We start from the raw sequence: 60,001 nt of genomic DNA, 5'->3' as shown, positions 1-60,001 counted from the left end.
TCACATAACACGAGTGAACATTGCTACTAGTCCCCTCTTCTACGTCGTCTCGTACTAATCTCAGTTAACATTTCGGTGTTGCAACCGCGATTGACCGTTTCACGGTTCTTTCGCGGTATTTCTCGCAATTACACCAAACACAGCAGCATATGACGACGAAACAGTAGGTAATTAGTAGCAAATGCTTACGTATCATTTAGATAACTCCCACAACACATTTTGCATGTCATTTTATCTCTGTGATAATGAACCAACTAACCCATCAGTCAATCCTTGCAAGCTCGAGTTCAAGCTCGTTTGCTCCGACTACCCGAGGGAAAAATCACTTTTGCCTTTCCATTCGAATTATTCTAAACTGTTTAAGAAAGGCCTAGCGAGCATGTGTTTTAACAATGCCGTAAAGAATTCATGTCAGCACTTCTTGAACAGTAGTTTCCAGCAACAGACGTCCCGCTGGTTACCCTATCTACGTTTTAGTGTCAGTCGCGGAAAAACAGCTCAGAAAAAATCGCGTAAGCTTGAGGCAAACTGACGAATCCCGGCCAAGCGCGGCGGTATTTCGATGGAGGCGAAATGCAGAAAACACCTGTGTACTTAGATTTAGGTGCACGCTAAAGAACCCCCGGTGGTCCAAATCAATCCGGAGTCCCCCACCACGGCGTGCCTTATAATCAGATGGTGGGTTTGGCACGTAAAACCCCATAATTGTTTCACTCAAAATCGAGTACTGTCTGGTAAGAAATGCACGACTGTAATCCCATATATTCATCAACTATCACATCAGCTCAAGAAAAGTTGCTTTTCGAAATAAGATAAAGGTGACTTTTTTTTCCCGTTCCCGACAAGCTAAAGAGCCTGTGTTTGAAAACTAATCCATCAAGTAGAATGTGCTAAAGTAGAACGTGCTAAAAGGCAGAAGAATAAGGTCCTACAGTACAAGAAGTCTGTTTTTAACCGTATTCTTGTCTCCTGTGGTAAATGCTATATCGGGGAGTCCGGTAGATGTGTAAAGATTAAGAGAACATAACAATAAGGTTAATAGTTACCACCTGATGGCGTTCTTTCCCTTCATACTCAGCGTGTGCCTGTAGTTCTGATTTTGATAGGACCGCCATCCTGGGACGACGTAGGGATGAAATGACTCATTTATTCGTTGAGGCGAAAAGAATCGATGCGTTGGGCAGTTCATACATAAGGGAACCGTCGATAGCGCTATCTCCAAAGGAGTTGGAATTCTTGCGGAAGCAGTGAATGTGTGCCTAACTGGCAACTTTAGCTAATAATCTTTCTAGTAGTGTTTTTGTGCGCATGCGCTGAGTTCCCTCGTGTCATCAGTGTGTGCCATTGCGTTGGGTGTATATAGTCCAGCCTGTGATCGAAATAAACGTTGTTGCTAGTAGTGCTGTGTGTGTCTTCCTTGTTCTTTTGTCTCTGTGCTTTTTAACGCTACAACTAGTTCTCTGAGAGGCATTGTACACTAGTTCCAGAGATAGTGCTCCTTGCTAACGGAGCGGTCCGGTGCAACCACGAACAGTATACACCGTTCCCTGAAATAGTCTACACCTGGGGAAATCAGCGGTAGTTCCAGAGATATTGCTTATAGCAGAAAGGCTGGTGCCTCAAACGTGAGAGAGGTTCGTGTATTCTGCCAATATGGAAGTGAATCGCACGGTCCCTGCATACGCCCCTGAGCCCCGATGCCATTTCAGCTCTAGGAGCGATGCTGGCACGCTCTTTATTGCACCGTCCCGGTAGTTTTTATACAATTCCTGGGCAAGGCCGAGGTGAATTAGACGATGCAAGGTGTGGAGTTTTTGCTTGGGGTGATTCACAATCCAACCAGTGGCAAGATGGATGTAGCAAGCGCACTTGTGAGTGAATTGAGCACTTTGCTCAATTTACAGAGCATTGCCAGTGCTGCTTTCTGGGGTGTTAAAGTACAGCGTAATCAGTGCAGCCTCTTTTTTTTTATTCGAAAGTATCAAATATCCCATTGAGTGAAACAGCCGGCGTCTGTAGTCTGTAGCAGCAAAGTGGCACCTAAAGTCGCAATGGCTGTGAAGCCACGTCACGAGTGCGCCTCGACGGAGCAAAGCGGGCGAAACGGAACACCTGCTGCCTCGCTAGCGCGCCAGGTGTTGCGTGAGGGCAGAACTCACGCAAGACGACCTCACGCAACACCTGGCTAGGGGAATAGAGAACACCTGAATAAGGAACACATTCTTCTGTCTGTTATTATAGATATTCTTGGGATATACTGTCATTATTCAACTGAGCCTGCGCGCACTCTCGAGCAAATCGTCTGCGGTCACCATCGTGGCTCAATGCGGATAGAGGCGCGGCAATATTCACAAGCGCCACGCGGAGACTTCGTTCCTATGAGGGTAGATAGCGCGTCCACAAGAAAGCACGAGCGAATAGCACGGCTGCATATACGCCTCATAGATGAAATGTTTCGGCAGTTGCAGTACTACGTGTAGATACACTGCTTCAATGCTAATTGCAATAACGTCGATATTCATCGTAAGATGGGTTCTGCCATATTTTTTCTGGGGCCGGTGTACAATGCCCCAAATTACATGAACTCCGGCAAATGTGCATAATGCCTGTAGCAATTCCCTTAGAGTGAGCATTTATTAACGCGATAGCGTTAAAGGCCCCGTGTCGTAGAAAATCTGGCGTCGGTGTCGGCGTCCGGGGCCAAGAAAATCATCCTGAACCACGCCCACCACGCAGGCCCTCCGCATGGCGCAGAGGCGCTGGCGAAATAATCGAATTTCTCAAAGTAAAATGCCTGAGAAAAATCGTAAAGTACGACGTAACCACAACCTACAGACGTGATAGCGTCGGAATGTAATTTGAATATACGAGAAATCATAATTGTCCTATGGGGAAACTAAACACAAGCTCTATTTCCAGCATTTCTACCACTCAGACAGCGGTGCGCCGCAGTTAGCGCCTTGCAAAAATACCATCTAGATGGCGCTCGCCTCCTCGGCAGCCTAAGCCCCCTGAATAAAACTAAAGGTAGCGACATTCTTTTATCTTGCCGCCACCGCTGCCGCGAGGAGTATGAGAGCGGGCAAGAGAGAAGGCCTGCGTTATCAAATTGGTTAAGCGCCTTCACGTGGTATTTCTCGCGTCCTTTTATGTTTTTTTTTTTTCTTTTTTGCGCGCCTATATAGGTGCAGTCGCAACCATGACAGTTGGCTGTCGAGTTGCTACGGCGAGGCATTCGCAAGGGCTTTGATGTGTTTTGGGTAATTAAGTTTCCTGGCTACCCGCGTAATTGAAGAAATCTGTTATTGTTTTATGTTAGGGATTGCTTTTAAGTGTGCTGAAGGTGAAAAAAAATGTCACAGTTTCGCCCTAAGGGCGAAGCAATGAATGCGATAGCAACACAGCAATGTCATACGAAGTGAGGTGAGCGGTTTTGGTAGCAATATGAATTGTAGTAAACATGAGCTGATTAAGTAAGCAGGTATGCTGCGGCGTAAATAGGCCGACATGAAGAGAGATTCGATGACCACGAGAAGGCGCGTGTGAAACGGTGGTGTTGATGAGAAGCGCTTCCCGTGGGCAGCGCGTGCGAAGGGACACACCTGTAGCGCTGCACTGCCGATCCGGGCAGCATTGAATGTGTAGCGTGCGTTGGAAAATGTGGCCCGACTATTACTAGAATGAACAAGCGTGGTGTGAGCGCGCACAAACAAACATGAATAGATCACACTGAATGACTGCAGACGACGACTGTCAAAACGCTGGCAGCAAGCGCATACGCCGCAGCGGCGAAGGTACGTGCGGTCTATCGCTTCAACGGAAACTGAGCGGCGAATGCACGGCGCATAAAGGTCAGAGCCGTGTGGAGATAAGAGACGGTGCGGGCGAGCGACGAGCGCGGTTGTTGGCAGAGTAGAAGTGCCCCCCCCCCCCCCCCCGCTCCCTCCGGCGCTGGCTTCCCGCTTCCTTGCTTGCGCGTGGGAGATTGAGTGCGTTCGCTCTCCGTGATAGCGCGCGTCCCCGCACGCTTCCGCTCGGGCATACGGCGCGCGGCGAAGATTTTATCTATAGGGAACCTCACGGCGACGGCGACGACGACGGCAGAAATCCGGTTGAAGTGTCCATATAATTGCTATCGCAATAAAAGTGTACCAACAGAGCTTTTTCTTTGTTCACGGGCTACGGCACTCCGGCATGGTTAAGCGTAGCCATGGGTAGAATTGTGCAAGGCTTGCTTTCTCGATACCGGTGTCACACGTACACTTCTGATCGCGATCGGGGCCGATCAGATAGGGCTTGATCTGGTTTGAGTGTTGCTGCACGTTCATTTGCGATTCCGATCTCGCAGAATCCGGATCCGGGCGATCGATATCTGAGAATCGCGATCAGGCCCCGTGATCACGATCGCAGGCTCACATGCGCCCTCTAGCGCAGTACTCTGAAAACGCTAAAAACAAGAAGTAAGGTAGCTCAGTGAAGAACGTTTAAAAACCATTTTATCAGCAATATATAGAATTGAAATGTTATCCAAACTTATCCATATTTTGAAAATCTGGTTTTGTAGCCAAGGCATTATGGAGTTCTGAGAGTTACCGACGATCAGCAGACGATAATAACTCGATCTGGATCGTTGGACCATGTAGTAGCGACCACTGTTGATCGCGATCAAGAATTCCGATCCGGACCAGCCCCGATCGCAATTAAGTGTACGCGTGACATCGCTATTTGTAACAGCAACCACTGTTGATCGCGATCCGGACCGACCTCGATCGCGATCAGTGGTGTACGTGTGACGCCGGTATTGATCGCGATCAAGAAATCCGATCCGGACCGGCCTCGATCCCGATCAAACGTGTACGTGTAAAGCGCGAGACACACGGTCCGATTTGGTGTCCGATCCGGCGTCCGACGCGCCGGAACGGCAGCCGAACCGAGGCGTTTTGCCGTGCCGAAGCGCCGGATCGGTTGCCCGGCGTGCGACAAACTGGACAGATTTTCACCGTCCGACGCGTCCGACAATCGCACCGTCGTTTGGCCGCAGCCAATGACAGCGCGCCTGGCATGTGACGTTCTCTGACGCTCCCTCCAGAGAGGCGGGGCCGGCGGGCCGGTTTCTCGTCGCTTTTTTTTTTCTTTTCTTTTTTTTTTTTTTTTCATGCCGGCTGCAACAGCATTGCTACAATTCGTCTCTGACACGAAATAGTTACCAGTTCGGTAAAATTATCTCGACCCTGTTCCTGTTCTGCAAAACAGCGTCTAGTACTAGCACCCAGCTACTTGCGAGATCGGCCGGGAGCCGCGATGCGACAGCATTTCGCAGGTAGTCAGCGCACACCGACTGTCTGAGCGAGGCTACTCGCTTAGCTTGCACGCTTGCCCTTCGCATCGACGGCATCGAGTAATCCGAGTGTATTTAATTACGGGTAACCTACGCGTACAGTGTTAATCGTGTTGGCAAAAATAAGCGCACTTCGACGAGCTCGGACTGGATCGCAAGAGCCGTCGGCCGTGGCGTCCGCCAAGCATCGCTGGCTGTCGGCGGAGCCGTCAGTGGAGAACACACCGCTGCGAAGTGTTTTGTCGTTCGCATAGACGTAATTTTAGTGACAGTGTTCGCGTAAAGCGAAGCCGCATTGCGCAAAGTTGTTTATTTTGTATTTCTCGACGAGGATACGAAGTCTTCCGAGTGTATAAGCTGGGGCGCAAGATCTGGGCGGAGCTTAGGCGCCGCTTGCTCGTTCGGATGCCCGTCCCGTGTGCCCCAAATCGTCGTATGCCGCATGCCGGAGCATGCGGCGTCGCACATCGGATCGGACGCCGAATCGTACCGTGTGTCTCCTGCTTAACACCGTGTCACACGTACTTCTGATCGCGATCGAGGCCGGTCCGGGCCGGATTCCTTGATCGTTATCAACAATGGTTACTGCTACAAATACTGGTGTCACACGTACACTTCTGATCGCTATCGGGGCCGGTCCGGATCGGATTTCTTGATAGCGATCAATACCGATGTCACACGTACTTCTGATCGCGATCGGCGCAGGACCGGATCGATTTCTTGATCGCCATCAACAGTGGGCACTGCTACAAATACCGGTATCACTCGTACACTTCTGATCGCGATCGTGTCGGTCCGGATCGGATTTCTTGATCGCGATCAACAGCGGTCGCTGCTACGAATACCGGAGCCACACGTACGCTTAATTTTGATCGCGATCGGGCCGGTCCGGGTCTGATTTCTTGATCGCGATCAACAATGGTAGCTGCTACAAATACCGGTGTCACGTACACTTCTGATCGCGATCGGGGCCGGTCGGAACGGATTTTTTGATCGCGATCAACTGTTGTCGCTGCTACGAATACCGGCTCCACACGTACACTTCTGATCGCGATCGGGGCCGGTCCGGATTGGATTTCTTGATCGCGACCAACAGTGGTCACTGCTACAATTAAATACCGGTACCACAAGTACACTTTAGATCGCGATCGGGGCCGGTCCGGATCAGTTTTCTTGATCTCGACCAACAATGGTCGCTGCTACAAATACCGGTGTCACACGTACATTTCTAATCGCGATCGAGGCAGGTCTGGATCGGATTGCTTGATCGCGATCAACAGTGGTCGCTGCTACAAATACCGGTGTCACACGTACATTTCTAATCGCGATCGAGGCAGGTCTGGATCGGATTGCTTGATCGCGATCAACAGTGGTCGCTGCTACAAATACCGGTGTCACACGTAGACTTCTCATCGCGATTGGGGCATGCCGCAAGATCGCGATCGCAAATGACCGTGTAACAACACTCAATCAGGATCAAGCCCAATGGCGCTCCTGCTTTGCCCTGGGGGTGCTGCGAAATGGTGCTAAAGTGCGCCCTGTGTCCTGAACTGGGTAGTACCAAGCTCGGTCGTCTGCGTTGGAAAGCACGTTTACAATATAGACGCGCCACTTTCGGTTGCGTTGTACCACGGCCAGCACCGAATATCGAGCGTCGAAAATTTTTACAGAGGCGGCACGCTGTGTAAAGGCAAGAAATTATGCAACGCCGCATAAGTGTACGCCGTTCAATAAATAAGCGGCGACGTTTTAGCGCGATTCGCAAGTGAAGCGAGTCGCGTACGAAGTTGAACTTCAGGTAAGGTTTGCACGCTGCCAGATTCAGGTGCACAAACGCGAGGAAATGCTTGCTATAAATGAATTCACAGCAGCGATAAGCAGACATCACGTGTACGGAACTATTCGAGCGCCCGACGGTACGCGCCGCGACGGCAGCGGTCTTTCAGCATGCCGCGATGTACGAACTGGAGCGCACGATCCTACGCGCCGCGTCGGCAGCGGTCTTTCAGCATGCCGCGAAACGGCGGGCCTCCTGCAATCTTTTTTGACTGCATGCCGCTAGACAAGTAGTTATGCCTGCGCTGTAGTAGCGGCCATCTGTCCCTTCAGCAACTGATAAATAACATGCAATGCATATGAGCTCGCAGTAACGTACTACGTGCGAATCGCGCTGCAGCGCGAGCTCGTGCGCTGGTCGCTTGATGTAGCTTTCAATGACAGCGCTAGAACATCGATGTGCTGTAATCAATACTCCCTTGCTGCGCTGCCTCAACATGCTGGCTTGAGGTCAAGGATGAGCACATTTAACTCTCAAACTTGTGCTGCTTCTAGTGGGGGAGTGAAGTTATCTAGTGCGCCCGACGCTCCGCTTCGTGAGGCCTTCCTTGAAAGAAAACGGTAGAATCTGATGTTGGGATTCAGGCCTTAATTCTTGCTCGTGGCAGCTCACGACACAGCAGTAACGACGGTGACGCTTTTTCCAGGCTGAGCTAGGTCTCTCCGGATCGGCGTCGCCGATTCCTTCTGCTTCCAGCATTACGTCCCACGGCACACGCAGAGACCATTTTCGTTAAACTAGGCTGCAGCCAGCTCGCAGCGTGATCGGCGCGGTCTGTGAGAAGTGACAAGCCTTTTCGCACTCGCAACAGGGCAGAAAAAAGTGCGAACGCACGCAAAACTCTGGCTAGAAACGTGCTTCGCCACAGCCAAGGCTCAATACTACCCAAGCTTGTACTACCCAGATAACTTTTCTAGCCGCCACCAGGCACCGCTACAATACCTCAAACTGCGGCGCAAGACGCCCATTTAGACCGGCCCCGATCGCGATCAGAAGTGTACGTGTGACACCGGTATAACAGTTATTTATTTTTGCGACGCGAAGTCAAGCTTTCGTGCTCACGCACCCAGTTTGTATATACATTCAAGTGTCTTCCAATTAAATACCTGGTGATAGTCCACGCTCGTGTTTGTATAGTGTTCCGTTTTTTTTTTTTTTTTTTCGCAGGTTCCAAGAAGTTTAGCAATCGCCGGGCAAGTGTTTTTAGAAAGCCAAATAAAGAATATGATCAATGCAATAGAAATAACTCGCAAAGCGGCTTGATCTGTGCAAGCCACAAGCATTTTTGCCTGCAGGTACACTGGTCGTGAACACAGCACTCAAATAAAGCTCCGGCAGGTATATGAACACCGTGTACATAACGTATACGTTATTGGCGAGTCAAAGAGCTCTGATTTTTGGGCTAAAGCTCCACACAAAAAGGAATTGATCCACGAAACTAGCCTCAAAACGCTCCTAACTGGAAGCCAGCAGCCAACCCGAAGCGGCAAAGCAAGTGCATAGTTACTCTGCCAAAAAAGCACAAAGATTTGCCAATTTCATAGCGTTCCATTATCGCTCTTCACACAACACATAATAAACAAGCCTTAAATATGGTAAAAATTCATGCGCAAACACCCAACAGCAATTTTTAATGTCTCACATCGCATTACTCTATGGGCCTTTTTAAAGCTGGCGCATAAGGGCGAGCGACAAGAGAAAGCACGAGGCGAGGATGAGAGGACGGGCAAGGAGGAATGTCGCTACCTTTAGTTTCATTCAGGGGGCTTACGGCAGCATGCGAAAGTGAAGCTGGAGAAAAAAGAAAGCTGCAGTTGCGGGGAAGCCTGATAAGCAGCCAGGGATCTTTGTTTTTTATTTATTTATTTAAAATACAATGTCTGATGGCGTTACAGAGAGGAGTGGCGAATCATTATACAATGTTAGATACAGCAGTCTGAAAGGATGAATGAACCGGATTGCTGGCGACCAAGGCGGGGAGGGGAGGTCGTGGCCTCCCCTTACCGCCTTGGTCGCCAGCAATCTTGGTCGCCAGCATTTCGAATGAATTGAAGCAAAGGTTTGTGCGGAAGCTTGGTACTTGTACCTTGACGTTGTGGTCAATTCGCGATGAAATATAAGGGGGTGATATAAAAAGGTCATTTTTTAATTCTGGGTTAGTATAGTACATTTTGTGAAAGAGTGACAATAGGGCGAGTTGCCTTCTTGATGATAGTTCTGGCAGATGAAGGCTATAGTTTTGATGGCAGATACACTGGCACTGCGGGAATAATTGCATACAATGAAACGTGCAGAGCGGCTCTGAATGGCTTCAAGTAAGTATGTTAGCTGTGCTGTAGAGGGATCCCAAATTGATGAAGCATACTCTAGTTTAGACCTTACTAGTGTTTTATATAATGTAAGTTTTAGGGAAGAGGGCGCGCGAGAAAAATTGCGACGTAAAAAACCTAGTGTTCAATTGGCAGAGTTTGCCATGAACAATGTTTGCCAAACAATGTGTATTCTTTGAATGCTCTCGCGTGCCACTCTTTAAAGCGAAGCGAAGCTTAAGCGTCCTCGAAATTTTTTGTTCGTTTTCCATTCCCCGCTAGCACTTGCCTTCCCCAAGCGCAGTCACGTGGTTCAAGAGGAAACTACGCAGCGTGGTGCAGCCACTATTAAGGCAGAGAAATTTGGCAATGGCACCGCTACACGTGACCCGTTTGGCACCTTTTTTAATGATCAATACTCAGAAAAGTACATCTGAAATTTTTGCCTGTTTTTCCATGCAAAAGTGTCATGACAAACCCTTTTTTTACATACTTTGTACTCGTTCAGGATTGCCGACTTGCATGTTTCAACAGATGGTGCCAATGTGCTGTATGCAGCAAAACATTTCTATTCGTTCAGAATAAGTCAAGCAACTATCGAAGCTCAGATATGTACAGTTTGTAATAAAGTGTTCCTCGAGATGATGAGGGCAGACCACGATTGCTTGTGTTGCGACGAGCTTGGCTCCTGCGAACATGACGTGTGGCTTTTCGTCACAACGAAATTGGTTTGGTTGTGTAGCATGCCAATAGGCGGACCTCCGCAAAAAGGGAGCAGTGTTGCCTCGAACCACCTCAGTTTGCACAATCTCTGGGACCAGCTCACTGTGGATGACAGCAGCCGCAAAGTTATGGGAAGAGGGAAAGTTTAGTTTTAACAGTGGTACTGTGTTGAACCATGCCAACCACCATTACCACATAGCCAGAGAGGATAGTACGAGCCCTGACCCTTCGTGGATTATCGTGCAAAACAGCAGTCAACACTGGCAAAGTGCAGGGAAGAGGCAAAAGAGCTTTGCTCTTTTGCCTGAATTTGCCTCTTTTGCCTCTTTTGCCAAAATTCCTGAATTATGATCTGAAATTTAAAAAAGAAAAAAAGTTCATTCTATCGTGCATTAATGAACCAGCTCCTCCACTCTAGCCCAGAGAAGGCTTTTAGAGACATCTATAAACAAAGAGCATGTTTGCAGCACCCCCGGAGAGTTGAGGTGGCAGGTAGCGACAGGTGGTCCACAGGTGCGCATCTGTAACACCGCAAACACGGTTTCTGAGCACTTCTGCTGAATTAACTATACGATAAAATAAGCCCCAAAGAGAGACTACAATAAAAAAAATTTACAAAACATAATTAGTTTATTAGAACAAATGAGCATCAAAGATACAGTAAAGCTATTTTAGCAATCACAGTGGTCCTGTGACGCCAGTGACTCTACTAAACCAGCGATGGGTTTAGCGTGAGCGCAACTTGAAGCTGGGGGCCTGGGGCTGCCGTAGCTGCATGCAACCCGTGCCCAGGGGCACCACTCTGCCCACCACAAGCCGCGCAGATGGGGAGTTGAGATGGTCTTCAGCACCTGAAATGATAAAAACATGGGTGGGGAGAGGTCATAAACCATAACAACCATTGACGTTCTACCTCTTCACATGCAATATTGTTTTCAAGAAAGCCACCAAAATTAGGGATGTAAGTGGCAAGCTAAATGAATGCTTTCGGAATGATTCCCCTACTCCATGGGTTCTCAAAGTGGGTTCCGCGGAACCCTGGGGTTCCACAGGCCCCTGCTCGGGTTCCGCGAGCCACTGATAAATTTTCTGTGGTCCCACGCTCGCCAAGTGGCTAAAACGGCGAACACGAGGTGCGCTCAATCCACACAACCTCCATTACCCATGCCCGAGTGTCAAAAAGCACATCACAGTGCGTAACGGCAACTCGCGAACTGCGCAGTAAATCCGCAACCAGCTTGTAGCCACCCAACCTCCGAAAACGGGCAGCCATGGGCAGCGCGCCTAAGCTTTTGCACTTGAATCTCGGCAGCCGTAACTTACCACCATGCGCATTTCTCCCGTTTGTAGATAGGGTAGGTGCCGATAGCATGCGCACTGACGTATACGTCGGAGGAATAAAAAAATTAATGCGCGGAGCATCGCAAATGCCCGCCGCAAAAGAGAAAAAAACGGCGCTAGCATCCAAAAACGAAGTGGCGCAGTCCGCATCGCTATGGTCCTCAGCAGCAATCGTACGCGATATGTAACTGACAGCAACGCCGGAACGCTTCGTGCCTAATTGTGCCCGCAAAGCCTTTATTCTTGCGTTAATCACCGCGCGTAACACTGCGTTGGTGGCTAGCCGCGTGCCTTCATAAGTACGTAGTTGCCATCTATGATCGCGTCGATAGCTACCACAGTATCGTCCGCAGCGGTTGCAGCAAAGAGTAGTTTCATTTTCACTCGGTGCGCACATCGGCTGCGTGCCTTCACAACTGCATAGTCGCCATCCATGATCGCGTCGATAGCGACCGCGGTGCCGTGCGCACTTGTTGCAGCAAATGGTAGTTTCGTTTTGACTTGGTGCGTGCGTCGGCCGCCTGCCTTCTGAACCGCAAGGTCGCCGTCGCGTCGATAACAGCCGCGGTTTCGTCCGCAGCGGTTGCGGCAAGCAGTAGTTTCGCTTTGACTCAGTGCAAAATGTCGAAGATGAAGAGCACCGGCTACATCGCGATGGACAGACAATTTGTTGGTGACCAGCTCACTAGCGAAGAATAATCGGGATGTGCGCGCAGTAGTGAAAAGCGTGTCTCAGATGAAAACCCGCGCCGCGGCCACGCTGCGAAGGATATCGCGAGGCCTTTGCCGCTGCTAGCTCTAATCAGTCATGATATGAGAATTTCAGCTTCTGCACTGCTCTTGTGCGAAATAGAAGCAAGACTTGCTGATTCATTCAGTAAATAAAAGCGTGTTGACGTAGTAAGCATTCACTTATTGTTTTCTTGATACCCTGGATAATGGGACATTTGGTTAATTAGGACATTTTATTCGGTTAATTCGGGGAGGGGGGGGGGGTTCCTTGGCGTTTCATGGAGCTTATCAGGGTTCCCTGGAACTGACATGCTTGAGAATCCCTGCCCTACTCAAAAGTGAGAGAGAAAAATGCTCTATTAAATATATACAGGGTGTCCCCATTAACTTTAGTCAATCTTTAAAATTACGTATTCCACAGTGTTTTAAGGGAATGCAACCAAATGCATGTTGTTGGTTATTCTATACAGCAAGTTAAACTATGGCTTTTTTTGTTCACCTACACTTCATGCAGGCTTGTGCAGCGCGGAGGCTATGACATTTTGTGCTGCACTTCACTGACTGGATTCTAGCCAATTGAGCAGACTTCACGTCAAGCAGATGAAAAGCTAGAACTGAAATTCAGGCTAGTTGGTTATTCATGATCATCAAATAACACTGCAATTTATTAACAGAAGCTTAGTATATTGAATGAATCACAATAAGCTCATTAAATGGGTGTTTTCAATAACAAAACTGAAAGAAAGAATGGTGCCATTAGGCTTGCCAGAATTAACGCATAGCTAAGCTGACAGAGAACCAGCACAGTTCTTTGACACGGCTTCTAAAATTAAGGAGCACCCGCAGCACACTGAAAATCTCGGAGGCAATGCGCCAAGATATGTGTCATATTCGTTAACTACCAGGTGCGCACGTCAACTGTTTAGGTTCTATAAAAGGTTTAAATAAGAAAATTACACAATTGCCAGCCCTGCAGCTTTGCTAAGATTGTTTCTACGGCATATACTACTCATTTATAACCAATTTAGCCAAAGTGAAGTATCATCGCATTTGGCCTTTTGAAGCATCAATCACATAATTGCAAGGTTATTCAATCAATTACCCAGCCCTTCTAAAATGTACAAGGACACCTAAGCAGTTGTGAAAGTGAAAGCATTAATGTCCAATCGAACGCCGTCGAGCGGTCCTCCGAGTTATGAACAACTCGCAGGCGTTGCGACACTTGGCGCATTTTGATTTGGCCTTACCAAGGCGCAGTTAGAATGCAGGCGACAGCCTGCGCGGACAAGGAATGCGCCGATAACACAGGCTTCCGAGAGCGAGAGTGACGTGGCGTCGCGGCGATGCCCTCTCCCTTCACGCAACACCTGACGCGCTACTACGGCAGCAGGTGTTGACTTTCACCTGCTCCGCATCCGTCAAGGCAATGGGAACTACATCGAGGCCCGCTCGTGACGTGGCATCACAGCCAATGGGACTTTAGGTGCCATTTCAGCTGCTACAGACTACAGACACCATCATTTTCATTCAATGGGCCATTTGACACCATCACATCAAACTGCTTCCAATATCAGTCATGCTTTTAGGCTTCAACCACGAAACATCCATAGCTCGCCAAGCCTGTTTCATGTTGCCTACACATTTAGCAACAAATACAGGTGGGAGTTGGTGCTCGTGCCCTTGTGATAGTGTTTGTTGCCACTACCTACCACAACAAGTACGTATTTCTCAATAGCTAGCTCAGGCGAGAACATCGCTCAGGAAACAGAGGCACACCGTACCGGCAAGCGTGGCTGACTTGAGAAAGTTCATGGTGGTCTCGAAGGTCATCTGCTGCAGGGGCGAGGAATTGCTCTCCATGGCTATGCGGTTGCAGGCACGGTAGCTGCCGTCAAACGTCATGTAGTCGGCGACGAGCAGCAGGTGCCTCGGGTCCACCTCGATGCCATACACGGCGAACACGTTGGCCACCTCCTGCGCAGAGTTTGTGAAAGCCGTATTTTGCCGTATTCACAGACTGGCTGGTTCATATTACACAGAGTGTTTCAGCGACATCTGTTAGTGATTATTAAAAACAGCGTGATTTGAGACAAAATGCTGACCATATATTGTAGCAGTGGTGGACATTAGGATTCGTGCAGTAATATCCAATATGATGACAGACTGATTTTAATTAAGTATTCTACCATTAAGTTCTGGAAGCATGCTGTATTTGCAGACTTGAAGTCAGTCAGTAGACAATGCCCAAAACCACTTGTTGGAGCTCCGTGTGTTGTGCCATTTTCTAGAATAGGCACCAGACAGCCGTCGTAATGCACCAGCAGAGCGCTGGCAAACAGCGCCGCTAACGGCAGCAGTAAGAGCACTGGCATGTGATGCAGACAACGGGCAAAGGTGCACATGGCGCTTCCTGTGATTTCGCGCTGCGGTTTTTAAGGCCTAACGAACCGGAAAATGCATTTTCGTGCATCTGCTCTTGAGAAAGGTTGCCGCTTGTATGAGGCAGGTCACATTCATGACATCCAGGGGGTGTATTCTGTATGTGTCCACCTAGTGCACATGTCCATGTCGTCTGTTGAAGTTCTGATTGGCTGGGCTGGGGTACGCATCAGAAGGAGACAGGTGCCTCCAGCCAAACAGCATTTCAGCAGCAGACGAAATGGACATGTCCACTATGTGGACACTTACAGACTAGCCCGCCAGTAGTACGTAAAGCAGAAAACAAGTGCAAATTGCAATGCAACTGCACCAAGCAAAGAAAGCTCACCGCGACAAGCTAGGACGTTGAACGTCAACAGTTATTTTGAAGATGTTTTGCTGCGTACGTTAACATTGCCGTGCATTCAATCATGCAGCCTGGCAAAGCACAAAGAAATCACAGACAAAGGGAGACGTAGGTCTCCTTTGTTTTTTGAGTTGTTTCGCCAATTGCGCGTGTGTCGGTATGCTGCCGTTCTCTTTCTTTTTTGCAATGCTTTGCCGATTCTAAAGTCTTAGAAACTAGCCCAACCTTCAGTCAGTCTATTTCACACAGCTTGGCACGACAAGAACCGGCGGTGGCAGCCAGTACACGTGTAAGGCTGGCATTCGCCATCGATGCAGAGCACAAAAGAGTCGTGCACTAGGCGCAGACGAGAGTAAGAAAAATACAGTGCAATTCTGATAATGCTAATTAACGGATAATTCGAACTGCTCTGCTGGTCCTGGCGAAGTCCTACATATTTGAAAAGACAAAAAAATGTCGCAGTTTCACATGAAAAGTGAAGCATTTATTGTGATAGCAAGGTGGCAGACGACAACACTGAAGCAAAGCTCGTAGTTTCATCATTCGTATAAACTGCAGTGAACATTCGCTTATTAATTAGATTACCATGCACGGTGTCGCGCGTGCACGGGCAAACATGAGCAGATCTCACTCGATGACCGCTGACACTCGCTATGATAACACTGGCGCAATGAAGAGCAGCAGCGGCGGCGAGCGAATGCAAAGTAGGCGCAGGAGAACACAGCGCACACAAAGCCATCAGCACTCAGTGAGCGTAGCCCTTGTACCCACAGCAGATTACCTCCAAGGTGCGCGCAGCTGTGCTCAGCCGCGCCATTCGCAGCCGCCCCCGTACTCTAGGAAATGCGTTCCAACCTGCTCCTCTCCCCTTCCCCTCCAAGCACGTGCTCACCTCTCCACTCCCACCCTTGCACACACGAGGAGACAGTGTGCACTCGCCCCCCCTCCCTGCGCACACAAGATGCCGCCACACTAAGCCACCATCCTTCTCGGCTCTCCCTCATACCAACAGTGGCACTAGCTAGCCACAGATTTTCTAGCGAATGGTTATAATTTGTACACTGGTTGACTTCAATTCCCCAGTTACATGCCACCAACGATCATTAAGAAGGTACATAGAAAGAATTAGTTTATTAATAAACGAATTGGCAATTAGCACACAAGTTCTTGTGCCTGCCAGTGCTATAAATCTTGGAGAGAAAAAATAAAAATCTGTATCAAGTTCCCTATTCCTAATGATAAGAGATACTCCTTGACTGAAATGACCAGTATTACCCAATGCATACGGTTTCATATTAGTAATACTAGAAAGAAAGGTCATGATGGTGTGCACAAGTGCCGCCAGTACAGCACATTGTCAGAATCATAACTACAGTGGAACCCGGCTGGTACGTTTCTCACTTTTGCGTTTTCCCAGCTGCCATGTCACGTTTTCGCAGTCCCGGCGCAAATCCCATTGACTACCATGTGTTATGTTCCCATTTGATACATCACCATTCTGTAATGTTCCCACTTCTTATGTTGTGCTTGAATGTGGCAGTCACGTAAATTTAGCGGTCAAGAGAGAAGTTTGCTCTCCCAAGTTGCTATAAGGTCAACAAATTGCAACAATCGACTGATACACTGCAGCAAGTGACCGATGTTTGCGACAAAGAATCCAAGTGTGGGTCTAAAATGCAGCGGTCATGATGCGTTCCTGGCTCTGCAATCACTCGCGGTGCATGCAGTCAGCAAAAGCATAGTCCTTTGAGATCTGTTTCTGTTACTCAGAGGCAACCAACGCTAGGGTGTGGATTTCGACACCACCTAATAAGCAAGCTTGAATTAACGAGATTCTACTTACAGTGTTGACCACTTATAATGTAACCGCTTATAGTGCAGGACCGGATATAGTGCGGTCTTTTCAGACTCCCGTTAATTTTCCCATAGCACTCCATGTATACACGTATTGTTTATAGTGCAGTTGCGGGAAATGAAATGCCGGTTACAAGTGCGGCTGCCTGGGCGTACGGAAGTCAGCGGAGATGGCGAACGCTCCCCTCAAACGGGCGCCCCAAGGAGTGCTCGAGGAAGAGAGACGAAGTGGAGGAGAAGTGCACATGGTGCGAACGAATAGCCAGTGAGGCTGAAACCAGAATATTGAGTGCGAGTCATGAAATATCACGGCGCGCATAGCGAGCGCCACGAAACTGCCAACGCCGGCCAATGCTCCCCGGCGCCAGCTGCCCGAAGTTTCGTTTTCTGCCGTTATCGGGAAGCGGGCGTTTGCCGGCGTGGGCAGTTTCGTTGGCCGGCCTGGGACAGCGCCGCTGCTTCCCTCTGCGCCGTAGCCGCAGCATGCAAGGTCAACACGTGACTAAAAAGTAGAGGAAGCATAAAGGAGAAAGCAGGGTTCACTGCCATTTTCTATGCGTGGCTACGGTAGCGTGGCTGAGACGTCGGCACGTACACGCATGTTCCGGCACAACGCAGAATCGGCGACCTTGCCATTCGAGAGAGGGTGAAATTTCCGCCGTGGTCTTTCTTCTTTTTTTTTTTTGTTCGCGCACGACATTGAGGGGTCTCTCCTAAGCTTTTACTCTATGGCGGTACCGGAGCAATGCCGGTCGGAGTTACCGCCGCACAATTTGGTTCGAATTAACGAGATATGACTGTATATTGAATGCAAATGTTCTAGCAGCATTCCTCGACTGTCGCATACGCGTGGCGGCTCGGTGCACATGTTTTGCATGTGTGCGGGCCTTGAAAATTGTTGTTTTGGTTATAGTGCGGTACCGCTTATAGTGCTGATATTCGCGACTCCGGCGACTTACGTTATAAGCGGTCTAAACTGTACTACAGTGGCCACGTAATAAGCCCACATGCTTACAAACTTACCCTAGCAATCGCTGTTCTTGCCGCTTCAATGCCAAAAGTGTTGGCAATGGCATGAATGTCATTGCTGTAGATGCGCTTCAGGTCAATTATTTCACCGTACCGGAACATCTCCTGTAACACATAGTGCACCATCAGGAATACTGCATAACACTGACGGCCCCAAAGAAGGCACAGAGAAGGGCTCTGCTATTGCCACACAACTGTGCCCATAAGTGTTAAAGATTCACATGCAGCTCTCCCAGTTTGCTGGTGGGATTAAAACATCGAGTCCCATTAAACTTATTTACCTTATTTGTTAGACAACGCATGATTGTCATGATGCTGGAGACAAAAGGCAACATTAACAGTCACCTGATCAGGCCTTTAGAGCCACAATATACATTCACTACACGACATTGAAGAAAAAAAATTATACGTAGAGGTTAACAACCAGCTTGTTCATTACTACTTAAGAAGAATTATACCTTCTTTAGCAAAAGAAAAATTGTTAACGAAAAGCACAACAAAATTGCATGTTCAATAGAGAAGTCTAGGGTATAACTAATTAAACCTCGATACAGTCGACTTCCCTTGATTCAACCCTGACGGGACTGACTAAATAGATAAAATTAGCCAGCGGGTCGAATTAAACAAGATGCACAAAAAAAATGCCTAAATACACTGCTTATTTATTTGGTAGTATTTTCCCGATTCTAACATGTCCCCAAATCAATCGTGTGCCTACTATCTAGGTGTGCAAAGTAGAACACTAATGTGGAAATTACATTAATACTCCTAAACATAAAAGAAATGTAACGCACACCCACTTATCGAGCAATAAAAATTTGCAAAGGTCTAATATGTGTTGCACAACAAAGGCCAGTTTTCTAAAGCTAGCTTCGCTTCACTATGCTTTAAAGTCAGCTTTGCCACAATGCACCTGTATTATGTGGTAAAGCATATGAACGCCACGACGGCGGTTTTGGTTTCATGTGCGGCCCAATTTATTTTGAAAAAAAAAAAAAAGAAAAGGCGCTTATTATAATCGGCTAAATACCGTAATCGGACATTGTGAGCTACAGTTATTGCTAGAAAATTTTCCCAGCGCAGGCCGAAAAAAGGCTTTTTTGATGGGAGATGATGTGCGTTCGATGCGTTCACTGGTCCCTAAGCTCGGCCGAAATAGACGCTGCAACTAAAGGGGTCACTATTGGGGTCCCCATAAAGGCATGCTCACTGGTCAAGTTCAAATTATCCGGTGGAGGCCAATTTTAGGATCGAAATCACAAAAGTATGGGCACATAGAAATACATGGGCGCGGGCCAGGATCAAATTATCCAACAAATCAAGTTAGCCAGTCGAATTAGCAGAAGTCTACTGTATAATAAACTTCAATATGACAAAATTCTCAATATAACGAAATATTTACCCTCCTATAACTTCTTGTCGAACCTCAACATAACGAAGTGTGTTTAAGCATGTTTTCAATAGAACAAAGTGTCACTGCCGCCGCGAGGGTATATTGAGGCAATAAATGAAATCTTTTGCAGACGCAGATCGTCAAGTGGTTGCATTACATGTGGCTGCTTGGGCACGCACCTCCGAAATTGCATGGCACGTAACAGAGAGCAGCCGCTAAAGTGTAACAGCAAGGCCCTCTGGCCATTATGTTTCATATAAAGCCCAGGTGCGATGAGTGTAGTGTCAAATTCACATGTTCGTTTTTCTTTGTTGTGCTTGTTGTTGGCTTTTCTGCCTGTCTTTCATTTTGCTGTGTGCGATAGGCCCTAAGTCGAGTTATACAGCTGGGGGACAGAGTTTGTCCACTCATAAAAGGGAAACACTGATCCACACTGATAAACTTTGAGATGCTGGTGAGCAGGGTGGCCTAGTGTGCTGGTCAAAAACACAGGTGCCAAAAAGCAGATGGCTTGCGATAATGGCAGATGGCCAGTAGTGGCTGTGAGGACAAGCTGTTGTGTTCGCATAAAAGTTCCCATAAAATTTACCCCACATTATAAATGCACGCCCTCCAACTTTGCTTCAGTTTTTCAGGAAAAAAGTGTGTTTATTGAGCGAGTAGATATATATATATAGAGAGAGAGAGAGACTATCTAAAAGATCAAATAGTAGATATTTTATTTGTGAATCAAATTGGTCGAACGTTCGCTATTCGATTTGATTCAGTGATATTGGAGCATTCGCACACGCTACTTTCAAGAGCAGTTAAGGCTCTACAGTTACCATTACTGCGTGCAAGGCCGTTAACAAACACAATCTGCAGTGCCAAACACGTGAACTAAGGTGAAATATTTGGACTACCAACGAACACTGTAAATAGTCATTTTCTCCTTCCCATATACTATCCTATCTGCTGTTGTCCTTTACTCCACTACTACCAACCCCCAGTGCTGATCGTCGTTCAGGTGTCAGCAGAGACAGCTAAACAGTTACAGTGCAGCCAGTAATAATTTCCTACATTTTTTCTAATGAATAAACAACCAATAACACACTTCTCTGTTGCCAATTGTGGCACATATCGTGCAAGGTCAAACACTACATGGTTAACATTTAAGATAAAAATGACATGCAGCTCGGCCTATGTATTACGGCCAGCCAGTCACATTGCTCTGGTTCGAATCAACAGGGCTGTTTTCCTTCGCAAGTAAAAAATGAAACAAGACAAAAGAAAGGAAAAGCACCCACCACAAAGTTGACACCTTCTGTCTGGAGCATCTTTCCACACCCCGACTTGTCCTTGGTGTCCTTGACTAGGAATGCCCGAGTAATGTTAGGCACGGCATGGAACACTGCCTTCGCAGACTCTTCTTCCACCAGCGAGGCGAAGTCAAACTTGCTCCCTTTAAGCTCAAGCTGCAGCAAAGGAATGAAAAACATCTGAATTGGGTTCCTTACTACAGATGTCTTGAAATACAGTCGACCGATTTTCCGGACACCCGATTATTCGAACGCCTTCGCGGCACCGCCACGTACCCCATAGAGTCAATGTATAGAAGCATTCAAATTTGACGCAAAAATTCTTCGCCGTCCGATTTTACGGACTTTTTGCCATGATCATAGGTCCAAAACAGCATTTGTAGCCACCACCGAAGCCATTTTGATTATCTCGCCTCCTCGAACCGGCTCTCTCGCACGCGGATACGCTGGCAGCCGTAGCCACCACCGCGGCAACGCTAGGCCTAGCTACTTCGACGTTCGCTACCAAGCTTCTTTGTGTTCAGTGCTGTGTTCTTCATTGAAACAATTCGCCACTATTAGCAGTGGCGCCGACTCCGCCTTTGTAATCCTCGCCAACGTCTTAGAAACTCAGAGAGCACGGTGCATTGCATAATGCTGGTTCCCGAAAGTCAGCTTCGCCTCAATACAGCAGTGTTACGCAGTGAAGCATACACAAAGTATTGTGGTGAACCATATCAAGAGTGGAAAGGGGCAATCCGCCTTTTTCATTTTCCTGTGCTGCCCTCTGCCGCGCGCCACTGGAAACGTTTTGGTAGGGTGCTGGGGCTTTCGCCGGTTGATTTGTGAACCTGCGCCCGTGTTAAGTGCGCATCGGTTGTGCGTTTCGTGGATCGCGAATAATTATTAATGGCTTCTGTAGGGCAACATGTCGTTCCTGGAAGCCCTGTAGCACTCACCAACTATATACATGTAGGGTGAGCAGGCCTGAGTGTGCTGTTTTGTTTACAGTGCGGCCGATAAAGGCACGCTGAGTTCCCTCTGCCGTAGCGGCTGCTTTGGAGTTTGTTGGCTCTAACTCCTGCACTTGCACCTCGCTTTTTTTTTGTAATTCTTTTTACACATTCTTTAGACATTTCGCATAAATAAGATGTTTTCGAGTGCGCAACCTTCCGCGTCGGATTTAGCAAAGCGATGCACTTGTTTACATCGGCATCTACAGCCACAGAGCGTTGTTAGCGTCAAAAAATGGGGGAAAGGTGCATATATATGAAAAGGCGCTGATATGAATGAATGTCAAAACGTATAATAAAACACATATCTGCTCATATGAGCCGCGTTGTTCCATCGTGAGACAAGTCAGTATGAGCGGCTGAGCCACTTAAACAACGGCGACTGTGATCCAGTTACAAATATTGGGCTGTTAATTTATTACTGATTCTCGCTTTTCTTTAACTTCGCGATAGTTAGTTTGCGCGTGTCATAAAGCATTATTAGAGCAAACTGTGCTCGCATAAGCGCTCATTTAAAGCCGTGTTGTTCTCCTGCAAAAACTCGGATGCCATCGCTGACACCGTTGGTATATAACTGAGCGAAGCGGCTGTTTATGCTGCTGTACCGAATGTACCGTCTCTTGTTTCGGGTTTGACGCAGAGATAAAGAGTACATCTCAGGAATTAAGAAATGTGTCAGCATGCCAACACGTAAAAACCCACCCATCTACGTTGCGAATACGACCGGCAGCCTACGGGAACGGTGACGTACAGATGTTGGCACAGGCGTTGGGCACAGCGCTGTGCCCCGCTTGCAACTTATTGTGTACGTGGCGATCGAAGCGAAGAGTCGTTTATTTCAAATTGCTAAGGCTAGAATTGAACTATAAAAGCAGTTTCCTTCATTATAACTTGCTTACTTTTCAGTACCGGTTCGCCAGTAGCGGGTGTGCGAACTCGACGGCGCCAGGCCTAATTAACCTTCACTGAACAGGATCAACATTGGATCAAACTTATGTGCACGGATAGAGAGGGTAGAATCTTGTGCATTTCAACTTCGTAGGCATTCTTGAGCTCACTTTGAGCGCGATTATTTACATATACTAACGAAGCCGTTGCGGCTATCGTGTTATCGGTTCGAAGGCCGATCGCGCGCGGTTCGGTCGAATGATGGTGGGCACGCTGATTTTATCGGTGCCGTCGACAAGACAGCCCGTCGCAGTACAACTCGCGCTCGTCGGTTACGTCTTGTAGGTCTGGTATGATAAAATGGTCTCAGCGACACAGTGCTGAATGGTCGGCCAATCGTAGGCGTGCGCGTCTTGTCGGTCTCGTATCGACCCAGTGTTACCGCGCCTTGAACGAGTACGTGAAGTCGGGCACACGCTGCCACTACCAGCAAGCGAGGACCGACGCTGCAAGAAGTCTTCGTCAGCAACGTGTTTTTAAGTGTCGTCCAAGTGTAACGCAGGGGTTTATCGATAAATTTGCTATTACAGCCATCAATGCAAGGCGGCAACTACGTGGTTCCCTGTGCAGTCTGGACGAAGCCCTCACCGCTTTTTGTTAAATGTGAAGTTGCAGTCTTACGCTACGCACGTTTTCGGTACCGCAGCGACGTCGAGCTGCCAGTGAAGTTTAAACGAGGTACACAGCACGAGTTTGCACTTGCAGTAGCGCGCGTGCGAGCGCATTCTTTTTTTTTTTTCGGGGGACGTTTCCTCGAGACGGGGCCGCACGGCCGCGCGCGCGACCCTTCCAAAACGTTTCGCGACTAATCCGCCAGGGCAGGGCGCATGCGCCGTAGCGCCGTGAAAAAGGCGATTGTCACAGGACACGGTATGTTTTCCTTAATTACACACGCATGCCCCCGCCGTCTCCTATAGTACGAGCTACAATACGCCTAATAAGTGTTGAAAATCAGACGTTGACTGTATGTGTAAGTGAAGTTTATTTTCTATTCATTTATTTCATTACCCATAGTGCATTCAGGTATGCAATGGTATATACAAGAAAGAGGTCTCAAAGCTAAGTACTGTAAGGGCAAGACCTGCTGTTAATACTAACAATGAGAAAAAAAATATTATTACAGCAGTGAGGAAAGTGTTATATAGGCATAAAAAGATAAGCCTAAATATATAAATAGTGGGACATAACTATGAAAACACAAAAACCACATAAGGATACTAAATCAAGCTACATAGTGCAAAAAAAATGTGCATCTCACACCTAAATAAAATCATGGGAGAGTGTTCTTTATGGTAGTGAATAATGAGTTCTAAAATGATATTGAGCAAAGTTAGCAGTAAGCTTACAATAGAGTTGAACCCCACAATAGCAAAAGCCTGAGGCAATTAAATTCTCACCACAACGAAATGTCTTCGTGTCCCATAGGATTCGATGCATTGCTTTATCTCTCGACAACCAAATGTCACTAAACTGCAATCCCGCATTAACATAATTTTCCAGAACATTAGTCCCCATATTACCTACCCGTGCAATGCTAACATAAGAAAGTCCAAAAAGTGCTCAAATGCATTTTCTGCCCGCTTAAATTGTACAAAATATTGCCACAACACGCTTGCATAGGTGCCACCATTTTCATTTACAAATACACTGTGAAGTGCCAAAAGTGATTTCAGGCACCAGAAACATATTGTGGCTGCCATCTTGTTGGTCGATTGCCCATTCCAAATGGCACGGTCAGGTCACCACCTACCTGTACTGACACTCAACAACGATTTGCTTATTATGCATAGTGCATGCATATTCTGAGGCTTGGTTTGTGTAAAAGTTGGCCGGTGGTTTGCAGAAAAAACAAAGCAAGTCCACCAACGTGGACTTGTTAAGGCACTTGAGATGGAGTCCACTGCGTGAGCAGCCAGGCCGCCAGCCGTGATTGAGAACAGGGGCCGGATCACGTCACCGAAAGTGATGATTTGAAAATACAGCCCCCGACTCAAACACGCTTGTTTCGCTCGCTACACCCCCAGCAGGCATTGTGCGAGGATTTCACACTGCCGCAAAACGCCTGCATTCTCGGTCGACCACTTACGCAAGATTTCACATGACTCGTCACCGGATGCGTCGGCATCTACGGCGACACTGTTCCACGTACACGAGCAACAGCGTTCCTAGCAGAAATACAGCATGCACAGAACTGCAGGAACACTGCTGCTAATAGACACTGACGCCTCCGGTGTCGAGTCGTGTGAACTCTCGCAGAAGTGATCATATCCCTCCATGCCAGCGCCACCAGCGTGTCACACTTTAGTGCTGTTAAGTGGTTCTAGACTGGACAGCTTCAAGCATGCCTCACCGAAGTAGGCTAACAATATTTTGACAGTAAACTTTCATTTTTCAGCACATTCTCTGTCTCTGCTGTCTTATTAAAAGCCAACATTTTTCACTTTCTCCACCAATTTCATTACTTCGGATAGCATTATTGATTCACTAGCATTATTGATTCCAGTCTAGTCCAGTCCTGGAGTGTTGTGGACATCTTTCCCTTTTTCTATATTCCAGGTTTCTCCTGTTGTACTGGTGTGGACAGAGTCCACTATCGAGGTGTTCTTCATAAGTCAGTGGCAGTGGCATCCCTCTACAAGGCACAACATCTTGAAAAGTAACGCTAAAGGGACACTAAAGGCCAACACTGGCCTTATACCTCATAATAGTCATTATGGTTGTTCATAATCACAGCAAAACAAAAAATTGGGCCAGTTGATATTGATGGAGTATGATGTACTGTAGCACGATAGATGCAAAACAAGACGAAGGTAAAGCACAGACAAAGATCACTTCGTGTGTTAAATTTGTCTCGTGTCACGCCCATCGTGCTACACTACATCACATTCATAATCAGCGAATAACAGCTTGCCGGCTATGGGAAAAGATGTAAAAGAAGCATGCAAGGTCCACCCACAAACAGGGCACACTAAAAGCTGACTCACCTGGAATGTAAACGTACACCACTCCTCCTTGGCATCGTCATAGTCGTACTCCAGAACCCAAGTGTTGTACTTCACGACCGACTGTTGGCAGGAGAGAAAAATTCAATCGCTTAAAAGAAGCATTGACATGATGGACTGGAGCAGGGATTTTGGCAGTGAACAGCGTATCACATGACACGTGTATCATCAAAACGGGCTGCCCTAGCCATGTCCAGCCTTCTCAACTTGCAGGCCAGATTAGAAATGCTGGCTGCTGTTTCTGTCAGTCAATTTGGCAGTCATCTGTCCTCTATCCAGCCTACTCAGTGTCAAGTCTGTAAACATGGGCCGCATTGGTCTGGCTCGCTAGGCTAGCCATCTGGTGTGGAATCGTGTTTGAAATCGCAAAGGCAAGTTTTTCCCTTAGTTGATTTGTTGGCGATAAACACAAGTACAGCACTCTCAGCGGCAGCACTCGTAGAACGTTCTGGAAACGGCGGCAGCACACTCGCACACCTTGTATAAGTTGCCGCATGGGCTCAGAGCTTCATTCCACATCGCTGTAGGGTCCAACTAGGCTTTCGCCTTCACATTCTTAGAAAGTTCTAAGCATCCCCTATATTTTTCACAATGCTTCCTGCAACTTGTAAGACCTTTTTGTAACACAATAGGCTACAAAAAGTATACCGTAGTTACTCGAATTTAACACGCACTTTTTTCGCGATAAAACAGGTCCAAAAATTGCGTGCACTTTAGAATCAAGTACGACCCTAAATCTGCGTTACCATATAGTCGTCGGCATTTCAAAATGGCCGCCTCGCACGCGCGTCGAGCCTAGCTACTCTTTAGACTAGCTACCGTAGCTTCCTCCATGTGCTGTAGTACACGTGCTTAGGCAATAGTCTACCGTCTGTCTTCACATTCTCTGCGTCTGCTCTATCAGCAGGAAGTACCGAGTTTATCATGATGCCGCATTTAAAAGGAAAGTGATCATGTGTGCTGAGACGGACGGAAATCGGGCCGCATCACGGGCGTTCGGAGAATCCGAAACTTGTGTGCGGGACTGGCGCAAACAGAAGGAGAGGATTTTCACCAGCAAAGCAATGCGGAACGGTTTCAGTGGACCGAAGCAGGACGTAATCTGCGACGATCCACTTCGGCGATACGATTGCCTTGGCCCTATCTTGAAAGTAATCTCCGACGGGGAAAGTCCCCCCTGCGCCGTGTTTTCGCCGCTTCATAGGTCGCGTTGAAGTGAGAGGCATGCTAGCACGAAGGTCAATTCGCTCGCTGCGCTTCGTCACTCCTAGCAGTTTCGACAGTTCGTTTCAGCAGGTCAACGAGCGAGATGTGTTGATGTTTGCTTGTGCGTGCGTGACACCGTGCTTGTTAATTTATTTAGTAAGCGAATGTTTGCAAGTTTATACGGCCGATAAAACTGCTAGCCTTACTTCGTGGAGCGTTGTACTAATTTGCTATCACATTCGATGCTTCGCCTTTCGGGCGAAACTGCGACTTTTTTTATTCATTGCAACTGCAGTGGATAGGGAGGAAATCTGTTTTTCCAAATGAGAGAAAGTTGTATTTTTGTTTGAAAGCATGAGGTGCGCAATACTGTAAAGAGCTCTTTTAAAGTTTTGTTTGCTACACAAGCTTTGACACCCAAAAAAATTTTTGTTGCGATATGTAATACATTTTTGCATGGTACTTATGTTATTGGAAAGACAATTTTCTTAGCTACATTTTCACATCCTACAAACCAACCAGGGTCTTTATATTGACCCCTCAAAATGCTTTTCTTGCACCTTGTAAAATTGGCCACACTTTCCTGTGGTAGTGAAAGAGTTAACAGAAGTCTACTGTATAGAATAAGAAAGATGCTCTAATAAGCTCTAGAAACATAGCCACAGGAAAAAGGTGAGATCATAGTTGTTATATTTCCCCTCTTCAGCACAGTGAAGTTGCTCTGAAAAGTGGGACCGATGTATCCCGCTGTTGATCAAAGGGTTAAGCAGTTTGCCAAAATGCTGCTGTCAAACACAATATGTTGACCAATCAATGAAGAGTGAGCGCGAGACTTACAAAAATCCTGGTTTGCTTCAGCTTCTCGGCCTTCTCATCGCGAACGACCTCCTGGAGCGAGACGAGTATGTCATCAGATGAGGCGCCCTCTTCGGCTGACGGCAGAGCACGTTCGGTAGCTGGCACGTTCTCGCCACCCTCAAGCATCTCTTCGTCTAACACCGAAAAAAAAAAAAAAACATGGAGAGTTGTGACTGCGTGCAGAATTATTTTGGCTGTTCTTAGCACTACAAAAGAAAATATGTTCCAATTATCCTGCATTCAAGGTCTTGTTCAGCCCGAAAAATTTTGTCAGAACTTCCACAACAAGTACTGGTTTGTTCACTTTCACTTCCCTTTGCCCTTATTATTACTACATTTTGATTTTTTGTTTTTTAAACAGCTAGTTTCTCCCATGCTTTCCTTGGCATCATTGTCTTTTTGCCTCATGTGGTTGTGAAGCACAAGAGGAAGATTAAGTGCATGCTTTCAGCATCATTACAAAAAGAAAAAAAAAAAAAGGAAAGGTATTGATGATGATGATGATACCTTTATTACCCAAAAAAAGGCATGAGTACAGGATTTATTCAAGACTGCTAAAGTTGTGGTGTGTTTGACTGGCGACACCTAGCAGACAACAGAAATAACAAAGCCATGTACATGTAAAAATCTTTAAAAAAAAGGAGCTTGCACAGTAAGGGATAACAAATGCACAAATGTATCAGAATTAAGTTCGACTACTGATCCACAGTGCTTATGGAATACATAGGAATGCCCATGTGTACAAAACTATGCACAGTTAAAAATTTACTGAACCATGCAGTGGCGTCAGGAAGGGGGGTTCACTGCTCACTTTACCAGCGCAGAAGTGCCGGCACGTCTTAAGTTATGAGGGTGGAAAGCCTCAAAGGCCCCAATTTGGATCCGCCAGTGAAACCATGTCCCATATGGAAGCGCTACAACTGTTTTACCCTGGTCAGAAGGGGCATTTCTGATTGCGATCAAGCCCAATCGGAATCCAATTTCTCAATCATGAATGGCTCCCTTCTGCAACTTGCGTAAAGGAACCAATCAAAATTGAGAAATTCGATCTCGATCAGGCTCCATTGTGATTATAAGTGCCCATGTGACACTGGTATTACTAAACTTGCATGCTCTCGATGAGCTAACAGATGGTATCAACCTGTGACCGCTAAATAATGACCATTTCTCACTAAGCTCCTAACTTCACTTAAGGTCCTGCAACATTTTTTGAATGTGGTAAATAAACTTGCTTAGTTGCTGGACAAAAATGTCATGAATATACAAGCCGAAATATATATTACAGTCAAAACTTGTTTTAATGAAGTTGAAGGAGCACAACAATTATATTATGACAATTACTTTGTTAGATACACATGACCTTGACCAGAAATATTTAAAACAATTAAAATGGATGTGCTGTGGCACCATTACAGCAGCTTGTCTGACTGCTCGATGATTGTGCACATGACAAAATATTGTCGCTGGCCAAATTTTAAGATGGCTTGCTTTTTATTGCGATAGCAATTATATGGACACTCCAAACAGATTTCGGCCGTTGTCGTCGCCATCATCGTCGCTGTGAGGTTCCGTATAAAGACCAAGGGCGATAAAATTGCCGTATGCTGTATGTGCGAGTGAAATCGCGCGAGAGACGCGCGCTTTCACGGAGAGCGAATGCACAACAGTGAGCAAATGCGACTTCTTTCGGAGAGCGAACGCACTGCGGTGAGCAAACGCGACTTCTTCCGTCGCGTGAAAGGCCTTGGGCGGATGGAGCCCCCGGGGGGGTGACGCCATGCTGCGGCACCAGATATGTATCTTGCGACCGGACGCAAGAGAAACTGGTGACTCAATCTCACATGTGAAAGGAGGAAAGCGGGAAGGCAGCGCGGGAGGGAGGGGGTACGGCTTCTACTCTGCCAGTGACTGCGTACTTGTACTTTGGCTCGCTGCGGGCTGTGCGCACGCCGTATCTTGAAAGCAATCTCCACACGGCTGTTACCTTTGTATCCACTGTGCTTTCCCCGCTCAGTTTCCATTGAAGCGCTAAACCGCACGAACCTTCACTCACTGCTGCGGCTGTGCCTGCTTACGCCAGCGTTTTGACAGCGGTTGTCAGCGGTCATCAAGCGTGATCTATTCATGCTGGCTTGTGCGTGCTGACACCGTGCTTGTTAGTTCAGTTAGTAAGCGAATGTGTCGAAGTTTATGCAGCCGATAAAACTACTATCCGTACTCCGTATAGCTCTCCACTAATTTGCTCTTGCAATTGATGCTTTGCCTTTCGGGCGAAACTGGACACTTCTTTTTTAACAATCCTTGCTTATTTGGTTTTTTTTTCCCCTTATCCCCCTTGAGCGGCCAGTCATACGGCAATCTTGCGTTTATTCGCGGGCTTCTTTCACACTCGGAATAAAAAAAAAACACTTTTATGAAGCACGTATTGAGCAACAGAAAGCTGTATCGGGAGTTTTTCATGTTGCTCTACAATTTTCGCATTGACACTTTTTATCTTATTATAAAATTTGAGAAGTTTATTAATAAGTTATGACTATGTAATTAGGCAGAATGCAAAAAATAATCTGAGTATCTCCAAGCGACGGCAAACAACATTACTTTGTTTCGGTCCAGCTACGTAGCATTTGCATATTTTTAAAGTTTGGCTAATACCGTATTTACACGATTGTAGGTCGACCCATTTTTTCAAATTTGGCAATCCAATGTTGGGGGTCGACTTAGAATCGAAACCGAACCGTGTACCGCTAGTAACGGCAAGAGAAACGAGAAATCAGGGGTGCTATGGCGTGGTTACAACTTTGCACCTACGTTTTTATGGTTACGGTAGAAGCGTAGTGTAATAATCTACTGCATTGCATACATTTTGATTGCGCGGACCACGAGCGCACGGCTCCTGTGGGAGCATCGATCATGGAAGAGCCGCCGTTTAGGGGGTATTGGTAGATGGCGGAGGAGCCGCCGTTTCGGGGGGTATTGGTAGCGGGCGGAAGAGCCGCCGTAAGGGGGGTATTGGTAGTTGGCGGAAGAGCCGCCGTTTGGGGGGTATTAGTAGTTGGCGGAAGAGCTTTTCTTTGAGATACGATTGTTTTCGACGGCCGCGCGAATCTGTCACTTGTGCTGTTGTGCTGAATCGTCGTGCCTGTCTTGAGTGCCAAGAACTTTCGGTGCTCGTTCTCAGCAGCGTTCAAACGGGCTGCTATCCTCCATGTTGAGGAAACTAACAACTGCGCAGCAGGACGCAAGTCTGGAGTCAGTGAACGTGTGGTGCGGCAGTGGCGGCTTCAGCGCGAGAAAATTTGGCCTCTCTGGCTACTGTGTGTGGGTGGGTCCTCTCTGCGTGGGGGGCTGTACTGCGCGATGTCGTGGTGCGGTCGTTCGCGAAGTGTGGACTCACTTTTGATGACGACATGCTGTGGGACCGCAGCAGCTATGATGGCAGCAGTACCAGTGAGGTCAAGTCTAGTGACGATGAGTGGTCTTAGCAACCCCATCAATAAATTTCCCTTGTGTGAAATGCACTCGCGTGGTTTTTCTCCCCCCCCCCCCATATTTTTTTTTTTTTTGAGACATGCAATTTTGGGGGGGTCGACCTACATTCGAGTCGACTTACAATCGTGTAAATACGGTAATACGTGGAACACCCTGTATAGCCGCCTGCCACAGCAGCTTCACCGCAATACTCACCCACCCCTCTCACGTAAAAACGCCAGCGTGCACTCAGTTTCCTACTCCAGTACCAGCAAATCTTCTCCGGGGTCGTCGCATGCAGCATGCACAGCTATTGCCGCCAAACTTATTGCGATAAGCATCTTCATCTATCTGTTTCAGCATGTGGGACATAGAAGCGCCGTTGGTAGTGTACTACATGCTTTTAGTAGGCGATAACCCAAACGCACGGTTACCTGCTGCAGGTGGCACGATGTGAGCATCAAGTGTCGCTTCAGCGGCATCCAGCATCGCCCACCAGATCGATTTCATTTCGGTTTCCCGTCACCGTCTTAAAACACTATGCAATAGGAAAACAACAAAGCGAGTCTCAGGCCGCCAAAGACCCGCCAGCTCGACGCACGTCGGCGTCTCGTGTCTCGTTTGCAGTGATTCGCGCAACGCTTCGCATTACGTAGATGTCAACTACCGTTGAGTCTGTAAAAATTCTTAGTTACTTCGGACCGTACGTTTTCTCGGTTAGTACGTCTTTTTTGTGTTTTTTCCTCCAAAACGTATAAACGAGGTTCTACTGTACTGCAAGTGACGCATGAAAAACAGGGACAAATAGCGAGTGTGTTGCACCCTCCATCTGTTCCCGTTTTTTACAATTCACTTGCAGTATGCAATCTGGAGCTCCCGTAGTTGCCGAGCACCAGGCCAGGAGCTGGCTTGTACTTTTACCGGTAGGCACACGGCGGCAGCCATCGTCTGTCTCCTACAGGAGCCTCCCACAGTGGGGACAAGGGGCACTCAGAGACCTTTGAAAATCTCTATGAGACCCCCTTCTGAGATGAGAACTCACATAATTAACCAAGAGCGAGGTCATGGTACATCTCTACCCATTAGAAAGAAATACAGCGGGTTTCTGGGGGCACCAGAATTCGAACCCAGCACTTACCGCATATGAGGCGGACACTCTACGATTTCACCATGGCTGTGGTTCAGCCAACCAGCTTAAAATACGTTTTGACATTACTCACCTTTTCTGGCATTTTGACACGATTCTGACATTCGACACCTCTACACCGCATTTACACATTCATCACCTTTTCTGACATTTTAACACCATTCTGACATTCGACACCTCTACACCGTATTTACATGAATCTAACACACACCTTTTTTACAAGGAAATGGGTTTGAAAACCACCTGCAGGTTATCATCATATATGAAATCGAAACCACATTCACAGCATTGGCAACAGACTACCCTCGGAGCCTTAAGACACCGCATCTTTGCCATCACAAGACGGCGGCAGAGCGCGTTTTGCTGAAGGTTGCTGTGGGTTCATGTTGTGCTGACTACGATCTGGAGCAGTATTCTTGGTCAATCACATTCACCAGATTTAGTGCACTTCGTCACTGGATGCATCCGCGTGCACAGCCGCCAGCGTTTCAGCACTATACCATGCTTGCTATCTGCGCACAGTGCCAGGAACGATGTCGGCCGCATACTTAGACAAGTGCAATGCAGTCTCGCGACAGTGATAGTAGTATCTCTCAAAGTGATCGCTGCAACCAGAGAAAACTGAGTGCACATTAGATTCGGAGGCGCGTTAGAATTGGGTAAATACAGTAGATGTCATAGGGCTCCTTAAAGAAAACCTCAAAGCAACATGTTCGTAACATTTAACAGGTGTTAATCAAAGGGCTGTTATGCGTTGAACACCCACCAGATTCAGCAGCGACACGTTCTTCTTCCTCAGCTTCCTCGTACTCCCGCTCCTGGGCGTGGCGTGCCGCAGCCTGGTGAGCAACCGTGTCGCCGTCCCCTTCACCCTCATCCGAGCTCTCGCCTCCCTCGTCAGCTTCCGGACGCGATGGCGCCATGCCGGCATCCTCTGTCGAGGCAGCTTCTTCCCCACGACGTTCTCGAGCTTTTGTCGTGCGCGTCATCCTGGTGACAGTAGTAGTGTTTTAGCTGTCTTTTCCAGGTACAGTCAAATTCATGTATAACGAAACTGGTTTTAACAATATAACAGATGTAACATTGGGCAGACAATGCCCCCTCAACTTTTTTTTTTCTGTTCCGTGGTTAAATAAACCTCTTACTACAATGGTCCATGTACCGTTATCAGTGATAACAATTACATCTGGCTATTGGGTGTTTAAAGGGGCTCTTCATAGTATGAACTCTGTTCTATTCTAAAATTTCTGGTCCCCCTTGAAGTTCGAACTAACAAGATTCTACTGCACAAAGTAAAGAAGTGACGCATGTGACCGTGTTACCTACATTTTGTATATCTACACTTGAACTTCATTATATCCATTATTGCCATTTACTGCAATATATGGCCAATGGGGTGCACAAGTGCAAACATGGAAATAAGAAGACGGCTTTGCGGCCCGTGGAGCCGCTACATGGCCATGCATGTAGCAGCTCCGCGGGCCGCAACAAAAAACACAGCACTTCGTTGTGTGAGCAAGGAGGCAAGCGAACTTCGCCGTGCCCTCCGAGATTGCACCGATGCCAATGCGACCTCGGAGGGCGCGCCCAGTTGCCAGCCGGCGTGGCGTACCGCAGGGAGAGCAAGAAGCAAATGCACGGCCTGGGCATCATCCACAAGATTGTGCCACGGAGGTCTCTGAGGCCAGGTCCAGCTGCTTGCGCAGCGCGCCGTAGAGAAAGAAGTTGATGCACTAATCTTTCGCAGCAGTGTGGCTTGTGCAGCCAGGCATGCGCAAGAGATAGAGGTCGGTAGAGAAGGACGACAGTATGCTGCAGCTTGAGTGCAGGGGTGCAGCTACGCTGCAGCGGTGAGAAAGACCAGCGTTGCTCGACAACGTATTCAACGCGGGGATGCAGGACCACGGCGAACATGTACCAAACCACACGAAAAGCGATGTACTTGGCGTGCGACGGTCGGGTATTTTTGGGTGTCGGAGATAAATGTAGTTCGTTAAATCTTTTGGCAGAAAAATTTCGCTTCGTTAAAATTAGGTTTTAAATACATGGATCAATCACATTCACCAGATTTAGTGCACTTCGTCACTGGATGCATCCGTAGGGATTTCAAGGGGAATTTCATTTACTTCGTTATACACATTTCGTTATATCCCGTTTCATTATAACGAGGTCCGAGTGTACTTCGTTCTGTCCATTACTTCGTTATATCAATAATCGCCCTTTACTGCAGTATATACCCAGTGGTGTGCACAACCTTTAACATGCAAACAAGGCTACTGCTCCACATTTTGTCGAACTGCTACGTTACCGTGTAGGCAATGAAATTTGAATAAAGCAACTGCAAGGACTCTCCGGTGCGTGCAACGCGCGACCTTATAGAACCTGACGCGTCAGCCTTTATGATAGTGTCCTTATGTTCCATTGTGATCGTCATTCGCTCCCGCTTTGCACTTGGCTCACATTGTCGTGAAACCAAAGAAACAGCGAATCGGGCAACGGGAACAGCTAGCACGCTACGATGCGAACGAAGTTGGTCGTGTTCGAGCAGCACATAGCACACAACACGGTGTGCCGACCACGCTGCTGGGGTGGTGTTCTCAGACGACCTCCATGGCTTTCGGAGATAGTTTCATTTTCACGTGATGTTGCCAACCCGTAGATGTGTACAGCCGACATAGCTTGGCAGAGCGCCAGAAACACTGTCAGCTGTTTACAACTTATTTGGGCCGTTATTAGCGCAATTATCGGATCCGCTGTTATCTCGTGGCCCTGCAGCTGCCGCAGCTCCACTGTCGGAGGTGACTCTATGTCTCCTGTGTGAGCTCGGCTTGGCGCCGGCTCGTGCTGGTTTCGCGCACTCGGAGGTCACGCTTAGTTGCGCCAGCCAGCGTGGTGCTCTGCACTGAAAGAAAGAGAAGTGAAGGCACTGGTTTTTTTGGCATGACACGCTCAAGCATCATCATGGATATCTAGCGCGGCGCAGTTAGGTGTGGCTTCCGAGACTGCGATCTTGGAGGGTGCGCCTGGCGGCCTAGCTTAGCCAGCTATATGCTGCAGCAAGAGAGAGATGGGATAAGATAAGAAAAATGTGCTGCTTGTACGGATCCACTGTGCGCGTGGCTACGTGCAGTGGTGAGAAAGACTAATTGCTCGATGGCTTGGTCGACGCGAGAATTTTGAACTGCTGCGCCAAACGAGTGTGAAAGCCGGTGGAAAGCGATATGCTCGGTGTGCAACGGTCAGTACTTTTGGTTTCGGAGACGAATCTAGTTCGTTATATCCATTGGCAGAACAATTTTGCTTCGTTAGAACGAGGGTTTAAAAACGTGGATCTCTATTGGGATTTCAGGGGCGTTACATTTACTTTGTTATATCTATTATTTCGTTTTATCCAGTCTCGTTATAATGAGGTTCAAGTGTATATATACGCACACAGTCAAATCTTGTTATAATGAAACAGGGTATAATGAAATAATGGATATAACCAAGTAATCAATATAATGAATTGTTGCTCCCCCTTCCAACTTTGTTATAACAGTTTTGCTCTCTCTCTCTCTCTGTCTGTCTCTGTGTGTGTGTGTGTGTGTGCGTGTGTTCACACGTTTAACAGCAACAAAAATATGATTATCTTTGTTACTATTATTACGGGTCACCGGCTGAAACATTAATACAATAAGAGCATTCTTGTTGTTGTTAAATGTGTGAATATTTCTTTCATGCTTATTTCTGCAAATTCAGCTAACACTTCTAATCGACTATTCATGTATGAACACAAATAAAAATGTCTGCCGGCCGAATTCACACATGGTACCTACAGCAGAGTAGCCAGGTACTCTAACCCTTAGGCCACAGACGTATGCCTCAAGGGGCGGCACAAAACACGTGGAAACCAGTGCATTGAGGTGCTTGGCGCGTTTTCTGAATTTCTTTCATTTTCTTGGCGGTTTCCTGCCAGCCGTCTCTTAGTGCAACATCGAGGTGCAGCACCTACAACACCGCTGGTGCCGCTCTTCGTCACGCTGGCATTGTGAGACGTTTTGTAGCTGCCACGATGCCGTTCCTTCTACCCAGCAGGAGTTACCTTGCATGCTGCAATCATGCTAGCACCATACATTGAAGACCATCCGAGGAGTCCACGCACAATGCTGAACCTTGCTATTGCTGTCAAAGCTTCACCTTTTGGGCAAACCTGACAGATTTAATGCAAAGCATCCGTTTCTTCATTCTTGGCACTTTGCGGAAGACAGGTAGGTAGGTAGCTAGGTAGGTTCCTGTCTCACCTCACTTTAATTTTTAAAGAATACCCCCGGTATGCACGACGTTGGAATCAAACCTCTGCTTTCGAGCACAGCTGCTTGGTGCTCTAACCATTAGGCCACGATTGCATGCATATTTCTATCATTACAAAGCCAGTCAGCTCTTTAAAACACTCGGCAAAGCGTTCGTTTACTACCTACGCAGAAACCAACAATTGCCACTGCATAGAAATCATGCCGCTGCCACCATACAAGTGTCTTCAACATGGTGGTCATCGTGCTGCTGTCAGCAGACACGTACACTCCCGACCCACCCACCCACACACACGCACTCACACAGGCACACAACTACGTACTCAATTTACACAACCACATTGGTCCACCTGGTATTGCTTTGCGGAACCCAAACAATCCTAGTTAGCCAGGTACCTGCTAAATGCTTCATGTAACATCAATTCCCAGTGTGTGGGTTCTGCACACTTTTAACAGCGGTGCTGTTTAAGTCGGGTGTAATGTGTCAACCGCGAACAGAAAATGTGGGCCGATCCTGGCGGTAGTGCAGAAAGGGTCCAAGCGCATTGGCACATAGCCTGGCTCAGCTTTGCTAGTTCACATGGGTAAGTCTAGCGAAGCATGGTTGGGACTATTTAAGCTTAGTCAGTCATCGATAGCCAATGGATAGCCAATCAATAGCTAATCGATATTCAATCAATAATCAATAAATTCTGGAAAATGCTGGGGTTGACTTGGTAGTGCTTAGCCTAGCCCAAATACGTCGCCAATACTTTGCGATAGCCAGTCAATAGCTAATCGATAATCGATCAATTTCCTTATTTCCTGTCTTTTTCCACTTCTTTGCCTTGCGGGCGCATGCTTGTGTTGTAGTCTTCACCTTCATCTTCACAGCATTGTCTTAGCCCTAAACACATTGCTATCGGCTTACAGATATGAGACAGAGGGGACTGGAAGCAAAGGGTGACAAAATGTCTAGTGCACTTTTGGAGACTACATACTAAAACAGTGGAGACAGACTCTGCCCACTAACTTGTGTTAAGTCCCTAGATAAGTTTAAGCGCCCTTCTACTTTGTCCGCTCCCCTCCTCCTCTAGTCCTTCTCCTACATGTCGCGCTGCTAGTGCCCCCAAAGGTTCCAACCCTTTCAACATGCGTGCAAAAACAAGCAGCTTTTCGTTTGTGTCATACTAAATCTTTATCAATACTCGTTTTGAAACTTTATTCTGTGCAGTAAATCTTATTCATGCGTATGTTGGTGTCAACAATGTTACGTGAAAGAAAACAACTTTGGAACATTTTGTGTGTGCTGGTGATCAGTGGGAGCATGCGGAAATGCCATGTAAAATTGCCATGTGACTGCACTGAGCCAATCACGCATGGACAATAGAGGAAGCACGCAAGGATGAGGACAGCGGCTAGTTGAAAGAATGGTGTTACCTTGAAACTTGTTTATCTAGGGACTTTACCTCGTGTTGTGAGTGTCGTGCAACCGCTGAGGAGCCACTCTCGCAGTAACTTCCACTTCGCCTGCTTTCTTTAGTCTAATTGTCCAATTATTATAAATAATATTACATTAAGTATAATTGCCTAATTATGCCCATTACGCGTCTTAATCTTACCCTTACCGCAATTTCCGGTGTACAAGTCGCATTTCTTTTTCTGAATTTTTTGTCGGTGTGACTTACATATGTTTTTTTATATATGCCTTCCCACTTTCCTCCCTTGTGCGCGATTCGGCTCACCGTCGCACGCTTTCACTCGCAGATACAGCATACGGTGCACGGGACGATGTTATCGACCTTGGACTTTATACGGAACATCGCGGCGGCCACCACAGCAGAAATGTGCCTGGAGTGTCCATATCATTGCTCTCGCAATTATATAGGAATGGCACACATAATGTTGCACGTGACCTGCGTTCACGAAGTGAAACACCACTGTAATTTTTTTTCGATCGCTTATCGAATGAACAGGTGCGTCTTATACACCGGTGCAACTTATATATGTTTTTTTTTTTCGGAAAAACTGCCATTTTGAGGGGGGTGCAACTTATACAAAGGTGCGACTTATAGACTGGAAAGTATGGTAATCTCTTAACCTACCTGAACATTCATCCCATCGCAAATATGCACTATATTTCGTATTCCTTAAGGCCTATAACTTCAACTCCACTCTAAATGAACAGTTTTTAACACGTCCATTATACATGTCACCCAATTTTGACCACAGCATAAAAGTTGGTGAGCCCTCTTGTCGAACTAAGCTAAACCAGGATTCCATCATTACAAGAACAAGTCTGGATTATAATCGCCTGCCTGCTTTCATCGTCGCTATTCAGAATGCAAGCTTCACTACAGCCGAGAACAACACACTAAGTTAAGCTTTATTGCTGCATATGTATTTCTTTGTTATTATGCACATACCACTCTTTTCTGTAATTTCTGTGATCTGGGGTGTGGAAAGTAAATAAATAAATAAATAAATAAATAAATAAATAAATAAATGCCTAAACTCACCTCTCCGAGGAGACGTGCTCCATCTTGCGCTTGATGGCCTCAATGAGCCTCCGAAGGAAATCGGTCTCCATGTAGCGCAGAATGCGCGCCGGTGTAGCCTGCAGCTTCTTGCGGTACGCTCGCCGAGGCAAAAACTGAAAGTGGACGCGATACCGGCGGTACCGCTCTCTAAGGAAGGGGGGGTAAGAAAAGTGAAAAGCCATGTGTCACAGTCGTGCCCCACGTAAAGCACTCCCACCCTATCCGACCTATCACGGCTTCCAGTGACTTTAACCTTGACTTGCAAGCATTGTATAGATCTTTGAGTCGTTGCATCAATTGGAGATAAATTAGACACAAACAATTGGTGACTGCTGGAATGCCATCGAACTTTCTGATGCACTGTCCCGATTGCAAGGGTCCTCAAAATTCGCAAAAAAAAAAAAGTAATTCTAGTCAGACGTAGGAATGAATTGTGTCTTATACTAATCGAGGCATGGCATATTATATCAGAAATGGCATTAGTACATGAGTAAGCCAGCCCTCGATTATCTTGCATAAAAAGAAATTGCTATCTTTCAAGAATGCACACACGTATCTTTGCCTGATAGGTTGGCACTGCCTCTCCTTTCAATTCAATTTCCTTCATTTTTTTTCTTTACACGACAGGAAGCAGCGCTAACTAAAAGCTAATACATTTAGTATTTTGACTAGCTCAATGCCCCGTTGACACAACAGCAACGGACCATTTACAGACAGTACACACGGCCATAATGAAGAATTAAGGTACAATGGTTGCACTTCTGCAGCCTTGAATTTGTGGAGGTATGTTTTTGTGTCTTTGTTCTTCTCTGCCAATGTATGACCTACCGTATCTACGCCACTGTAAGTCGACGTATTGTTAAAAATTTTGTGATCTGAAGTGGGCAGTCAACTTGCAATCGAAACCAAAGCATAGCACCGTCAAAAAAGACGAGTAAAACAAGATATGAGGGATGCTACAGCTTGATTTACAGTTTTATGTTTGCTCTACGGAGCTACCCAAAGCATTCGACTATTCTGCACGCTTGATGGGAATAATTTTTCAAAGCAAATATATGGAGACTCCAGGCGCATTTCTGCCGTTGCCGTCACTATGAGGTTCGGTAGAAAGCCCAAGGGCGATAAAATCATCGCTGCGCACCGTATGCTGTATGTGCGAGTGAAAGCGGCTCAATCTCGCGCACGCATGGGAGCGAAGCGGGAAGGAAGCCCGCTGTCTTCCGCCACGCGCAACGCTCCGGGGTAAGGGTAGGGAGGGGGAGGGCGCATTCTACTCTGGGCGCCCGCGCGGGCCGCTGTATCTTGAAATCCATCAGCATCAGTGACACAGTCCACCCTGTGATGTGTTTTCGTGGCTTAGTTTGCGTTGATGCAAGACGCAGCGCAAAGGTCAATTCGCTCGCTGCTGTTGCCACACTTCCACACTCTAGCATATTGACAGCGAGTTTCCGCGGTCATCAAGTGAAATGTGTTCACGTGTGCTCGTGCGTGCGTGACACCATGCTTGTTCATTTAGTTAGTATGCCTATGTTTACAAGTTTATACGGCAGATAAAACTACTATCCTTACTTTGTATAGCTGTCCACTAATTTGCTATCGCAATCAATGCTTCGCCTTTCAGGCAAAATTGCGACTTTTTAAAGGAAATACCAAATTAGTATGCTAGCACTGATTACAGCTCAGCTCTTGTATATGAAGGTCTGGAAAATAATTTTTTTTATCAATGAAATTTCTGTTGAATAGAATCAAGTGCTTTTTTTTACCCCTCTGAAACAAATGAATTAGTGACGTTCTGTTGTACTGAATACTGATGAGGTTCTCAGTATAATGGTGGATCCGTGTTTTGTGGCAATCTTATTCATTGCATAGCAGTGGCGCACCGACGGGGGGGGATTCGGGGGTTGTAACCCCCCCCTGAGGCCGACTTAACCCCCCCTTTTGTTTAACCCCTTTTCTTTCCTTAGGCATTTGAGTACTGCAACTAAGATGTAAGACGCGCAATCGTCTGCACACTCGCAAAAAGCGCATTTTTTTGACAATTTGCTGTGAAGAAATCGAAATTAGTGCTGTTTAGATGGTATTGGCAAACTGTCAACCCCCCCCTGGCAGAGATCCTGGGTGCGCTACTGTTGCATAGAGAGTTTTTCTTAACAGTTTTTCTCCAATATACAAAAGGGCTAAACCAACTTTACGGCTGTTGGGTTATCGCAAGGTTAATCTGCGCGCCAAGTGAAAGGAATGCGCACCACGTGGCTTCATCACCACTCCACGCATAGCCGACGCCGACAGTAAAGAGCATGCACGGTCCTCACCATTACACTGTCAGGTTTGGCGTTATTTGCCACCGGTCAAAGAATCCGAAATCTGGAAAGTCACGGCAAATTCGCGCAATGCTCACTATCCCCCCTTTCTCCTAGTTCATCCACCATCTCTTGCTTTCGTTTGTGAGGCAGTTTGTTGGTTTTCCGAGTGTTGCACAGCTCCTGCGAATAGATCTCCGTCAATTTGGCACCAAACTTTAACTTTAGTCGCCAATGGCGCATGATGCAGTGCAGATTAGGCCTAAGTGCCTCGGCAGTGTGACCGTAACGAAAATTCGCTGCTGGCCGATGTGGTAACAGGCCGCGAGCTATCACGGAATATTTGCCGCTAGCATGTTCGTACGGTTCGCTCCTCAGTGATCATACCCGAGATAATGCGTGCGGGTTAGATCATGGCTGTTATAGTGACACGAAGTTCATTGCTGTGCATCCAACACAATCTTCCCGATCTTCACACATGCTTTCCCACTTTGTGAATTACACGCTGCTTTTGTTGCCAATGCCTCTGCCTGCATCTCGTTATCATTTCGATCAGTCCTGTCGACCCAGTCGAACCTTGCACCGTCAAAGACGAGTCCGGCCGACATGCAGGGTTCGTACAGGTTTCCAAGGCAAAAATTCAAGGATATTCCAGGACTTTTCAGGACCTGTCACAGGTTTTTCAAGGACTCAAAGCGGCATCCAAAGTATGATTTCTTTACTCTAGCATTTCCAAAAATGTCTAGTTTTATTGCAATTACAATAAATAACTGTATATCACAATTATATTAAAAATGTCTAGCCTTGATAACTTCTCAAGATCACAACAGAAATTGAACACTTAGAACAGCGGCTAAGATTTCTCCAGCATAGGCTGGGTAAAGTTCATCAAAAATATTCAAAACATTCAGCATAGGGTTATTGCACTAAAATAAAAACTGTAGTGAAGAGAAACGCTAGTGGGTCCAGCGCTTTTGCTCGGCAACGGCGCTCGTGCTTGAAAGCCGTGTCTCGTTTGACTGTTGCCGCTGCGCTGCTCCGAACACTAATAAACCCTTTACAAAAGAAATAAATGTGTATCCCAATGATGTAAATAATGTCCAGCCTGGATCACTTTGCAAGTTCACAACAATACCACAAAAAAGTTCCCAAACCACAATGAATGCTCACAACAGCTACTCTAGCTACTCTGACTTCTCCAGTATTACTGGGCAAGTTTACCGAACATTTCCAAACCATTCAGTGTAGTCTTGCTACACATCCATTATATTATAACAAATAGATGTATATTCCAATTTTGTTAAACATGCCTTGATCATTTCTCAAGTCCGCATTATAAAAGTTAATACAACGAGCCCTCACAACAGCTGCTCAGGCTTCTGCAGTATCAGCTGGGTTAGTTCATCAAATATTTCCAAAACATTCAGCATACCGTATTTTCCGGTGTATAAGACGCAGTTTTTTTTTCTGAATTTTTCGTCGGTGTGTCTTATAGAACGGTGCGACCTATGCACGTTTTTTTTTCCAGAAAAACTGCCGTCAAAATCGGATCCGATGTTATGGCCACGCGAAGCACGCTGATTGACTTAATTGATACGGGTTCTGTGCGTACTATCGAGGTGCTGGGTTCTCGCGATCAAGTTCCCGAGCGCCGTGCGAGAACGATGGAGCAGCAACGCAAACGGCCGTAGGCCGACTGCGAGTCGATCTACCCCGAAGTCGTCACATCTGCAGATAAAATAGGGCGCGCGCCGCTGCGCAAACTACACAATTGCTATGAGAGTACAGGCAGCACCCCCCCCCCCCTGCCTCCCGGGCTGCCTTCCCGCTTTCCTCCCTTCTGCACGACACCGGCTCACCGTCACCCGCTTTCACTCGCACATACAGCATATGGCGCACGGGGACGATGTTATCGCCCTTAGACTTCATACGGAACATCGCGACAACCACAACGGCAGAAATGCGGCTGGAGTAGAAATATATGGCACCTATACGCTTGCGCGTGACCCACCGTCATTAACTTTTTTTAAATCGCTTACCGACAGAACAGGTGCATCTTATACATCGGTGCGACTTGTAAACGTTTTTTTTCCCCCGGAAAAACTGCCGTTTTCAGGGGGTGCGTCTTATACAAAGGTGCGACTTATAGACCTGAAAATACGGAAATGTAATTGCACTTATATTATTATAAATAATATTATAACAAACCTCCATCCAAAGGCACTGAGCATCAGTGGTTAAGTTGCTCCACTAAAGCTCTCTTTAGCTTCACCTCGCGCGCAAGAGTGAAAGTGGGACAAGGCAGAACAACGAGCGAGGAGTGAAACGAACGATAGGGTGAGGAAAGCAGCGTAAACACTGGCAGCCGAGCCAGCACTGAAGCGCAGCACTGGTATCTCGCTCCATTCGCGGTTTGACGCGGTGAAGCCTTTTATTTTTATTGCGATAGCAATTATATGGACACTTCAACCGGATTTCTGCCGTCGGCGTCGCCGTGAGGTTCCCTATAGATAAAATCTTCGCCGCGCGCCGTATGCCCGAGCGGAAGCGTGCGGGGAGGCGCGCTATCACGGAGAGCGAACGCACTCAATCTCCCACGCGCAAGCAAGAAAGCGGGAAGCCAGCGCCGGAGGGAGCGGGGGGGGGGGGGGGGGGGGGGGGGGGGGGGGGCGCACTTCTACTCTGCCAACAACCGCGCTCGTCGCTCGCTCGCACCGTCGCTTATCTCCACACGGCTCTGACCTTTATGCGCCGTACATTCGCCGCTCAGTTTCCGTTGAAGCGATAGACCGCACGTACCTTCGCTCGTTGCTGCGGCGTATGCGCTTGCTGCCAGCGTTTTGACAGTCGTTGTCTGCAGTCATTCAGTGTGATCTATTCATGTTTGTTTGTGCGCGCTCACACCACACTTGTTCAGTCAGTTAGTAATAGTCGGGCCACATTTTCCAACGCACGCTACACATGCAATGCTGCCCGGGTCGGCAGTGCAGCGCTACAGGTGTGTCCCTTCGCACGCGCTGCCCACGGGAAGCGCTTCTCATCAACACCACCGTTTCACACGCGCCTTCTCGTGGCCATCGAGTCTCTCTTCATGTCGGTCTACTTACGCCGCAGCACACCTGCTTACTTAATCAGCTCATGTTTACTACAATTCATATTGTTACCAAAGCCGCTCACCTTACTTCGTATGACATTGCTGTGTTGCTATCGCATTCATTGCTTCGCCCTTAGGGCGAAACTGTGACATTTTTTTTTCCACGCAGTTCTGCAAAACGGAACCATGTGTGCTCGCGCCGGCATATTGTTTCTGAAATGGGGAGTTTGTCAGATCGACGCCGATCTACCCCAGAAAGGAGGTCGCAATGTCAAGTGCATTGCTCACGAAATTCAAGGATTTTCAAGGAAGGAAAAAAATTCCAGGACTTTCAAGGGCCTTGAAAACACAATTTTTAATTTCAAGGGTTTTCAAGGATTTCAAGGACCTGTACGCACCCTGACATGGTGCTTCTCTGAGAATTGCAGTGCTCGGGCACTGTGCGTAAGCGATCCCTGCATTGGGCTGACGTTGGGGAGCACTTGCACTGACAAAGTATGCTACTGCATCAGCCAGGGCGACCCGTCCGCCGCACAAGCAGTGCACCTTTGTTGCCGAAAACAAAGTAAAATTCTCACTTGGGCCACACCAAGCACGAGGGGCGCCGTGGCGCACACGACAATGCATGGGTCTCTACACCGAGTAGTATATTAAATACAGTGGAATCTCGTTGATACGATCTTCATGGGAACTGGAAAATAAAATGTATCTTCCTAAAATCATATTATCCAAAATACATTGCTTCTGTAAGACATTGGACGGGAAAAGAACAACAAACGTATTATCCCGAAAAACGTATAATGCAGAATCGTATCAGCGAGATTCCACTGTATTCGAGAAATTGAATAGTAGATATTCAATTCCCAAATCGAATCATCCGAACATTCTCTATACGATTCGGTGATATTCGAGCATTCGCCCACCCCTATTCATTACTGAAAATGTTGGCTGTTTATCAAAAATTTTGCAGACTTTCTTCTGTAGGGGTGCTCGCAACAGGCATTTGAGTCTAAGTCGCAGCAGCAATGACCTGAGCCACAGATATGTCTGTGTAGCTTATCAAATGTTATTACGTAACATTGGCCAACATTTCAGTTGCAGTCATACATTGGTTTTATGAGTAGGTTATGCTGCTGTGTCTACGTCCGAAATACAAGGATTTCAAATATTGCTCGGCAACTGTATTGCATCAATTTGAAGAGTTTTGCCACAAGTGGGCATGCACGAAAAACATAAAATTATAGATGGTGATACAACGATCGTAGAGAAGCACTAAATATCGGGTATCCTCCGATAAAATCCCAAGAGTTGGCAGGTATGTGTATGCATTGATTCGGTTATGATTTTCTTTTGAAAACATATGCCGTTTGTAACAAGCATGCCCCGATTACACAAGTGAAAACTCAATTGGACTCCTACTGTAGATGGCGGGTGCCCCACTGAGGACAGTGTGATGCATAATGTTCACCAGAAAATGACTATGACACCAAAACGATCACTTACGACCTTCCCTTGACGTGCAGCGTCTCCTTGACAGACACTTCCTCGAGCACCTGGGAGAGTGGTTGCCAGGCAGTGAAAGAGAAGAAAAAGATTGAACTGTTTGCTAAACACATGGTAGAATAAAGATGGCACAACCTGCAGCACGCACAATCGAGACATTCAACATTGAAATCAGCACTAGCAATCTCCTCTCACCTAAGCCACAGTCACGCCATCACAAGCATTGGATGCTAAATGCTAGTACCGCTTCAGAATATTCCACGTGCAACTAGCTTAATACATTACCTAAAACTGGTCAAGAAACAAATTTTTACAGTATCTTTGGACTGACATGTGACAGCGCAGACTGTGGCTGCTTGTGGCCCAATTTGGTATTTAGTCTGTTTTAGTTATTATCAAGTAAACTGGTACACTACACCAATCACATACTTTTATCTTACATTACTTTATCTGTTTTTTTTTTTTTTTCATTTTTTTTCATTTTTTTTTTTCATCTGGTTTGCCATGTGGTATAATGTGGGAATGAAATTCTACCTAAGCACGAAGGCCCGTTGCATGGAGACACTGCAACAGAAACTTATGAAATGCATTGTCCATAGGCCATTGTTCATAGTCATTAGTTTGGTCAGTTCTTAAGTTAGCATCCCTAAGTACTCTTTTGCAGATGGCCTTTGTCCTAAGTCATGCCTGAAGTAGATGGCGGACATCTGCTGTAAATGCTGGATTGGAGCACTTAAGACACTGGCGTCTCTGTATTGTTGATCCCAGGTACAAGTGATGGCTGGTGTAAAGCCTGCCCTGGATCGAGGTCTCGGAACAGACTTTCTCCACCCAAGAAAGGTTGTGGGTCAAGAAGCAGACCCATGGGGCGATGATGGCACGCAGGTTCCTCACTGAATCTTCATGTTAGATATATACAGTGAAATCTCGATATAATGAAATTCAGGGAACCGTGGCAAACTGTTTGTTATTCTGAAATGTCGTTATAGTGAAAGCCCCAAAATTAACCATTTCGCCCACCAACCCATCAGTTTATCAGTTGTCACCTTTGGAGCTAACCACGAAAACGTTGTTGGCTCTCGGCCTGCACTGTTCCTTGCTATTTTCTACGCACCAACGCAGCACCGTATATATATATATATAGCAAGTGGCAAGCACAAATGAGATGCTGACGCCGAGCAAACCACTGCCAAAGAAGAAGCTCCATGTCGCCTTAAAGTGTAATGTTTCTTTTTGTTTGTGCGTTTTTCACATTCATTGCCATGGACACCGCAACTGTCTCGCTTGAGGCAGACACCTGAACTATAACAAAGTGCAAGCGCATGTAAACGAGACCGTCTGGAAAGTGCGACTGTGGGGCATCCCTGCGAGCACGAAGGTTACATTTCTCCGCGCACATATCTGGTACGGCCGCAAAAATAAATGCAAAAGAAAGAAGAGGTATGCGCAGAAACAAGGGCAAAAGGAGGAAGAGAGGAGCCTCTGCTGCTATGTGACACTTGTCTGCACGGAGCATGTGCTCACAAAACCTGATGCGTCGTCGCCTCCGCAATAGAAAAATATTTAAACAAAAAAGTATTCTCCCAGCATCTTTTTTTGCTTCGGTGCCATCTTGGATTTTCCAAATCCTTGCGCTGCAGCGTCCGCTTTCTGAACCTTGCCGTCTACTAACCTACTGTACCGGTGACCGTAAACGATACACGGAAATCTAAAAATCCCCAGATTTCGGAATATTAGTTCGTACTACTGAGGTGCTGTTAACATGACACGGAAACTGAATAACGACCATTATTCTGAAAAGTCTGGTATTCTGAAGTTCGTAGTACTGAAATATTTTTACATTGAAACTATAAGCAGTCAGCAGGAAATTTTTGAAAAGTTTGTTTAGGTGGTTTTCGTAGAAACGAAATTTCATTGTAGTAGACTGCCATTAATTTGGCTCCAGTTAATTTGGTTTTTTGGTCAATACGATCAAGATTAAGGACCTGGACAACAACCATACATTTCAGACTTTTTGATTCTTAAATTGGTCTTCACCAAATAATTCAAACTGACAGTCAACCTGCATGTGACTGATTCCGATAGTGACACCAATGGCCACTGTTTGTTCGTGCTGGGTGGCAGTGAATGCATAGAAAACATGCTACCTTCTGCTAAAAACTGATTTTTATCCTCCCATTGACAGCATTCCTGCACTTTCTGAACCAGTTGTAAAAAGTGCCATGCACGGTGCCATATGAGTTCCGGTTACGCAAGTGCAGGGGCAATATCCTCGGGCGATAACTTCTGGAGACAGTTGCAGTTTTACGAGATTTCGCGTGACTCGGCACCAGACGCACCCACGTATACAGCCAGCAGCAATTTAGTAATTGTGCCAAGCTCGCCATCTTCGCAGAGTACCAAGAGCACTGTTGTGTTGTGTCTACTGACAAGTCTCGTCACATACCACATAAGTGAAACTATCTCCAGAAGTCACCCTGGTGCAGCATCTGCCAACCTTGTGGCCCTTGCAAATGAATGAGAAAAAGGCAGCCACTGAAGAGCCCTGTTATTTGCCGTTCCTGGAATCAACCACAAATGAACTAGTGCTCCTGCACGAAGTCAAATTGAACAGCAGAGTGCAGTCGGCACACACTTCATTATCAAATCAAGGACAAGAGAGTAATGCGCCCTAAAATAGCGTACGTACAATACCTTGACTGGCGCATGTTCTGCTGTACCTATCTTCCTTTGTTGCCTTTTAGAACCACAATTCAATCATCAAACAGGATCTACATGACTAAAGAGTGGGTGGTGTCTTGGAAAAAGCACCTGTGAAAGGTTGATGGATGTGATCTTGACTCGTAGCTCCTCAGCACGCTGCTCAATGTCCGGCTGTGGCAGCAAATGTAGGTCCATGGTTGGGGTTGCAATGTTGGCACTGGCTACCATGAGGATCTCCCTCATCCGCGGTATCCCCAGAGTCACGTTCATCTCGCCTCGACCCGCAAAGTGAAACGTGTTCAGTGTCATCTGTGTCGAGGGCTCGCCGATGCTCTGCATAAGCAAGGTTCGCAGAAGCTCTCAAGGAAACTAGTTTATTCAAGGCACTTTAATGACTGCCAAGGCCCTGACAAAGCATATTCAAGGACAAAGAAACATTAAGCTGGACCTATCTAAAACAAAAACACTGTCTTCGCCATCACACAAGCAAGATCAAGCAAGTGTACAAGCAAGAAAGGCTTAAAGTTAGATCTATTAAAAATCGCCAACCATGTAAATTTATTACTTTCACTCAACATTCGGAGATACAATTCTAACATTATTGCAACGAAATAGTGGTGCCATCTGTCACTGCTACGGTGAAAATCAAATATCACCAAAGCACTGACAGATGACACCAGTGTTACGCTGCAGCAAAATTTTTTATTTTTTGTGTGTCGCCGCGACAAACAACCCACACTATAAATTTATTATGAACAAAATAGGCAAGTAATGCTCACAGTCACAATATGAAACTGAACCCACTACAAAAATGCTAAATCTGTGCTCAATTTGAGCTGCAATTAAACAACACTTTAGCAGGAAGGGCAGTGTACACTTATCTATGCAAGACCCAGTTCTACACATATAAATCCTGCTGTGTTGTGGTGATAAGCACATCTCTGAGGTCTGTACTCCGTTTCATACTTAAAGTAGGAAACAATGCACAAGCTTCTTAAGTAGTAAAGTCATGGAAATTTCATTCTATGATATGGAACGTAATTACAACAAAATAACTACTACTTCACGTACAGCTCAGACCACTTATAACAAAACCGCTCATAGTGGAGGACCGGATATAATGCAGTCTTTTCTGACTCCCGCTTATGTTCCCATAGAACTCAATGTATACGCACGGAAACTTTATAATGAACTTCAATGTAACAAAATTCAAGATATAATGAAGTATCTAACTTTTTCATAACTTTCTGTCCATAGAACAATATGTATTTTGAACCTCAATATAACGAAGCATGTTTATACATGATTACAATATAATGAAATTCCACTGCTGCCGCGAAAGAATATTGAGACAATCAATGGAAACTTCCGCGGACACAGAAGGTCAAATGGTTGAACTACATGCGGCTGCTTGTGAGCATACCTTTCAAATCACACGCCACACGACCAAGATGGACTGCCAAAGTGGAGCAGCATCATGTTCCGTATAAAGTCCAAGTGCAATAATATCCTATCGTGCCCCCCCCCCCCCCCGTTCACGACAGGATGCTTTAGGTGTGAGTGAAAGCGTGCGAGGGTGAACCGCAACAATTTAAATATGCAACAATTGAAATATAATGAAGGAAATTGCATATTATACCACCTTCGTTAAATCGAGGTTTAAATGTAACGGTTAAAATTCGGATGCCAGAAAATTTCTCAGACAAGCTGTGTAGCGAGTGCACTTCTCAATGAGGTATGCCAGGTGGGGAGGTGGAGACAAATAAGGAACAGAGGGGGAAAAAAAAAAGAGTCAGCGGGCACGCGGAGGTCGCCTAGACGACGCAGAAGCCTTTAACTCCGGTCGCTTGTCAGCGGCGCGCGATGTGCACCGAATGCAGGGGCATTGTCGCTCTTTGGCACTTCAGTTTGTGCGTGGAAAGTAACTACAGTTGCCGATTCATATTTTTTCGACAGGAACAGGGCTGCAGAAATGTTTGAAATATCAGGCAGGCCGGAAAAACTAATTTCTACGATAAAATAAATTTGTTGTTTTTTACAACACCACCACTGCGAAAAAAAAACAGTCGAGGTTTCAAGTGCGCTTCGTGTTCCCCCATAGCGAAGTGCAGATATCGAGCACGCGACCTTGACTCTGCCATGCCATCAGTTAAAATGTGTTCTGCAAGTTCATCAGTTCGGAACGACGTCGTCCACACATGAGCTTTCACCGTTCCTACCAGCACATGCACATACAAACCTTTGCTATACGCATTTGTGGTAGTTGCGGGCTGATCGCCCACAAACCACACTTCATGTGCGATACCGTGAGTTCAACCTGTGCAAGTGATCTCGTGCCATATCTCTGTGTATTCGTCTATGGGTACGAACATACCCATACCAAGGGCAAGCTTCCAATGACGGCATCAGGGGCGGATCCAGGTTTTTTCTGAGGGGGGGGTCAGCTTCTGTCAATGATGATGATGATGATGATGATAATGATGATGATAGTAGCCTTTCTTATTTACCGAAATTTACCGTTTTTGCTCACGGTCGATCACAGTGGCGCAGTTCTCAACTCTGCATCTTTCAGGAATACCACAGAGCCGAGCAGGCCGCGGTAGCTCTCGCCTTACTTGACGACAGTAGACATCGAATTTACACCGATTCTCGCACGGCCATCAGGGCCTTTGCATCAGGTTCCGTTTCGCCCGAGGTCGCTCGCATCCTAGGCGATAGGGTCATTTCCTCACACACCATCACCTGGTTTCCGGCTCACCTCGGGTCGCACTTGTCCTCTGTAACTAACCTCAACGAGGTCGCCCACACCCGCGCGCGCGAGCTAACCCACCGTGCCGGGTCGGACGGAGGTGGTACCTCGGAGACTAGTCGGGAGGTCTTTAGAGACACTTTATTCACATTCAACGAAGTTACTAAGCACTATCAGCTGGGCAGGCGAACGTTTCCTCTTCCGCACGAGAAACTCTCCAGGCCGCAGGCAGCAACGTTCCGAATGTTGCAGACCAGGTCTTATCCTAGTCTATCCACTCTCAGCTCTTACACGGACACTTTTAAACCGGAATGCCCCGATTGTGGCGAGCGTTGCAATTTAGAGCACATGCTCTGGCGGTGTCCCTCATTACATGGCCCTCAACGCATCACCGAAGAAGAGTGGAGCTCCGAGCTAAGGAGCCCCGAACTACTGCACCAGCTAAGGGCCGTCCAGAGGGCCCACGACGCGGCGGTGAGGCTCGGCCTCCCCGTCCCCACGTGGGAGTGGCCCGCTGCGCTGCCGCCCTGAACGGCGGCGGTGCTCCTCAGGACCTTTAATAAAGTTCATTGTCTGTCTGTCTGTCTGTCTGCTCACGATAAACCCGCGTTTTATACGGCTAGAGCAACACCTGTAGGCCTCCGTGGTGGCTCAGTCAGCTCAGGCGTTGAGCACGCGATCGCGGGATCAAATCCCGGCCGCGGCGGCCGCATTTCGATGGAGGCGAAATGCAAAAAACGCCCGTGTTCTTGCGTTGTAGTGCAGGTTAAAGAACCCCAGGTGGTCAAAAATAAACCGGAGCCTTCCACTACGGGGTGCCTCAAAATCAGAATTAGTTTTGGCACGTAAAACCCCAGAAAGAGGAAGAACACCTGTAGCGAAGCCAGGTATCAGTTTCTCTGAGCTTATAGGAAAAGGACGTTACCCAATACAACCATGGGCTTGGCGGCTGCGCCTGATAATACAAGGTGTTCAACACTAAGCTTTATGGTTTTCTTAAAATTAGGCACTGGGAGGCACGCGAAGACCACCTGTGCAAATAAGTTATGTGGCTAAGGGGGCACAAAGTGAAATGATAATTATCGCTATGAGCAGCCCAATTAACTAAAATTGAACAATTATTTTTGGTTGACTGCAGTAAGTGGGTATGTTTGTATTGAAAACTTAGAGACAGTCGTGTTTCTAAACAGTATCAGTCGGAAGAATTATTCTAGCGTGTCCGTGCTCCGAGATATCCGACTCCAAATTTCAATTGTCGTACTGCGCAGAATAATCGAGTCGACGCGAGAGCGGTTTATGCTTTGCGTTGCTGTGGAAGGGAGGCATTTTGGACATTTTTACGGCATTCACATCTTGATGGGTAAAATGTTTTCATAAGATTTGTTCATGACAACACCAAACTTAAAGAGGCAGTATGAAATATTCGTTAGCATAGCTAAAAAGGTTTCTGCTGTTGATGGTGCAGTTGTTGCTCTTGCTTTCAATAAAAGTTACAATACTTGGAAATCAGCAGTCACTTTATTTGCGTAGCCCAGACAAGGACCATGCCCGGTCGTCTAGTCACCATTACGCACGCGTACTGCCCTCCGGCTTCTCCGCTCGCGCCATTATCTCGGCATGGCAGCTGCCGCCATCTTTACAGGCTGCGCGGTCGCGGGTTACGACAGCGGTTACGGGTTCTTAGATTTTTTTTTCATTTCGCCAGCCGTGAGGGGAAGGGGGGCAGTTATTATCTTTGCCAATGCCTCCGCCGCGTTGTCAGACTAAACGCTGCACCCAACAGCCGCGTCACATCAGGGAGGAGCTTTGCGCCGATCCTCACTCTCTTGCATGCATAATCATGCGAACGACAATTAAAATTTGGAGTTGGATATCTCGTTGCACAGACACGCTCGAAGAATTCTTCCAAGTGAAACTGTGTAGAAACACGACTGCCTCTAACTTTTGAATACAAACATACACACTTACTGCAGTCAATAAAAAGTTAATTATTCAATTTTGGTTAATTGGGCTGCTGACAGCGATAATTATCATCTCACTTTGTGTCCGCCTGGCCACATAACTGATTTGCGCAGGTGGTCTGCATGTGCCTCCCAGTGCATAATTTTAATAAAGCCATAAAGCTTAATTTTGAACACCCGGTATATCTAGCCTGTATTGTTTCTTCAAATAAAATTTGGGATGATCTTTTGTAGGTTCGTTATAAATGCGTAAGCACGGTTTCGTCTTTGGAGTTCTGTTGGGACACCTTGATTTCCTTAAGGAAATTCTTTGTGTTCGGCTGAGACACCTTCGTTTGCTTTGGAGGACTAACTCCCGTATTCTCAAACAGTCCTCGACTCGATGCTCTTACTCCACTCTACCTTGTTGAGCACAGCGCCGCTTCTCGACTGATAAAGACGCGACAATTCTCAAGAATTCCCGTGAATGATCATGAAGCTCAGTGACCACTTCTGTGGAGGGCTGGCGGTGCCATCTTCTCTCTTGAGTTGTGGTGGTGTGTTGACTAGAGGAACGTTCTTGAATACGGAGGTAACGCTCCACTCCAACGCAGCAACCACTACGCTGGTTGTTTACGATATGCGAATCACCGCGTATGAAGACTCACGACGACACCTACAAGAATAACGATGTGGCGTAGTAGCCGAGAGCGTGAGCCAGCGTCTTCATGTTTTGTTTCCCACGCGACGTCATCCTTTTACACAAGGCGCGCATCTGCTCCCGTTTCTCTAACCACGCGACGCCATCCTATGGCCCGCGCACTGGCGTTGGCCGCTGACGTCACGCTCCCCCACTTCGCAGCCGCGGCTCGAGGCTTCGCCCCGCTCCGCGAGAACGCCCACTCAGATAAACGGATCCGGCGGGCTTGAGCCTCCTATGCTTAATGTAGGACAATAAAACTGCGAAGTTACAATGAAAAACTTGTAGCGTACGAACGGCACTGTGCTCGCACTGGATATTGTCAATGTGTAACTGCGATCACAATGAGTGCTACAGTTAAAGAAAAGTTGCCTATGCGTTGTTCTTAGTTTAGCTGTTAGTTGTTATTATTTATATGTGAACACTTCAGCGAGAGATCTCTTTCATTAAGCGGGTTGGTCGCGGAACCGATGACAGCCAATGAGGCAACCGTTGACACCCCAAGGGGAACTAAGTTAATCAGGCGCGAAGGCGCTCGAGCGGACCTTGGCGTGCTTGGCAAAAGGGACGTCCCCTTGTTCCTTCGACGCCACCGACGGGACGAGTAAGGCACGGCAGGCGCCAGGAGGTCCAAGGTGTTCATGAGAAAAAATAACAACGGCAACTTCGCGACACCACACTCCTACGGAATACAACTAAGCCTGTGTGCGAGCTAGCTTTACTTCTACATGGATGATACCACTGGTACTCGCGAAAAATACTTTTGAAGAATGCTGGTGGCCATATTTTTTTTTTGCGACAGGGCCATCCCCCTGTCAGCGAGGGGGCGATGCAAAAATCTGAGGGGGGGGTCAGGACATCCGGACATCCCCCCTGGATCCGCGCCTGACACTTACAAGGATTATTTACGGGTACATATTTGATGGTCAAAGTAATCAACAACAGTGCGTTATGCCGAACGACGCGCGGACCCGGCTGGGGCGCGCGCTCGTCGGAGCGCGCGTGCGTTGACACTTGGTGAGCCATAGCTCGCTCTTTTTGCCGTCGTATACTGTCCCTTTGAAGCAGAAGAGGTACACAGCTGTGTCGTGCTGCTCAGAGCCGTAGTGCGAGCTTCATCACTGTTAATACACGAAAGCAACAGCTGCGGGCCAAGACTGGCAGTGCCGCACCGCCGCGCACTGAAAATAACTTGCAGCAGACGCCGCATCAGTTACTCGAATGCATAAGCGACGTCGCAAGCAAAATGCTCGTAGTTCGTTTGCATACGCACCTTTCACGAAGTGTTTTTCACACAGCCTTGCCGAACCTGAAGGCTCCCAGGGGCTGCCGTCTTCATTTTGGCGCCTCACAGCCCTGATCCATGCTTCACGGCGCTGGCGATCACGTTTCACCGATGGGAAGCGGAAGAAATGGATGTTGCTGCCGGGCACACCTCGAGAAGTACACCCATAAGCAGCACATGTTGACGGCATCGCGCTGACAGGACCTTCTTGTTGTTTTTTTTATCAACTGCGATTTTGTTATTGCTCGCGCCTCCAACACGACTGCGGGGTACACGGCCGGGTCGTCGACGACGCCGTACGAATTGTTTGTTACTCTGGCCGCTAGGGTTCTGCGCATGCGCTGTAGGGTCATGCAAAAGGCGGATTCCAAATCAGTCTGGCATGCTGGAAGTGCAATGAGGCATGAATTTGCTAAGGGTACCCCATTGAGATCAGCACATAAAGGGTTCCATAATAGCTTCAAGTTTCAAGACCTGCAATAAAAGTACATATTACAATGGCGTGACAGGCACTCACCCACTTCCTCGACAGTTCGGCTTGCCTGCACCTTTGCAGATTTTGTTGTAGTAGCTTTCAGAGCCGTCTGAGTGGCCTTGGAATAAACTTCAATGAAGCACTGGGATTGTGCATCGAGCTTTACTTGACCTGTGGAAACAAGTAGTCAGCCGTGTGCCTTAAATAAGAGTTAGCATACATGTGGTTATTACCGTAAATACTTAGCTTTTTCCATTAACCCTACAGTATCTTTCACAAGCAATAAAAATATGTAAATAAAAGGTCAATAAATATGTAAAAATAAAATAGTAAATTAATTGACTACTCACCAATATGTACTGATAAAACTGAAAAGTAATTTAATTACGTGTTGACGGCTCGGCAATGACTTCTGGCTTTTTTAATCCACTTTATAGCCGAAGCCATCCTGAACCGCTGAGCGGTTGATCGTAGAGACTGTGGAGACAGGAGAGGCAGAGTGTTGTGGCCTGCTTGTTTTTAAGAAAGGTCTATTTTATAACACCGCGGCCATCAAATTCCTTCTACTCCGAAGGTAGCGTACGTTGTGTACAAGGACGGGTACCGTGCAATAGTTGATATTCACCTAGTGAAGGATTTTAAACCACTTACTTTAGAAGATTGTGCGAAGAACAAAGAAATTTATTGGAAGTGCGATGTCGATGGAGATATCGAAGAAGGCTACTACCGCGGTGATGTAGTACTCCTTGGAGGTGAGTGTGCTTTTGTATTGCATGTTAGTTAGTTAAGTTGGATTTATTGGCGCAAAAGCGGCTACGGCTATGCTGCGCCAGACACAGGATGATAAAATTTCCTTTGTAGATGGAGCATACACTTTAATTAAAACTTACTTAAAAACCCTGTTTCGTCAAAGAAACTTGACACGTCAATCAGAGATACCAGTGCATCATCTCCTAATAGCAACATCGGGTGAAGTGGAGTGTGTGACTTATACAAAACTCGGAAGTACTTTTTCCTAAGCATTTCGAGATGCGGACATGTGATTAAAATGTGTATTACAGTTAATGGTTCATGGCATTTATCACATGTTGGTTGTTCCTCCTCTGTCAAAAGGTAATGATGTGTCATGTGTGTGTGGCCTATCCGAAGGCGACAAAATATTACTTCGATGAAACGTTCTTGATGATAGCATGTCTTCCACTCTCCAAGGACAGGTTTAATAAGTTGAAGTTTGTTGTTATCTTTCAATTTCCAATCGCGTTGCCAGTTTGAAAGGAGTGCCTTGCGAACTGCTTGAATCCCGTCCCTAGCAGGTATATTAACTTTTGAAGTATTCATGTATTTTGCCGTTGCTGCACATTCATCCGCCTTTTCATTTCCTGGGATCCCCGCATGGCTTGGCACCCAGCAGAAACGAATAATATTTTTTTCGCTAGCGTATTATGAAACTGCTTCGCAGCACAGAGCTGCACTAAGTGCAGGGCTTTTGCGGCAGATTTGCTATGCGGGTGACCACTAGCAGATCATCAATTATACTGTGTGCAAAAGAAGATACATTTAAAAAGGATTACGTGCTAAATATGTACATCTGCAATTAGCAGCGACACTGCATATTCTACTCCCGACGCGTTTGTAAACGCCAGCGTAGTATGGTGCTTACTTGCCGCTACATGCGGTTGATGGCGTGGAAAGCAGGAGAAATTCGAATTTTTAAGCGGGTGCATCAGCACTTTGCAAAGATTGTGCGTAGTTCCACTCTGACACGTGTATTTAAAACACCAGCGTGGTATGGTGCTTACTCGCTATTGTGAGGTTGTTTTTTTTTTATGTGGTCGCCAGCATTTCGCCGATTACAAGCGCGTGTAACCAGCTAGTGAGCTTTGTAACACTTTTGTGTGGAAGAATACAGTTCATTATATTCTGCACACCTTCTCGATTTTCATTCCTCTCTGGAGCTGTGTGGCCCGTTCTTTTTTCCCCACATTTCTGTAGCCAGCGTCAGTGATCTGATCCACAGAATGACCAAGAAGCGGCTTGCCATGCCTGACAATATATTCTGCAGCGCAAGCTCGGAAGACTGCAAATAATGATTGATGTATAATTACCCTTTGAGTATCGCAATTTTACAGATAGCGGAGGAATCACATTGTTTGTGAACCAGCAAAGCGATGATCAGCCTCTGAAGAATGGGCGACTGCTGCATTTTCAAGCAGAAAGTGTGGCGAACTTGTCTGCCAATGCCTTTATAAAGTAGAAGTGTGGGAAACAAGAGTTCTCAAAGATAGAGTGACACCGAAAGAAAGCCGCACGTGGCTACTACACATAGTGTGCCTAAATTGAAGCATCAGGAAAGCTGTGTGTTAGAAATACCTGTCGCATCACTCAATGTATGAAGCGCCCGTAAAGTATCTCTCCTATGATCACTGGCATTCATATCCTATGCAGAAGCTGTATCCTCTGCTCATTGTATTCTGCTCCTTTGCATTCCTTAAAGATGACTATTTCAATATTTTTGTTATTGTTTGCTGCTGGCGACTTCTTGTTTGGGTCTTGTGCCTTTTTTGTGTTCAATTGAGCCGCAAAAAACACATCACCAGGAATCTGATATGCCACCTCAGTTCTTCCTGTTCAGTCAGAAAGTGCAAAGCACAATTCTTGTAGTACTTGCTTATGCAAGCACAAACTACGCCTTGTTGTTTCCTACTTCACTCCCTGCTCGTAATATGCTGTGGCAAAAACGTGCAGTTTGATAGCCCTTGACCAACACTGAACTGACCTGCACATTCCGACACACTCTCATAAATGCTTTAATTTATGCTAGCGAAACGACAGGCTGCTTGCTGCGCCTGCAGTATTAACAATTTGGTTATTTAAGTGTTTAATGCAAGCGCATATTTTGATGTGCAATTTGCAAATCTTGCGCACATGCAGGGAAGCATTAAGATTTTGCATAACATAAATATTAGAACTGCAGCATGAAGAACACCACTTTTCTCCTGGGGTTTACATTCCGGCAATGTTGCAATCATTTGAACATTTGCCATTATAGATATGCAGCCACACCACTTATTGGCCGTAAAGATACGAATTGCAATAATGCAGATTACCCTGCCTCCTACAATGCATAGCCATGGAGTCACAACTCTCAGAAAAGAATTTATTATTACAAAATCTGCTGGCACACCTATCACCCATAGTGTTAAATTGCTACACTTCTAAAGAGATGCGTAATATGCACTTGTTTGCTTGCTTGCATAAGCTCCTCAAACGCAATCAGCTTCAGTATAGTTGAGCTCATTATATGCGTGTGGACTTTTTAATAGCATAAGTCTGTGGTTTTTATTCTGACTCCAAGGATTGTGTAACCACCTCAATCTCATGTATTGTCATGAGAAAAGCTGTAGTGGCACTACAGCTTGTTTTGGCTGTATAATTGACTGTCCTAGCGGTAGTTTTGATGCATATTTATTGCGCTTTTGGTGTTTTTGTTGTAAAAAGCTCATAGCTGAACTGAAATGGTGTTTACACTGTAAAGCTCTTAAATTCCATTAGGCTTTTGTAAACATGACCAAGCAAATACAATGGTCTCCCATCTCAGTCATCAGGATTACAATAACAGAAGTGAGAAGCTTTTATGCTATCTGCACTAGGTGGAAGGAAGTACTGCTGAAAGTTCTGATGGGACTAGTCCCATTAATAAGCTCCTTTAGGTTCTGGCCCTTGGCTGCTTGGTATTGAGAGTCCTAGTGCATTTTCCAAGCTCGTCCATTTAAAAATCGTTTCGCCTAGATGTCCAGATATTGTCATAGCAGGATCATGAGGGCAAGAGTCTGCAGGAACCTTATTCTGATATCACTGATTCAGCTGACTCAAACTAAGTACATATAGTAGCTTGCTTCACATAACATGCCTGCCTGCTGTCAAGGTGACTCAATGCCTGCCACATCACTCATGGTGTTGGCTCCATGAGACAATGCATAAAACATGTTCACATAAATGCATATGGCTTTATCAGGCTAATCAAAGAGCAGCATGCATGTAATGTGTGCAGCAGTTTAGTAATTTTAAAACTCAGAATTAGACACAGCTGTGGTGGTTAACAAGGCACTATGTTAGTTAGTTAATCCTTGTTTAATGGCGCAAAAGCGACTAAGGCCATGCTGCGCCAGTCACAAGACAATACA

General features: G+C 46.7%; 1 protein-coding gene across 1 annotated transcript; it reads right to left on the bottom strand.

The window, feature by feature from the left end:
• Nucleotides 1-10,814: 10,814 nt before the first annotated feature.
• LOC119435212 (DNA-directed RNA polymerase I subunit RPA1) lies at nt 10,815-48,998 on the bottom strand. The gene is made up of 10 exons (XM_037702129.2): nt 48,777-48,998; nt 45,966-46,015; nt 39,048-39,215; nt 33,027-33,250; nt 27,625-27,779; nt 25,564-25,644; nt 20,628-20,795; nt 17,943-18,053; nt 14,062-14,254; nt 10,815-11,058 (listed from the first exon to the last, which is right to left on the bottom strand). Exons 1-10 carry the CDS (start codon nt 48,975-48,977, stop codon nt 10,934-10,936), a joined length of 1,476 nt encoding a protein of 491 aa, XP_037558057.2. The 5' UTR covers nt 48,978-48,998; the 3' UTR covers nt 10,815-10,933.
• Between the last annotated feature and the right edge of the window lie 11,003 nt (nt 48,999-60,001).

This window comes from Dermacentor silvarum, unplaced genomic scaffold (genome assembly GCF_013339745.2).
Source record: "Dermacentor silvarum isolate Dsil-2018 unplaced genomic scaffold, BIME_Dsil_1.4 Seq531, whole genome shotgun sequence".
Classification (NCBI taxonomy): Eukaryota; Metazoa; Arthropoda; class Arachnida; order Ixodida; family Ixodidae; genus Dermacentor; species Dermacentor silvarum.
Note: the sequence above shows the minus strand (reverse complement) of the source record. Positions and strands in the feature narration are given on the sequence as shown.

Excerpts from the sequence above, each read along its gene's own strand:
- LOC119435212 (XM_037702129.2), bottom strand. The coding sequence starts at position 48,977 with ATGACACTGAACACGTTTCACTTTGCGGGTCGAGGCGAGATGAACGTG. Across the intron at positions 25,645-27,624 it reads TGAAGCAAACCAGGATTTTT|TCGGTCGTGAAGTACAACAC; the intron begins GTAAGTCTCGCG and ends TCCTGCCAACAG. Across the intron at positions 11,059-14,061 it reads CAAGTCAGCCACGCTTGCCG|GTGCTGAAGACCATCTCAAC; the intron begins GTACGGTGTGCC and ends TTATCATTTCAG.